This window comes from Phalangium opilio, unplaced genomic scaffold, assembly GCF_054372755.1.
Source record: "Phalangium opilio isolate 3A_F unplaced genomic scaffold, DU_Popi_V2 ptg000087l_1, whole genome shotgun sequence".
In the NCBI taxonomy this organism is placed as follows: Eukaryota; Metazoa; Arthropoda; class Arachnida; order Opiliones; family Phalangiidae; genus Phalangium; species Phalangium opilio.
The window spans coordinates 4,706,600-4,778,688 of NW_028324192.1; the positions used below are offsets into that span (position 1 = coordinate 4,706,600).

The 72,089-nt window shown below is 33.5% G+C and overlaps 2 protein-coding genes and 4 non-coding genes across 9 annotated transcripts; 5 read left to right on the plus strand and 1 right to left on the minus strand.

Moving 5' to 3' along the window:
* Positions 1-1,525: 1,525 nt before the first annotated feature.
* TRNAD-GUC (transfer RNA aspartic acid (anticodon GUC)) lies at positions 1,526-1,598 on the plus strand. The gene has a single exon. It is a non-coding gene; the product is annotated as a tRNA-Asp (tRNA).
* Positions 1,599-11,383: 9,785 nt separating this feature from the next.
* On the plus strand, positions 11,384-11,456 carry TRNAD-GUC (transfer RNA aspartic acid (anticodon GUC)). The gene has a single exon. It is a non-coding gene; the product is annotated as a tRNA-Asp (tRNA).
* Positions 11,457-14,609: 3,153 nt separating this feature from the next.
* Positions 14,610-14,682, plus strand: TRNAD-GUC (transfer RNA aspartic acid (anticodon GUC)). Its single transcript has one exon. It is a non-coding gene; the product is annotated as a tRNA-Asp (tRNA).
* A 221-nt stretch (positions 14,683-14,903) lies between these two features.
* Positions 14,904-14,976, plus strand: TRNAK-CUU (transfer RNA lysine (anticodon CUU)). The gene has a single exon. It is a non-coding gene; the product is annotated as a tRNA-Lys (tRNA).
* A 39,662-nt stretch (positions 14,977-54,638) lies between these two features.
* On the minus strand, positions 54,639-56,383 carry LOC149650457 (uncharacterized). Of its 4 annotated transcripts, none has more exons than XM_089849272.1 (3): positions 56,072-56,383; positions 55,802-56,005; positions 54,639-55,716 (listed from the first exon to the last, which is right to left on the minus strand). In XM_089849272.1, exons 1-3 carry the CDS (start codon positions 56,340-56,342, stop codon positions 55,691-55,693), a joined length of 501 nt encoding a protein of 166 aa, XP_089705398.1. In that variant the 5' UTR covers positions 56,343-56,383; the 3' UTR covers positions 54,639-55,690. The 4 variants fall into 4 exon arrangements, with proteins under 4 accessions (XP_089705398.1, XP_089705396.1, XP_089705395.1 ...); XM_089849270.1 differs by having other exon boundaries at positions 54,639-55,432; positions 55,519-56,005; XM_089849269.1 differs by having other exon boundaries at positions 54,639-55,435; positions 55,519-56,005.
* Positions 56,384-58,042: 1,659 nt separating this feature from the next.
* LOC149650458 (uncharacterized) lies at positions 58,043-61,550 on the plus strand. Its single transcript, XM_089849273.1, has 10 exons — positions 58,043-58,722; positions 59,203-59,462; positions 59,530-59,582; positions 59,658-60,175; positions 60,234-60,401; positions 60,474-60,551; positions 60,615-60,691; positions 60,772-60,834; positions 60,900-61,095; positions 61,270-61,550. Exons 1-10 carry the CDS (start codon positions 58,413-58,415, stop codon positions 61,467-61,469), a joined length of 1,923 nt encoding a protein of 640 aa, XP_089705399.1. The 5' UTR covers positions 58,043-58,412; the 3' UTR covers positions 61,470-61,550.
* The last annotated feature ends 10,539 nt before the right edge of the window (positions 61,551-72,089 follow it).

A 72,089-nucleotide genomic window follows, 5' to 3' on the forward strand; every position in this document is an offset into this window, starting at 1 on the left:
CTTGACTTTTTACGTCACATCTGAGACCTCACAACACCGCTCCCGGATGGGCTCGAACCACCAACCTATTGGTTAACAGCCGAACGCGCTAACCATTGAGCCACGGAAGCTCAGAAATTAAATGGTTGTCAGGTGTTGTGGAAAAACTTTGGCTTTCTACGTTACATTTGAGACCCCACAACACCTCTCCCGGGTGGGCTCGAACCACCAACCTTTCGATTAACAGCTGAACGCGCTAACCATTGCGCCACGGAATCCCAAAAATTAAATGCTCGTCAGGTATTGTGTAAAAACCTTGACTTTTTACGTCACATCTGAGACCTCACAACACCGCTCCCGGATGGGCTCGAACCACCAACCTATTGGTTAACAGCCGAACGCGCTAACCATTGCGCCACGGAAGCCCAAAAGTTAAATACTCGTCAGGTATTGTGTAAAAACCTTGACATCTTACGTCACATCTGAGACCTCACAACACCGCTCCCGGATGGGCTCGAACCACCAACCTATTGGTTAACAGCCGAACGCGCTAACCATTGCGCCACGGAAGCCCAAAAGTTTAATGCTCGTAAGGTATTGTGTAAAAACCTTGACTTTTTACGTCACATCTGAGACCTCACAACACCGCTCCCGGATGGGCTGGAACCTCCAACCTATTGGTTAACAGCCGAACGCGCTAACCATTGCGCCACGGAAGCCCAAAAGTTAAATGCTCGTCAGGTATTGTGTAAAAACCTTGATTTTTTACGTCAAATCTGAGACCTCACAACACCGCTCCCGGATGGGGACGAACCACCAACCTATTGGTTAACAGCCGAACGCGCTAACCATTGCGCCACGGAAGCCCAAAAATTAAATGGTCGTCAGGTATTGTGGAAAAACTTTGGCTTTCTACGTCACATCTGAGACCTCACAACACCGCTCCCGGATGAGCTCGAACCACCAACCTATTGGTTAACAGCCGAACGCGCTAACCATTGAGCCACGGAAGCTCAGAAATTATATGATTGTCACGTATTGTGGAAAAGTTTTGACTTTTTACGCTACATCTGAGACCCCACAACACCTCTCCCGGGTGGGCTCGTACCACCAAAATCTCGATTAACAGCTGAACGCGCTAACCATTGCGCCACGGAAGCCCAAAAATTCAATGTTCGACAGGTATTGTGGAAAAACTCTGACATTTTATGTTACATTTGAGACGTCACAACACCGCTCCCGGGAGAGCTCAAACCACCAGTCTTTTGAATAGCAGCTGAACGCGCTAACCATTGCGCCACGGAAGCCCAAAAATTAAATGGTCGTCAGGTATTGTGGAAAAACTTTGGCTTTCTACGTTACATTTGAGATCACACAACACCGCTCCCGGAACTTTTGGGCTTCCGTGGCGCAATGGTTAGCGCGTTCAGCTGTTAATCGAAGGGTTGGTGGTTCGAGCCCGCCCGCAAGAGGTGTTGTGGGGTCTCAGATGTAGCGTAAAAAGTCAAAACTTTTCCACAATACGTGACAACCATTTAATTTCTGAGCTTCCGTGGCTCAATGGTTAGCGCGTTCGGCTGTCAATCGAAAGGTTGGTGGTTCGAGCCCATCCGGGAGCGGTGTTGTGAGGTCTCGGATGTGAAGTAAAAAGTCGAAGTTTTACCTCAATACCTGACGAAAATTTAATTTTTGGGCTTCAGTGGCGCAAAGGTCAGCGCGTTCAGCTGTTAACCGAAAGGTTGGTGGTTCGAGCCCTCCCGGGAGCGGTGTTGTGACGTCTCAGATGTAACGTAAAATGTCAGAGTTTTTCCACAATACCTGACGAGCATTTAATTTTTGGGCTTCCGTGGCGCAATGGTTAGCGCGTTCAGCTGTTAATCGAAAGGTTGCTGGTTCGAGCACACCCGGAAGAGGTGTTGTGAGGTCTCAGATGTAGCGTGAAAAGTCAAAATTTTTCCATAATACGTGATAACCATTTATTTTCTGATCTTTCGTGGCTCAATGGTTAGCGCGTTAGGCTGTTAACCAATAGCTTGGTGGTTCGAGCCCATCCGGGAGCGGTGTTTTTGGATCTCAAATGTAACGTAAATAGCCAAAGTTTTTCTACAATACCTGACGACCATTTAATTTTTGGGCTTCCGTGGCGCAATGGTTAGTGCGTTCAGCTGTTAACCGAAAGGTTGGTGGTTCGAGCCCAAACGAGAGAGGATTTGTGGGGTCTCAGATGTAGCGTGAAAAGTCGTAACTTTTCAACAATACCTGACAACCATTTAATTTTTGGGCGTCCGTGGCGCAATGGCTAGCGCGTTCGGCTGTTAACCGAAAGGTTGGTGGTTCGAGCCCATCCGGGAGCGGTGTTGTGACGTCTCAGATGTTACGTAAAATGTCAGAGTTTTTCCACAATACCTGACGAACATTTAATTTTTGGGCTTCCGTGGCGCAGTAATTAGCGCGTCCAGCTCTTAATCGAAAGGTTGGTGGTTCGAGCCCACCCGGAAGAGGTGTTGTGGGGTCTCAGATGTAGCGTTAAAAGTCAAAACTTTTCCACAATACGTGACAACCATTTAATTTTTGGGCTTCCTTGGCGCAATGGTTAGCGCGTTCGGCTGTTAACCGAAAGGATGGTGGTTCGAGCCCACCTGGGAGAGGTGTTGTAGGGTCTCAGATGTAACGTAAAAAGTCATAACTTATCCACAAAACCTAACAACCATTTTATTTCTGAGCTTCTGTGGCTCAATGGTTAGCGCGTTCGCCTGTTAACCAATTGGTTGGTGGTTCGAGCCTATCCAGGAGAAGTGTTGTGACGTCTCAGATGTAACGTAAAATGTCAGAGTTTTTCCACAATACCTGACGACCATTTAATTTTTGGGCGTCCGTGGCGAATGTTTAGCGCATTCGGCTGTTAACCGAAAGGTTGGTGGTTCGAGCCCATCCGGGAGCGGTGTTGTGAGGCCTAAGATGTGAAGTAAAAAGTCAAAGTTTTACCTCAATACCTGACGAAAATTTAATTTTTGGGCTTCAGTGGCGCAATGGTTAGCGCGTTCGGCTATTAACCAATAGGTTGGTGGTTCGAGCCCATCCGGGAGAAGTGTTGTGACGTCTCAGATGTAACGTAAAATGTCAGAGTTTTTCCACAATACCTGACGAACATTTAATTTTTGGGATTCAGTGGCGCAATGGTCAGCGCGTTCAGCTGTTAACCGAAAGTTTGGTGGTACGAGCCCAAACTAGAGATGTTTTGTGGGGTCTCAGATGTAGCGTGAAAATTCGTAACTTTTCAACAATACCTGACAACCATTTAATTTCTGAGATTCCGTGGCTCAATGGTTAGCGCGTTCGGCTGTTAACCTATAGGTTGGTGTTTCTAGCCCATCCGGGAGCGGTGTTGTGATGTCTCAGATGTAACGTAAAATGTCAGAGTTTTTCCACAATACCTGACGAACATTTAATTTTTGGGCTTCCGTGGCGCAATGGTTAGCGCGTTCAGCTGTTAATCGAAAGGTTGGTGGTTCGAGCCCACCCGGAAGAGGTGATGTAGGGTCTCAGATGTAGCGTAAAAAGTCAAAACTTTTCCACAATACGTGACAACCATTTAATTTCTGAGCTTCCGTGGCTCAATGGTTAGCGCGTTCGGCTGTTAATCGAAAGGTTGGTGGTTCGAGCCCATCCGGGAGCGGTGTTGTGAGGTCTCGGATGTGAAGTAAAAAGTCAAAGTTTTACCTCAATACCTGACGAGCATTTATTTTTTGGGCTTCCGTGGCGCAATGGTTAGCGCGTTCAGCTGTTAATCGAAAGGTTGGTGGTTCGAGCCCACCCGGGAGAGGTGTTGTGAGGTCTCAGATGTGACGTAAAAAGTCAAGGTTTTTACATAATACCTGACGAGCATTTAACTTTTGGGCTTCCGTGGCGCAATGGTTAGCGCGTTCGGCTGTTAACCAATAGGTTGGTGGTTCGAACCCATCCGGGAGCGGTGTTGTGAGGTCTCAGATGTGACGTAAAAAGTCAAGGTTTTCCACAATACCTGACAACCATTTAATTTCTGAGCTTCCGTGGCTCAATGGTTAGCGCGTTCGGCTGTTAACCAATAGGTTGGTGGTTCGACCCCATCCCGGAGCGGTGTTGTGAGGTCTCAGATGTGACGTAAAAAGTCAAGGTTATAAAGATGAAGGTTAATTTGTCTCACTTAATTTAAATTCGAATTTTTAACTAGCACTCTCGGCAACGGCCATATCTTAGGCCGAGTTACGTCGATTTTGAAAATGTTATTAAAAATCGAGGTACATTTTTATTTATTGTTCAATCAAGATGAAATCACTTTTAATGAGTGTTTTTTGGAATTGAGCTGAATTCGGTCAAAAATTTCTCCAGAAAAAAATGAATTCAAAAAAGTACCGAAAAAATCGCAGGTTTTTCTTCTTCAAGACACAAAATCCGTGAATACGATTTCTTATTGAAAATTGAATTTTAACAGTTTTTTGAATGAATATCGTTACATTGCTTGAATTAAAGCAAAAAGTATAAAAATAATGGATTCAGTGGTTATATTTGAAAATAGTGTAGAAATACTCAAAATATGCTTCTTTGGCCGTGAAACGTCGATTTTGAAAATGTTATTAAAAATCGAGGTACATTTTTATTTATTGTCCTGACGAACATTTAATTTTTGGGCTTCCGTGGCTCAATGTTAGCGCGTTCGGCTGTTAATCGAAAGGTTGGTGGTTCGAGCCCATCCGGGAGCGGTGTTTTGGGATCTCAAATGTAACGTAAATAGCCAAAGTTTTTCCACAATACCTGACGACCATTTAATTTTTGGGCGTCCGTGGCGCAATGGTTAGCGCGTTCGGCTGTTAACCGAAAGGTGGTGGTTCGAGCCCAGCCGGGAGCGGTGTTGTGAGGTCTCAGATGTGAAGTAAAAAGACAAAGTTTTATCTCAATACCTGACGACCATTTAATATTTGGGCTTCCGTTGCGAAATGGTTAGCGCGTTCGGCTGTTAACCGAAAGGTTGGTGGTTCGAGCCCACCCGGGAGCGGTGTTGTGGGATCTCTAATGTAACGTAAAAAGCCAAAGTTTTTCCACAATACCTGACGACCATTTTTTTTTTGGGCGTCCGTGGCGCAATGGTTAGCGCGTTCGGCTGTTAACCGAAAGGTTGGTGGTTCGAGCCCATCCGGGAGCGGTGTTGTGACGTCTCAGATGTTACGTAAAATGTCAGAGTTTTTCCACAATACCTGACGATTATATAATTTTTGGGCTTCCGTGGCGCAATAATTAGCGCGTCCAGCTGTTAATCGAAAGGTTGGTGGTTCGAGCCCACCCGGGAGCGGTGTTGTGGGATCTCAAATGTAACGTAGAAAGCCAAAGTTTTTCCACAATACCTGACTACCATTTAATTTTTGGGCTTCCATGGCGCAATGGTTAGCGCGTTCGGCTGTTAACCGAAAGGATGGTGGTTCGAGCCCACCTGGGAGAGGTGTTGTAGGGTCTCAGATGTAACGTAAAAAGTCATAACTTATTGTTGTGTGTTTGTACGACTACACAGGAGTTGATACTTTAAAACTATGGTTTTATTTACAATGATTTATACATGATCGAGGTCCGAGATAGACTGAATTTTTAACACAGAGAGGGGGCCTTTTTATACACGAGAGATTAGATAAATAATAGACATTAAGCTAATATGGGGCTGTTCATAAACTGGCCTACTAATAATACAAAGCATAATGTCACATCCCCTTTTTTTATACAAATAAGAATGCGTTTTATAAATTTAACTTAGTCGATGGCTTTGAGATTCTTCAGGATCGTGTTACTGTCCCTTTGTCGTCTTTTGGCAATTTGCTTCTTGTCTTTCTCTTATTCGTACTTTCCGGTGACATCGTGGTATTGGACTCAGGTGGATCAGCTCGCAAGTTCTCTCTGTCGGTATCTTGAATGTTTTCAGCATTGCATGGATGATTGTCGTGGGCTAGCTCAGAGACAGGTTCCTCTCGATCAATGATGTTTGGTGGATCTATGACGTCCTCTGGGCCAATACTTGATTCCGGAGTGAAAGACTTGATTCCGTGATTTTGATGACTGTCCGGTAGGGGAACTAGATGGAACCGGTTTCTTCGAATCCTTCCTTTAGACGGCTCGATTATATATGATCGGGGCTCCTCTGCTTTCTCGACAACGGTTCCTTCTTTGCGTAAATCGGTTATCCATACCCTTTTCCCAAGATCTAATTTGTGTAGCTCTCTGACTCTATGGCGTTGGTCGTAATTTCGTTTCTGAGTTTTTTTCTGCGTCAGTGATGTTTCTTTGATACGTTCTGCTGATAAGATCGTCGGGACAAGCATGTTTGACGGTAATGGGAGCGTTGTTCGGAGATGGCGACTCATAAGCATTTGTGCTGGACTGAAACCATTGGACGTCGGTGTAGATCGGTACGCCAAGAGTGCCAAAGGGATGTTGTCAGATTTCTTTAAAATGGATTTCGCTGTCTTTACTGCTGCTTCTGCGAACCCATTACTTTGAGGATATCTTGGGCTGCTCGTGATAGATCGAAATCCATATTTCTTGGAGAATGCGATGAATTCCAAGGTTCTTGTCGCTGATAAATTAGTGACATTATCGCTGCGGACCACCTCTGGAATTCCGTGTCGTGCAAATATATCTTCGATGATCTCGATGACAGTTTTTGTAGTTTGATCTTTCATTCGAGCCAATTCCAGATATTTTGAGTAGTAGTCCATCATGACCAGGTACCATTTTCCCCCATGATGTAGCATATCTATGGCAACTGCTTGCCATGGTCGTTCGGGTAAGCTTGTTGGCTTTAAGGGCTCATGAAAGTTGACTGATTCTTTGAGACATCGTTCGCATCTTTTCACCTTATCTTCGATTTCCCGTGAAATTCCAGGCCACCAGACGGATTGTTTGGCTCTTTCTCGACATTTGACGATTCCCATGTGACCTTGATGAATTCGATCCATTATTTCTGGACGCATGGAACTTGGAATGAGCAGTCTGTTGCCTTTCATGATGATTCCGTCTTGGATGGTGATTTCATGCCTGTAGCTGAAGTAGTCATTACAACTACTGTGTACGCGTTTTTTCTCCGGCCATCCATGTTCGAGGTAACGTTGTAATGTTCTGCATGTAGCATCTTCCTGTTGTTTATGAAGAATTTCCGCAAGCTTTGGATCTGTAGTGGGTAGGTTCATCATTACTAACTGTACGTGAGCAGAAATTTCTTGTTGTAGCTCGTTGTCGTCAACGTCTATCAACGGAGCTCTAGACAATGTATCAGCGGCAACTAAGGATTTTCCAGGCACGTAGGAGACCTTGTACGAGTATCGCATCATGCGTAGACGTAGCCTTTGCAGTCTCGGAGATAAATCGTCCAGTTGTTTCGAATGCAATATGGAAACAAGGGGCATATGATCAGTTTCTAGCTTTATTGTTATACCCGTTATGAAATCCTCAAATCGCTGGCATGCCCACGTTAATGCATACGCCTCCTTCTCGATCTGCGCATAGCGTTGTTCTGTCGAGGATAACGTCTTCGAGGCATAGGCAATGACTTTGTAAGTTCCATTGGCTTGTTCTTGTCGAAGTATTGCTCCAATCCCATAGCTTGACGCATCGGCGGATACTACTGTTGGCTTCCTCGGATCGAAGATACCCAAAACAGGCTTGCTTGTGAGCGTCGTCTTGAGGTATTTGAAGGCCATTTCTTGACTTGGGCCCCAAATCCAGCTGTTCTTGGTGCTCAATAGACTACTTAGTGGTTTAAGCTGCTCGGCCATTCGGGGAATGAACTTTCCAAGATAATTTACCATTCCTAATAGACGACGTAGCTCTGCGACATCAGATGGTGATTTCATCTCGACTATGGCTCGAACCTTCTCCTCGTCTGGACTGATCCCGGCACTGTCTATTACGTGCCCCAAAAACTTGATCCTTTTGACTCCAAAGAGGCATTTCCTTTCATTGAGCGTGACTCCTTGGTCTTTCAATCTTTCGAGAACTTCCTTTAGGTTTTCATCATGTTCGGCCATGTCCTTGCCCCATACTAGAATGTCGTCCTGATGACAAACTGTGTTCTTGACGCCTTCAATATACGAAGACATTTGGCTTTGGTAGTGCTCGGATGCAGATGTTAAACCAAAGGGCAGGCAATTGCAGCAATATTTTCCAAATGGCGTCATGAAAGTCGTTAGTAATATGGAGTCCGGATGTAGCGGTATCTGCCAATAACCGGAATTACAATCAAGTTTTGAGAAGATCTCGGCTCCAGCCAGTCGTCCAAGCGTATGGTCTACAGCCGGTATCTGGTACCGTTCACGTTGTACGTAGTTATTCAGTTGCGTATAATCCACGCATATCCTTAATTCGCCAGAATCCTTTCTCATGACCACCATGGGAGCGCACCAGTCTGTGGGGTCCTCGACTCTCCGGATTACTCCCAAGTCCACCATTCGTTTCAATTCAGCTTCGACTTGTGACATCAAAGGAATCGCAACTCGACGTGGAGTCGTCACTGCATACGGTACTGCGTTCGGTTTCAGCTTCAGTTTGTAGCTTCGTTTGACTCGTCCTAAGCCGGTAAATAGTTGAGGATAATGGTCCTTTGGTCTTATACTCGTCTCCGTGAGTTGCAGCTCATCGATTCTTTGAACTATTTTCAGGTCTTCACTTGCTCTGAGGCTTAGAAGTGGAACTTGCAATTGATCGATGACATAGACCTTGTCATGGATGGTGGTGTCTCTACTTGACAGGTAGGCTTCAATGAAACCTTTGCAGTTAATCAAGGTCTTCCCTGGTCCAAACAGACGTCGGTCAGATTTATTCAGTGCTAAGTCTTGAAATTTCGCCTTGTACAGCGAGTCTGGTAATACGCAAACGTCCGCGCCGGTATCTATCTTGAATTGAACTTGCTTTGCATTAATCCTAATGTTTACCATCCAACGATCTTGTATCTCGTCGCTGCTGACTTTTCCCAAGAACGTATCCATTGGCGTTGAGTCATCATCATCCACAGAGATCATTTGCGATGTGACCTCACGATTGTAGTTGGTGGTTGACCTTTGACACACACGCTCGTAGCGGCCAATCTTCTTACACTTCCTGCAAACTGCTCTATATGCTGGGCATCGCTCTCGATTGTGTTTCTCGAACATTCCGCATTTCTTGCAGGTATCTGAAGTAACATTTGATCGCGTTGAATTGGTCTTGAAGGATGAGTTGCTCTTGGTCGCCTGTTCTCCTTCGTCTGAGAGGTGTTTCGAGAGCCAAGCTTTTCGACAACAGCCGGAGTTCCGTTTTTATAACTTCCTGCGTTTAATTCTTGTTGTTGTCGGCGAACTTCTTCGGCATGGCGGGCGGTTGAGATCGCTTTCTCCAGTGTAAGGTTTCCGTCTAATTGCATTTTTTCCGACAGGGCTTTGTCTCGCACCCCGACTACTATTCGGTCTCTCAGCAATTCGTCTTGGAGAGTTCCGTAGGCAAATTTCTCAATCTGGGCTCGACACGCGGTGATAAACTCTTCTACCGGTTCGCCATCTTGCTGAACTCGTGAGTTGAAGGTTGCTCGCTCGTAGATAACGTTCCTCCGGAGAATGAAATGTCCTTCGAATTTATTCATAACGACATTGAAGTCAGACTTCTCTGCATCGGTGGCAAACGTAAATGACAAGAATACGTCATCAGCTTTGTCGCCCATCATGTATATTAACGCGTTGACTTGTTCCTCTCCTGTCTTGGAACTAAGACCGGACGCGGATCTGAATCTCTCGAACCTCCTCCTCCATCGACGCCACTCATTGGAATTCGAAAAGTTGAATTGGCAAGGCGGTTGCACTTGAAAGGCTGCGGCGTTCTGCATTTTCCGTGTCGAGGTAGACCGCAAATCTAGTCGATTACTGATTAACGAATTAAAGCTAACCGTGATATCGCGCGACTAAATACCACATTAACGAACTTCTGACACCATGTTGTGTGTTTGTACGACTACACAGGAGTTGATACTTTAAAACTATGGTTTTATTTACAATGATTTATACATGATCGAGGTCCGAGATAGACTGAATTTTTAACACAGAGAGGGGGCCTTTTTATACACGAGAGATTAGATAAATAATAGACATTAAGCTAATATGGGGCTGTTCATAAACTGGCCTACTAATAATACAAAGCATAATGTCACACTTATCCACAAAACCTAACAACCATTTAATTTCTGAGCTTCTGTGGCTCAATGGTTAGCGCGTTCGGCTGTTAACCAATTGGTTGGTGGTTCGAGCCTATCCGGGAGAAGTGTTGTGACGTCTCAGATGTAACGTAAAATGTCAGAGTTTTTCCACAATACCTGACGAACATTTAATTTTTGGGCTTGCGTGGCGCAATGGTTAGCGCGTTCAGCTGTTAATCGAAAGGTTGGTGGTTCGAGCCCACCCGGGAGAGGTGTTGTTGGGTCTCATATGTAGCGTAAAAAGTCAAAACTTTTCCACAATACGTGACAACCATTTATTTTCTGAGCTTTCGTGGCTCAATGGTTAGCGCGTTCGGCTGTTAACCAATAGGTTGGTGGTTCGAGCCCACCCGGGAGCGGTGTTTTTGGATCTCAAATGTAACGTAAATAGCCAAAGTTTTTCCACAATACCTGACGACCATTTAATTTTTGGGCGTCCGTGGCGAATGGTTAGCGCATTCGGCTGTTAACCGAAAGGTTGGTGGTTCGAGCCCATCCGGGAGCGGTGTTGTGAGGCCTCAGATGTGAAGTAAAAAGTCAAAGTTTTACCTCAATACCTGACGAAAATTTAATTTTTGGGCTTCAGTGGCGCAATGGTTAGCGCGTTCGGCTATTAACCAATAGGTTGGTGGTTCGAGCCCATCCGGGAGAAGTGTTGTGACGTCTCAGATGTAACGTAAAATGTCAGAGGTTTTCCACAATACCTGACGAACATTTAATTTTTGGGCTTCAGTGGCGCAATGGTCAGCGCGTTCAGCTGTTAACCGAAAGGTTGGTGGTTCGAGCCCAAACGAGAGAGGTTTTGTGGGGTCTCAGATGTAGCGTGAAAAGTCGTAACTTTTCAACAATACCTGACAACCATTTAATTTCTGAGCTTCCGTGGCTCAATGGTTAGCGCGTTCGGCTGTTAACCAATAGGTTGGTGGTTCTAGCCCATCCGGGAGCGGTGTTGTGATGTCTCAGATGTAACGTAAATAGCCAAAGTTTTTCCACAATACCTGACGAACATTTATTTTTTGGGCTTCCGTGGCGCAATGGTTAGCGCGTTCAGCTGTTAATCGAAGGGTTGGTGGTTCGAGCCCGCCCGGAAGAGGTGTTGTGGGGTCTCAGATGTAGCGTAAAAAGTCAAAACTTTTCCACAATACGTGACAACCATTTAATTTCTGAGCTTCCGTGGCTCAATGGTTAGCGCGTTCGGCTGTCAATCGAAAGGTTGGTGGTTCGAGCCCATCCGGGAGCGGTGTTGTGAGGTCTCGGATGTGAAGTAAAAAGTCAAAGTTTTACCTCAATACCTGACGAGCATTTATTTTTTGGGCTTCCGTGGCGCAATGGTTAGCGCGTTCAGCTGTTAATCGAAAGGTTGGTGGTTCGAGCCCACCCGGGATAGGTGTTGTGAGGTCTCAGATGTAGCGTGAAAAGTCAAACTTTTTCCATAATACGTGATAACCATTTATTTTCTGATCTTTCGTGGCTCAATGGTTAGCGCGTTCGGCTGTTAACCATTAGCTTGGAGGTTCGAGCCCACCCGGGAGCGGTGTTTTTGGATCTCAAATGTAACGTAAATAGCCAAAGTTTTTCCACAATACCTGACGACCATTTAATTTTTGGGCTTCCGTGGCGCAATGGTTAGCGCGTTCAGCTGTTAACCGAAAGGTTGGTGGTTCGAGCCCAAAAGAGAGGTTTTGTGGGGTCTCAGATGTAGCGTGAAAAGTCGTAACTTTTCAACAAAACCTGACAACCATTTAATTTTTGGGCGTCCGTGGCGCAATGGCTAGCGCGTTCGGCTGTTAACCGAAAGGTTGGTGGTTCGAGCCCATCCGGGAGCGGTGTTGTGACGTCTCAGATGTTACGTAAAATGTCAGAGTTTTTCCACAATACCTGACGAACATTTAATTTTTGGCCTTCCGTGGCGCAATAATTAGCGCGTCGAGCACTTAATCGAAAGGTTGGTGGTTCGAGCCCACCGGAAGAGGTGTTGTGGGGTCTCAGATGTAGCGTTAGAAGTCAAAACTTTTCCACAATACGTGACAACCATTTAATTTCTGATCTTCCGTGGCTCAATGGTTAGCGCGTTCGGCTGTTAACCAATAGGTTGGTGGTTCGAGCTCACCCGGGAGCGGTGTTTTTGGATCTCAAATGTAACGTAAATAGCCAAAGTTTTTCCACAATACCTGACGACCATTTAATTTTTGGGCGTCCGTGGCGAATGGTTAGCGCGTTCGGCTGTAAACCGAAAGGTTGGTGGTTCGAGCCCATCCGGGAGCGGTGTTGTGAGGTCTCAGATGTGAAGTAAAAAGACAAGGTTTTACCTCAATACCTGACGAAAATTTAATTTTTGGGCTTCAGTGGCGCAATGGTCAGCGCGTTCAGCTGTTAACCGAAAGGTTGGTGGTTCGAGCCCTCCCGGGAGCGGTGTTGTGACGTCTCAGATGTAACGTTAAATGTCAGAGTTTTTCCACAATACCTGACGAAAATTAAATTTTTGGGCTTCAGTGGCGCAATGGTCAGCGCGTTCAGCTGTTAACCGAAAGGTTGGTGGTTCGAGCCCAAACGAGAGAGGTTTTGTGGGGTCTCAGATGTAGCTTGAAAAGTCGTAACTTTTCAACAATACCTGACAACCATTTAATTTCTGAGCTTCCGTGGCTCAATGGTTAGTGCGTTCGGCTGTTAACCAATAGGTTGGAGGTTCTAGCCCATCCGGGAGCGGTGTTGTGATGTCTCAGATGTAACGTAAAATGTCAGAGTTTTTCCACAATACCTGACGAACATTTAATTTTTGGGCTTCCGTGGCGCAATGGTTAGCGCGTTCAGCTGTTAATCGAAAGGTTGGTGGTTCGAGCCCACCCGGAAGAGGTGTTGTGGGGTCTCAGATGTAGCGTAAAAAGTCAAAACTTTTCCACAATACGTGACAACCATTTAATTTCTGAGCTTCCGTGGCTCAATGGTTAGCGCGTTCGGCTGTTAACCAATAGGTTGGTGGTTCGAGCCCACCCGGGAGCGGTGTTTTTGGATCTCAAATGTAACGTAAATAGCCAAAGTTTTTCCACAATACCTGACGACCATTTAATTTTTGGGCTTCCGTGGCGCAATGGTTAGCGCGTTCAGCTGTTAACCGAAAGGTTGGTGGTTCGAGCCCAAAAGAGAGGTTTTGTGGGGTCTCAGATGTAGCGTGAAAAGTCGTAACTTTTCAACAAAACCTGACAACCATTTAATTTTTGGGCGTCCGTGGCGCAATGGCTAGCGCGTTCGGCTGTTAACCGAAAGGTTGGTGGTTCGAGCCCATCCGGGAGCGGTGTTGTGACGTCTCAGATGTTACGTAAAATGTCAGAGTTTTTCCACAATACCTGACGAACATTTAATTTTTGGCCTTCCGTGGCGCAATAATTAGCGCGTCGAGCACTTAATCGAAAGGTTGGTGGTTCGAGCCCACCGGAAGAGGTGTTGTGGGGTCTCAGATGTAGCGTTAAAAGTCAAAACTTTTCCACAATACGTGACAACCATTTAATTTCTGATCTTCCGTGGCTCAATGGTTAGCGCGTTCGGCTGTTAACCAATAGGTTGGTGGTTCGAGCTCACCCGGGAGCGGTGTTTTTGGATCTCAAATGTAACGTAAATAGCCAAAGTTTTTCCACAATACCTGACGACCATTTAATTTTTGGGCGTCCGTGGCGAATGGTTAGCGCGTTCGGCTGTAAACCGAAAGGTTGGTGGTTCGAGCCCATCCGGGAGCGGTGTTGTGAGGTCTCAGATGTGAAGTAAAAAGACAAGGTTTTACCTCAATACCTGACGAAAATTTAATTTTTGGGCTTCAGTGGCGCAATGGTCAGCGCGTTCAGCTGTTAACCGAAAGGTTGGTGGTTCGAGCCCTCCCGGGAGCGGTGTTGTGACGTCTCAGATGTAACGTTAAATGTCAGAGTTTTTCCACAATACCTGACGAAAATTAAATTTTTGGGCTTCAGTGGCGCAATGGTCAGCGCGTTCAGCTGTTAACCGAAAGGTTGGTGGTTCGAGCCCAAACGAGAGAGGTTTTGTGGGGTCTCAGATGTAGCTTGAAAAGTCGTAACTTTTCAACAATACCTGACAACCATTTAATTTCTGAGCTTCCGTGGCTCAATGGTTAGCGCGTTCGGCTGTTAACCAATAGGTTGGAGGTTCTAGCCCATCCGGGAGCGGTGTTGTGATGTCTCAGATGTAACGTAAAATGTCAGAGTTTTTCCACAATACCTGACGAACATTTAATTTTTGGGCTTCCGTGGCGCAATGGTTAGCGCGTTCAGCTGTTAATCGAAAGGTTGGTGGTTCGAGCCCACGCGGAAGAGGTGTTGTGGGGTCTCAGATGTAGCGTAAAAAGTCAAAACTTTTCCACAATACGTGACAACCATTTAATTTCTGAGCTTCCGTGGCTCAATGGTTAGCGCGTTCGGCTGTCAATCGAAAGGTTGGTGGTTGGAGCCCATCCGGGAGCGGTGTTGTGAGGTCTAGGATGTGAAGTAAAAAGTCAAAGTTTTACCTCAATACCTGACGAAAATTTAATTTTTGGGCTTCAGCGGCGCAATGGTCAGCGCGTTCAGCTGTTAACCGAAACGTTGGTGGTTCGAGCCCTCCCGGGAGCGGTGTTGTGACGTCTCAGATGTAACGTAAAATGTCAGAGTTTTTCCACAATACCTGACGAGCATTTAATTTTTGGGCTTCCGTGGCGCAATGGTTAGCGCGTTCAGCTCTTAATCGAAAGGTTGGTGGTTTGAGCCCACCCGGAAGAGGTGTTGTGGGGTCTCAGATGTAGCGTTAAAAGTCAAAACTTTTCCACAATACGTGACAACCATTTAATTTCTGATCTTCCGTGGCTCAATGGTTAGCGCGTTCGGCTGTTAACCAATAGGTTGGTGGTTCGAGCCCACCCGGGAGCGGTGTTTTTGGATCTCAAATGTAACGTAAATAGCCAAAGTTTTTCCACAATTCCAGACGACCATTTAATTTTTGGGCGTCCGTGGCGAATGGTTAGCGCGTTCGGCTGTTAACCGAAAGGTTGGTGGTTCGAGCCCATCCGGGAGCGGTGTTGTGAGGTCTCAGATGAGAAGTAAAAAGTCAAGGTTTTACCTCAATACCTGACGAAAATTTAATTTTTGGGCTTCAGTGGCGCAATGGTCAGCGCGTTCAGCTGTTAACCGAAAAGTTGGTGGTTCGAGCCCTCCCGGGAGCGGTGTTGTGACGTCTCAGATGTAACGTAAAATGTCAGAGTTTTTCCACAACACCAGACGAACATTTAACTTTTGGGCTTCCGTGGCGCAATGGTTAGCGCGTTCGGCTGTTAACCAATAGGTTGGTGGTTCGAGCCCATCCGGGAGCGGTGTTGTGAGGTCTCAGATGTGACGTAAAAAGTCAAGGTTTTTACACAATCACTTTTATTGAGTGTTTTATAGGGAATTAAACTGAATTCGGTCAAAAATTTCTCCAGAAAAAAATGCATTCAAAAAAGTATCGAAAAAATCGCATGTTTTTCTTCTTCAAGATACAAAATCCGTGACAACGATTTCTTATTGAAAAATTTAATTTTAACAGTTTTTTGATTGAATATCGTTACATTTGCTTGAATTAAAGCAAAAAGTATAAAAATAATGGTTTCAGTGAACATATTTGAAAATAGTGAAGAAATACTCAAAGTATGCTTCTTTGGCCGTGAAACGTCGATTTTGACAATGTTATTAAAAATCGAGGTAAATTTTTAATTATTGTTAAATCGAGATGAAATCACTTTCAATGAGTGTTTTATAGGGAATTAAGCTGAATTCGGTCAAAAATTTCTCCAAAAAAAATGCATTTAAAAGTGTACCGAAAAAATCGCATGTTTTTTTTTCAAGATACAAAATCCGTGACAACGATTTCTTATTTAAAATTGAATTTTAACAGTTTGTTGAATGAATATCGTTATATTTTCTTGAATTAACGCAAAAATTACAAAAATAATGGTTTCAGTGGTTATATTTGAAAATAGTGAACAAATACTCAAAATGTTTTTCTTAGGCCGAGTTACGTCGATTTTGAAAATGTTATTAAAAATCGAGGTACATTTTTATATATTGTTCAATCGAGATGAAATCTCTTTTAATGAGTGTTTTATAGAGAATTAAGCTGAATGCGGTCAAAAATTTCTCCAGAAAAAAATGCATTCAAAAGTGTACCGAAAAAATCGCATGTTTTTTTTTCTTCAAGATACAAAATCCGTGACGATTTCTTATTTAAAATTGAATTTTAACAGTTTGTTGAATGAATATCGTTACATTTGCTTGAATTAAAGCAAAAAGTATAAAAATAATGGTTTCAGTGGTTATTTTTGAAAATAGTGAAGAAATACTCAAAATATGCTTCTTTGGCCGTGAAACGTCGATTTTGAAAATGTTATTAAAAATCGAGGTAAATTTTTAATTATTGTTCAATCAAGATGAAATCACTTTCAAAGAGTGTTTTATAGGGAATTAAGCTGAATTCGGTCAAACATTTCTCCAAAAACAAATGCATTCAAAAGTGTACCGAAAAAATCGCATGTTTTTCTTCTTCAAGACACAAAATCCGTGAATACGATTTCTTACTGAAAATTGAATTTTAACAGTTTTTTGAATGAATATCGTTACATTGCTTGAATTAAAGCAAAAAGTATAAAAATAATGGTTTCCATGAACATATTTGAAAATAGTGAAGAAATACTCAAAGTATGCTTCTTTGGCCGTGAAACGTCGATTTTGAAAATGTTATTAAAATTCGAGGTAAATTTTTAATTATTGTTAAATCAAGATGAAATCACTTTCAAAGAGTGTTTTATAGGGAATTAAGCTGAATTCGGTCAAACATTTCTCCAAAAAAAATGCATTCAAAAGTGTACCGAAAAAATCGCATGTTTTTTTTCTTCAAGATACAATATCCGTGACAACGATTTCTTATTGAAAATTGAATTTTAACTGTTTTTTGAATGAATATCGTTACATTGCTTGAATTAAAGCAAAAAGTATAAAAATAATGGTTTCAGTGGTTATATTTGAAAATAGTGAAGAAATACTCAAAATATGCTTCTTTGGCCGTGAAACGTCGATTTTGAAAATGTTATTAAAAATCGAGGTACATTTTTATTTATTGTTCAATCGAGATGAAATCGCTTTTAATGAGTGTTTTATAGGGAATTAAGCTGAATTCGGTCAAAAATTTCTCCTGAAAAAAATGCATTCAAAAAAGTACCGAAAAAATCGCATGTTTTTCTTCTTCAAGATACAAAATCCGTGACAACGATTTCTTATTGAAAAATTTAATTTTAACAGTTTTTTGATTGAATATCGTTACATTTGCTTGAATTAAAGCAAAAAGTATAAAAATAATGGTTTCAGTGAACATATTTGAAAATAGTGAAGAAATACTCAAAGTAAGCTTCTTTGGCCGTGAAACGTCGATTTTGAAAATGTTATTAAAAATCGAGGTAAATTTTTAATTATTGTTCAATCGAGATGAAATCACTTTCAATGAGTGTTTTATAGGGAATTAAGCTGAATTCGGTCAAACTATTCTCCAGAAAAAAATGCATTCAAAAGTGTACCGAAAAAATCGCATGTTTTTTTTCTTCAAGATACAAAATCCGTGACAACGATTTCTTATTTAAAATTGAATTTTAACAGTTTGTTGAATGAATATCGTTACATTTGCTTGAATTAACGCAAAAATTACAAAAATAATGGTTTCAGTGGTTATATTTGAAAACAGTGAACAAATACTCAAAATGTTTTTCTTACTCCGAGTTACGTCGATTTTGAAAATGTTATTAAAAATCGAGGTACATTTTTATTTATTGTTCAATCGAGATGAAATCACTTTTATTGAGTGTTTTATAGGGAATTAAGCTGAATTCGGTCAAAAATTTCTCCAGAAAAAAATGCATTCAAAAAAGTACCGAAAAAATCGCATGTTTTTCTTTTTCAAGATACAAAATCCGTGACAACGATTTCTTATTGAAAAATTTAATTTTAACAGTTTTTTGATTGAATATCGTTACATTTGCTTGAATTAAAGCACAAAGTATAAAAATAATGGTTTCAGTGAACATATTTGAAAATAGTGAAGAAATACTCAAAGTATGCTTCTTTGGCCGTGAAACGTCGATTTTGAAAATGTTATTAAAAATCGAGGTAAATTTTTAATTATTGTTCAATCGAGATGAAATCACTTTCAATGAGTGTTTTATAGGGAATTAAGCTGAATTCTGTCAAAAATTTCTCCAGAAAAAAATTCATTCAAAAAAGTACCGAAAAAATCGCATGTTTTTTTTCTTCAAGATACAAAATCCGTGACAACGATTTCTTATTTAAAATTGAATTTTAACAGTTTGTTGAATGAAAATCGTTTTATTTGCTTGAATTAACGCAAAAATTACAAAAATAATGGTTTCAGTGGTTATATTTGAAAACAGTGAACAAATACTCAAAATGTTTTTCTTAGGCCGAGTTACGTCGATTTTGAAAATGTTATTAAAAATCGAGGTACATTTTTATTTATTGTTCAATCGAGACGAAATCACTTTCAATGAGTGTTTTATAGGGAATTAAGCTGAATTCGGTCAAAAATTTCTCCAGAAAAAAATGCATTCAAAAAAGTACCGAAAAAATCGCATGTTTTTCTTCTTCAAGATACAAAATCCGTGACAACGATTTCTTATTGAAAAATTGAATTTTAACAGTTTTTTGAATGAATATCGTTACATTTGCTTGAATTAAAGCAAAAAGTATAAAAACAATGGTTTCAGTGGTTATTTTTGAAAATAGTGAAGAAATACTCAAAATATGCTTCTTTGGCCGTGAAACGTCGATTTTGAAAATGTTATTAAAAATCGAGGTACATTTTTATTTATTGTTCAATCGAGATGAAATCACTTTTATTGAGTGTTTTATAGGGAATTAAGCTGAATTCGGTCAAAAATTTCTCCAGAAAAAAATTCATTCAAAAAAGTACCGAAAAAATCGCAGGTTTTTCTTCTTCAAGACACAAAATCCGTGAATACGATTTCTTATTGAAAATTGAATTTTAACAGTTTTTTGAATGAATATCGTTACATTGCTTGAATTAAAGCAAAAAGTATAAAAATAATGGTTTCAATGAATATATTTGAAAATAGTGAAGAAATACTCAAAGAATGCTTCTTTGGCCGTGAAACGTCGATTTTGAAAATGTTATTAAAAATCGAGGTAAATTTTTAAATATTGTTCAATCGAGATGAAATCACTTTCAATGAGTGTTCTATAGAGAATTAAGCTGAATTCGGTCAAAGATTTCTCAAGAAAAAAAGGCATTCAAAAAAGTACCGAAAAAATCGCATGTTTTTCTTCTTCAAGATACAAAATCCGTGACAACGATTTCTTATTGAAAAATTGAACTTTAACAGTTTTTTGAATGAATATCGTTACATTTGCTTGAATTAAAGCAAAAAGTATAAAAATAATGGTTTCAGTGGTTATTTTTGAAAATAGTGAAGAAATACTCAAAATATGCTTCTTTGGCCGTGAAACGTCGATTTTGAAAATGTTATTAAAAATCGAGGTAAATTTTTAATTATGGTTCAATCGAGATGAAATCACTTTCAATGAGTGTTTTATAGGGAATTAAGATGAATTCGGTCAAACATTTCTCCAGAATTAAATGCATTCAAAAGTGTACCGAAAAAATCGCATGTTTTTTTTCTTCAAGATACAAAATCCGTGACAATGATTTCTTATTTAAAATTGAATTTTAACAGTTTGTTGAATGAATATCGTTTTATTTGCTTGAATTAACGCAAAAATTACAAAAATAATGGTTTCAGTGGTTATATTTGAAAACAGTGAACAAATACTCAAAATGTTTTTCTTAGGCCGAGTTACGTCGATTTTGAAAATGTTATTAAAAATCGAGGTACATTTTTATTTATTGTTCAATCGAGACGAAATCACTTTCAATGAGTGTTTTATAGGGAATTAAGCTGAATTCGGTCAAAAATTTCTCCAGAAAAAAATGCATTCAAAAAAGTACCGAAAAAATCGCATGTTTTTCTTCTTCAAGATACAAAATCCGTGACAACGATTTCTTATTGAAAAATTGAATTTTAACAGTTTTTTGAATGAATATCGTTACATTTGCTTGAATTAAAGCAAAAAGTATAAAAACAATGGTTTCAGTGGTTATTTTTGAAAATAGTGAAGAAATACTCAAAATATGCTTCTTTGGCCGTGAAACGTCGATTTTGAAAATGTTATTAAAAATCGAGGTAAATTTTTAATTATTGTTCAATCGAGATGAAATCACTTTCAATGAGTGTTTTATAGAGAATTAAGCTGAATTCGGTCAAAGATTTCTCAAGAAAAAAAGGCATTCAAAAAAGTACCGAAAAAAATCGCATGTTTTTCTTCTTCAAGATACAAAATCCGTGACAACGATTTCTTATTGAAAAATTGAACTTTAACAGTTTTTTGAATGAATATCGTTACATTTGCTTGAATTAAAGCAAAAAGTATAAAAATAATGGTTTCAGTGGTTATTTTTGAAAATAGTGAAGAAATACTCAAAATATGCTTCTTTGGCCGTGAAACGTCGATTTTGAAAATGTTATTAAAAATCGAGGTAAATTTTTAATTATGGTTCAATCGAGATGAAATCACTTTCAATGAGTGTTTTATAGGGAATTAAGATGAATTCGGTCAAACATTTCTCCAGAATTAAATGCATTCAAAAGTGTACCGAAAAAATCGCATGTTTTTTTTCTTCAAGATACAAAATCCGTGACAACGATTTCTTATTTAAAATTGAATTTTAACAGTTTGTTGAATGAATATCGTTTTATTTGCTTGAATTAACGCAAAAATTTCAAAAATAATGGTTTCAGTGGTTATATTTGAAAACAGTGAACAAATACTCAAAATGTTTTTCTTAGGTCGAGTTACGTCGATTTTGAAAATGTTATTAAAAATCGAGGTACATTTTTATTTATTGTTCAATCGAGACGAAATCACTTTCAATGAGTGTTTTATAGGGAATTAAGCTGAATTCGGTCAAAAATTTCTCCAGAAAAAAATGCATTCAAAAAAGTACCGAAAAAATCGCATGTTTTTCTTCTTCAAGATACAAAATCCGTGACATCGATTTCTTATTGAAAAATTGAATTTTAACAGTTTTTTGAATGAATATCGTTACATTTGCTTGAATTAAAGCAAAAAGTATAAAAATAATGGTTTCAGTGGTTATTTTTGAAAATAGTGAAGAAATACTCAAAATATGCTTCTTTGGCCGTGAAACGTCGATTTTGAAAATGTTATTAAAAATCGAGGTACATTTTTATTTATTGTTCAATCGAGATGAAATCACTTTTAATGAGTGTTTTATAGGGAATTAAGCTGAATTCGGTCAAAAATTTCTCCAGAAAAAAATTCATTCAAAAAAGTACCGAAAAAATCGCATGTTTTTCTTCTTCAAGATACAAAATCCGTGACAACGATTTCTTATTGAAAAATTTAATTTTAACAGTTTTTTGATTGAATATCGTTACATTTGCTTGAATTAAAGCAAAAAGTATAAAAATAATGGTTTCAGTGAACATATTTGAAAATAGTGAAGAAATACTCAAAGTAAGCTTCTTTGGCCGTGAAACGTCGATTTTGAAAATGTTATTAAAAATCGAGGTACATTTTTATTTATTGTTCAATCGAGATGAAATCACTTTTAATGAGTGTTTTATAGGGAATTAAGCTGAATTCGGTCAAACATCTCTCCAGAAAAAAATGCATTCAAAAGTGTACCGAAAAAATCGCATGTTTTTTTTCTTCAAGATACAAAATCCGTGACAACGATTTCTTATTTAAAATTGAATTTTAACATTTTGTTGAATGAATATCGTTACATTTGCTTGAATTAACGCAAAAATTACAAAAATAATGGTTTCAGTGGTTATATTTGAAAACAGTGAACAAATACTCAAAATGTTTTTCTTAGGCCGAGTTACGTCGATTGTGAAAATGTTATTAAAAATCGAGGTACATTTTTATATATTGTTCAATCGAGATGAAATCACTTTTATTGAGTGTTTTATAGGGAATTAAGCTGAATTCGGTCAAAAATTTCTCCAGAAAAAAATGCATTCAAAAAAGTACCGAAAAAAATCGCATGTTTTTCTTTTTCAAGATACAAAATCCGTGACAACGATTTCTTATTGAAAAATTTAATTTTAACAGTTTTTTGATTGAATATCGTTACATTTGCTTGAATTAAAGCAAAAAGTATAAAAATAATGGTTTCAGTGAACATATTTGAAAATAGTGAAGAAATACTCAAAGTAAGCTTCTTTGGCCGTGAAACGTCGATTTTGAAAATGTTATTAAAAATCGAGGTAAATTTTTAATTATTGTTCAATCGAGATGAAATCACTTTCAATGAGTGTTTTATAGGGAATTAAGCTGAATTCGGTCAAACATTTCTCCAGAAAAAAATGCATTCAAAAGTGTACCGAAAAAATCGCATGTTTTTTTTCTTCAAGATACAAAATCCGTGACAACGATTTCTTATTTAAAATTGAATTTTAACAGTTTGTTGAATGAATATCGTTACATTTGCTTGAATTAACGCAAAAATTACAAAAATAATGGTTTCAGTGGTTATATTTGAAAACAGTGAACAAATACTCAAAATGTTTTTCTTAGGCCGAGTTACGTCGATTGTGAAAATGTTATTAAAAATCGAGGTACATTTTTATATATTGTTCAATCGAGATGAAATCACTTTTATTGAGTGTTTTATAGGGAATTAAGCTGAATTCGGTCAAAAATTTCTCCAGAAAAAAATGCATTCAAAAAAGTACCGAAAAAAATCGCATGTTTTTCTTTTTCAAGATACAAAATCCGTGACAACGATTTCTTATTGAAAAATTTAATTTTAACAGTTTTTTGATTGAATATCGTTACATTTGCTTGAATTAAAGCAAAAAGTATAAAAATAATGGTTTCAGTGAACATATTTGAAAATAGTGAAGAAATACTCAAAGTAAGCTTCTTTGGCCGTGAAACGTCGATTTTGAAAATGTTATTAAAAATCGAGGTACATTTTTAATTATTGTTCAATCGAGATGAAATCACTTTTAATGAGTGTTTTATAGGGAATTAAGCTGAATTCGGTCAAAAATTTCTCCAGAAAAAAATTCATTCAAAAAAGTACCGAAAAAATCGCAGGTTTTTCTTCTTCAAGACACAAAATCCGTGAATACGATTTCTTATTGAAAATTGAATTTTAACAGTTTTTTGAATGAATATCGTTACATTGCTTGAATTAAAGCAAAAAGTATAAAAATAATGGTTTCAATGAATATATTTGAAAATAGTGAAGAAATACTCAAAGTATGCTTCTTTGGCCGTGAAACGTCGATTTTGAAAATGTTATTAAAAATCGAGGTAAATTTTTAATTATTGTTCAATCGAGATGAAATCACTTTCAATGAGTGTTTTATAGAGAATTAAGCTGAATTCGGTCAAAGATTTCTCAAGAAAAAAAGGCATTCAAAAAAGTACCGAAAAAAATCGCATGTTTTTCTTCTTCAAGATACAAAATCCGTGACAACGATTTCTTATTGAAAAATTGAACTTTAACAGTTTTTTGAATGAATATCGTTACATTTGCTTGAATTAAAGCAAAAAGTATAAAAATAATGGTTTCAGTGGTTATTTTTGAAAATAGTGAAGAAATACTCAAAATATGCTTCTTTGGCCGTGAAACGTCGATTTTGAAAATGTTATTAAAAATCGAGGTAAATTTTTAATTATGGTTCAATCGAGATGAAATCACTTTCAATGAGTGTTTTATAGGGAATTAAGATGAATTCGGTCAAACATTTCTCCAGAATTAAATGCATTCAAAAGTGTACCGAAAAAATCGCATGTTTTTTTTCTTCAAGATACAAAATCCGTGACAACGATTTCTTATTTAAAATTGAATTTTAACAGTTTGTTGAATGAAAATCGTTTTATTTGCTTGAATTAACGCAAAAATTACAAAAATAATGGTTTCAGTGGTTATATTTGAAAACAGTGAACAAATACTCAAAATGTTTTTCTTAGGCCGAGTTACGTCGATTTTGAAAATGTTATTAAAAATCGAGGTACATTTTTATTTATTGTTCAATCGAGACGAAATCACTTTCAATGAGTGTTTTATAGGGAATTAAGCTGAATTCGGTCAAAAATTTCTCCAGAAAAAAATGCATTCAAAAAAGTACCGAAAAAATCGCATGTTTTTCTTCTTCAAGATACAAAATCCGTGACAACGATTTCTTATTGAAAAATTTAATTTTAACAGTTTTTTGATTGAATATCGTTACATTTGCTTGAATTAAAGCAAAAAGTATAAAAATAATGGTTTCAGTGAACATATTTGAAAATAGTGAAGAAATACTCAAAGTAAGCTTCTTTGGCCGTGAAACGTCGATTTTGAAAATGTTATTAAAAATCGAGGTACATTTTTAATTATTGTTCAATCGAGATGAAATCACTTTTAATGAGTGTTTTATAGGGAATTAAGCTGAATTCGGTCAAAAATTTCTCCAGAAAAAAATTCATTCAAAAAAGTACCGAAAAAATCGCAGGTTTTTCTTCTTCAAGACACAAAATCCGTGAATACGATTTCTTATTGAAAATTGAATTTTAACATTTTTTTGAATGAATATCGTTACATTGCTTGAATTAAAGCAAAAAGTATAAAAATAATGGTTTCAATGAATATATTTGAAAATAGTGAAGAAATACTCAAAGTATGCTTCTTTGGCCGTGAAACGTCGATTTTGAAAATGTTATTAAAAATCGAGGTAAATTTTTAATTATTGTTCAATCGAGATGAAATCACTTTCAATGAGTGTTTTATAGAGAATTAAGCTGAATTCGGTCAAAGATTTCTCAAGAAAAAAAGGCATTCAAAAAAGTACCGAAAAAAATCGCATGTTTTTCTTCTTCAATATACAAAATCCGTGACAACGATTTCTTATTGAAAAATTGAACTTTAACAGTTTTTTGAATGAATATCGTTACATTTGCTTGAATTAAAGCAAAAAGTATAAAAATAATGGTTTCAGTGGTTATTTTTGAAAATATTGAAGAAATACTCAAAATATGCTTCTTTGGCCGTGAAACGTCGATTTTGAAAATGTTATTAAAAATCGAGGTAAATTTTTAATTATGGTTCAATCGAGATGAAATCACTTTCAATGAGTGTTTTATAGGGAATTAAGATGAATTCGGTCAAACATTTCTCCAGAATTAAATGCATTCAAAAGTGTACCGAAAAAATCGCATGTTTTTTTTCTTCAAGATACAAAATCCGTGACAACGATTTCTTATTTAAAATTGAATTTTAACAGTTTGTTGAATGAATATCGTTTTATTTGCTTGAATTAACGCAAAAATTACAAAAATAATGGTTTCAGTGGTTATATTTGAAAACAGTGAACAAATACTCAAAATGTTTTTCTTAGGCCGAGTTACGTCGATTTTGAAAATGTTATTAAAAATCGAGATACATTTTTATTTATTGTTCAATCGAGACGAAATCACTTTCAATGAGTGTTTTATAGGGAATTAAGCTGAATTCGGTCAAAAATTTCTCCAGAAAAAAATGCATTCAAAAAAGTACCGAAAAAATCGCATGTTTTTCTTCTTCAAGATACAAAATCCGTGACAACGATTTCTTATTGAAAAATTGAATTTTAACAGTTTTTTGAATGAATATCGTTACATTTGCTTGAATTAAAGCAAAAAGTATAAAAATAATGGTTTCAGTGGTTATTTTTGAAAATAGTGAAGAAATACTCAAAATATGCTTCTTTGGCCGTGAAACGTCGATTTTGAAAATGTTATTAAAAATCGAGGTACATTTTTATTTATTGTTCAATCGAGATGAAATCACTTTTAATGAGTGTTTTATAGGGAATTAAGCTGAATTCGGTCAAAAATTTCTCCAGAAAAAAATTCATTCAAAAAAGTACCGAAAAAATCGCAGGTTTTTCTTCTTCAAGATACAAAATCCGTGACAACGATTTCTTATTGAAAAATTTAATTTTAACAGTTTTTTGATTGAATATCGTTACATTTGCTTGAATTAAAGCAAAAAGTATAAAAATAATGGTTTCAGTGAACATATTTGAAAATAGTGAAGAAATACTCAAAGTAAGCTTCTTTGGCCGTGAAACGTCGATTTTGAAAATGTTATTAAAAATCGAGGTACATTTTTATTTATTGTTCAATCGAGATGAAATCACTTTTAATGAGTGTTTTATAGGGAATTAAGCTGAATTCGGTCAAACATCTCTCCAGAAAAAAATGCATTCAAAAGTGTACCGAAAAAATCGCATGTTTTTTTTCTTCAAGATACAAAATCCGTGACAACGATTTCTTATTTAAAATTGAATTTTAACAGTTTGTTGAATGAATATCGTTACATTTGCTTGAATTAACGCAAAAATTACAAAAATAATGGTTTCAGTGGTTATATTTGAAAACAGTGAACAAATACTCAAAATGTTTTTCTTAGGCCGAGTTACGTCGATTGTGAAAATGTTATTAAAAATCGAGGTACATTTTTATATATTGTTCAATCGAGATGAAATCACTTTTATTGAGTGTTTTATAGGGAATTAAGCTGAATTCGGTCAAAAATTTCTCCAGAAAAAAATGCATTCAAAAAAGTACCGAAAAAAATCGCATGTTTTTCTTTTTCAAGATACAAAATCCGTGACAACGATTTCTTATTGAAAAATTTAATTTTAACAGTTTTTTGATTGAATATCGTTACATTTGCTTGAATTAAAGCAAAAAGTATAAAAATAATGGTTTCAGTGAACATATTTGAAAATAGTGAAGAAATACTCAAAGTAAGCTTCTTTGGCCGTGAAACGTCGATTTTGAAAATGTTATTAAAAATCGAGGTAAATTTTTAATTATTGTTCAATCGAGATGAAATCACTTTCAATGAGTGTTTTATAGGGAATTAAGCTGAATTCGGTCAAACATTTCTCCAGAAAAAAATGCATTCAAAAGTGTACCGAAAAAATCGCATGTTTTTTTTCTTCAAGATACAAAATCCGTGACAACGATTTCTTATTTAAAATTGAATTTTAACAGTTTGTTGAATGAATATCGTTACATTTGCTTGAATTAACGCAAAAATTACAAAAATAATGGTTTCAGTGGTTATATTTGAAAACAGTGAACAAATACTCAAAATGTTTTTCTTAGGCCGAGTTACGTCGATTGTGAAAATGTTATTAAAAATCGAGGTACATTTTTATATATTGTTCAATCGAGATGAAATCACTTTTATTGAGTGTTTTATAGGGAATTAAGCTGAATTCGGTCAAAAATTTCTCCAGAAAAAAATGCATTCAAAAAAGTACCGAAAAAAATCGCATGTTTTTCTTTTTCAAGATACAAAATCCGTGACAACGATTTCTTATTGAAAAATTTAATTTTAACAGTTTTTTGATTGAATATCGTTACATTTGCTTGAATTAAAGCAAAAAGTATAAAAATAATGGTTTCAGTGAACATATTTGAAAATAGTGAAGAAATACTCAAAGTAAGCTTCTTTGGCCGTGAAACGTCGATTTTGAAAATGTTATTAAAAATCGAGGTACATTTTTAATTATTGTTCAATCGAGATGAAATCACTTTTAATGAGTGTTTTATAGGGAATTAAGCTGAATTCGGTCAAAAATTTCTCCAGAAAAAAATTCATTCAAAAAAGTACCGAAAAAATCGCAGGTTTTTCTTCTTCAAGACACAAAATCCGTGAATACGATTTCTTATTGAAAATTGAATTTTAACAGTTTTTTGAATGAATATCGTTACATTGCTTGAATTAAAGCAAAAAGTATAAAAATAATGGTTTCAATGAATATATTTGAAAATAGTGAAGAAATACTCAAAGTATGCTTCTTTGGCCGTGAAACGTCGATTTTGAAAATGTTATTAAAAATCGAGGTAAATTTTTAATTATTGTTCAATCGAGATGAAATCACTTTCAATGAGTGTTTTATAGAGAATTAAGCTGAATTCGGTCAAAGATTTCTCAAGAAAAAAAGGCATTCAAAAAAGTACCGAAAAAAATCGCATGTTTTTCTTCTTCAAGATACAAAATCCGTGACAACGATTTCTTATTGAAAAATTGAACTTTAACAGTTTTTTGAATGAATATCGTTACATTTGCTTGAATTAAAGCAAAAAGTATAAAAATAATGGTTTCAGTGGTTATTTTTGAAAATAGTGAAGAAATACTCAAAATATGCTTCTTTGGCCGTGAAACGTCGATTTTGAAAATGTTATTAAAAATCGAGGTAAATTTTTAATTATGGTTCAATCGAGATGAAATCACTTTCAATGAGTGTTTTATAGGGAATTAAGATGAATTCGGTCAAACATTTCTCCAGAATTAAATGCATTCAAAAGTGTACCGAAAAAATCGCATGTTTTTTTTCTTCAAGATACAAAATCCGTGACAACGATTTCTTATTTAAAATTGAATTTTAACAGTTTGTTGAATGAAAATCGTTTTATTTGCTTGAATTAACGCAAAAATTACAAAAATAATGGTTTCAGTGGTTATATTTGAAAACAGTGAACAAATACTCAAAATGTTTTTCTTAGGCCGAGTTACGTCGATTTTGAAAATGTTATTAAAAATCGAGGTACATTTTTATTTATTGTTCAATCGAGACGAAATCACTTTCAATGAGTGTTTTATAGGGAATTAAGCTGAATTCGGTCAAAAATTTCTCCAGAAAAAAATGCATTCAAAAAAGTACCGAAAAAATCGCATGTTTTTCTTCTTCAAGATACAAAATCCGTGACAACGATTTCTTATTGAAAAATTTAATTTTAACAGTTTTTTGATTGAATATCGTTACATTTGCTTGAATTAAAGCAAAAAGTATAAAAATAATGGTTTCAGTGAACATATTTGAAAATAGTGAAGAAATACTCAAAGTAAGCTTCTTTGGCCGTGAAACGTCGATTTTGAAAATGTTATTAAAAATCGAGGTACATTTTTAATTATTGTTCAATCGAGATGAAATCACTTTTAATGAGTGTTTTATAGGGAATTAAGCTGAATTCGGTCAAAAATTTCTCCAGAAAAAAATTCATTCAAAAAAGTACCGAAAAAATCGCAGGTTTTTCTTCTTCAAGACACAAAATCCGTGAATACGATTTCTTATTGAAAATTGAATTTTAACATTTTTTTGAATGAATATCGTTACATTGCTTGAATTAAAGCAAAAAGTATAAAAATAATGGTTTCAATGAATATATTTGAAAATAGTGAAGAAATACTCAAAGTATGCTTCTTTGGCCGTGAAACGTCGATTTTGAAAATGTTATTAAAAATCGAGGTAAATTTTTAATTATTGTTCAATCGAGATGAAATCACTTTCAATGAGTGTTTTATAGAGAATTAAGCTGAATTCGGTCAAAGATTTCTCAAGAAAAAAAGGCATTCAAAAAAGTACCGAAAAAAATCGCATGTTTTTCTTCTTCAATATACAAAATCCGTGACAACGATTTCTTATTGAAAAATTGAACTTTAACAGTTTTTTGAATGAATATCGTTACATTTGCTTGAATTAAAGCAAAAAGTATAAAAATAATGGTTTCAGTGGTTATTTTTGAAAATATTGAAGAAATACTCAAAATATGCTTCTTTGGCCGTGAAACGTCGATTTTGAAAATGTTATTAAAAATCGAGGTAAATTTTTAATTATGGTTCAATCGAGATGAAATCACTTTCAATGAGTGTTTTATAGGGAATTAAGATGAATTCGGTCAAACATTTCTCCAGAATTAAATGCATTCAAAAGTGTACCGAAAAAATCGCATGTTTTTTTTCTTCAAGATACAAAATCCGTGACAACGATTTCTTATTTAAAATTGAATTTTAACAGTTTGTTGAATGAATATCGTTTTATTTGCTTGAATTAACGCAAAAATTACAAAAATAATGGTTTCAGTGGTTATATTTGAAAACAGTGAACAAATACTCAAAATGTTTTTCTTAGGCCGAGTTACGTCGATTTTGAAAATGTTATTAAAAATCGAGATACATTTTTATTTATTGTTCAATCGAGACGAAATCACTTTCAATGAGTGTTTTATAGGGAATTAAGCTGAATTCGGTCAAAAATTTCTCCAGAAAAAAATGCATTCAAAAAAGTACCGAAAAAATCGCATGTTTTTCTTCTTCAAGATACAAAATCCGTGACAACGATTTCTTATTGAAAAATTGAATTTTAACAGTTTTTTGAATGAATATCGTTACATTTGCTTGAATTAAAGCAAAAAGTATAAAAATAATGGTTTCAGTGGTTATTTTTGAAAATAGTGAAGAAATACTCAAAATATGCTTCTTTGGCCGTGAAACGTCGATTTTGAAAATGTTATTAAAAATCGAGGTACATTTTTATTTATTGTTCAATCGAGATGAAATCACTTTTAATGAGTGTTTTATAGGGAATTAAGCTGAATTCGGTCAAAAATTTCTCCAGAAAAAAATTCATTCAAAAAAGTACCGAAAAAATCGCAGGTTTTTCTTCTTCAAGACACAAAATCCGTGAATACGATTTCTTATTGAAAATTGAATTTTAACAGTTTTTTGAATGAATATCGTTACATTGCTTGAATTAAAGCAAAAAGTATAAAAATAATGGTTTCAATGAATATATTTGAAAATAGTGAAGAAATACTCAAAGTATGCTTCTTTGGCCGTGAAACGTCGATTTTGAAAATGTTATTAAAAATCGAGGTAAATTTTTAATTATTGTTCAATCGAGATGAAATCACTTTCAATGAGTGTTTTATAGAGAATTAAGCTGAATTCGGTCAAAGATTTCTCAAGAAAAAAAGGCATTCAAAAAAGTACCGAAAAAAATCGCATGTTTTTCTTCTTCAAGATACAAAATCCGTGACAACGATTTCTTATTGAAAAATTGAACTTTAACAGTTTTTTGAATGAATATCGTTACATTTGCTTGAATTAAAGCAAAAAGTATAAAAATAATGGTTTCAGTGGTTATTTTTGAAAATAGTGAAGAAATACTCAAAATATGCTTCTTTGGCCGTGAAACGTCGATTTTGAAAATGTTATTAAAAATCGAGGTAAATTTTTAATTATGTTTCAATCGAGATGAAATCACTTTCAATGAGTGTTTTATAGGGAATTAAGATGAATTCGGTCAAACATTTCTCCAGAATTAAATGCATTCAAAAGTGTACCGAAAAAATCGCATGTTTTTTTTCTTCAAGATACAAAATCCGTGACAACGATTTCTTATTTAAAATTGAATTTTAACAGTTTGTTGAATGAATATCGTTTCATTTGCTTGAATTAACGCAAAAATTACAAAAATAATGGTTTCAGTGGTTATATTTGAAAACAGTGAACAAATACTCAAAATGTTTTTCTTAGGCCGAGTTACGTCGATTTTGAAAATGTTATTAAAAATCGAGGTACATTTTTATTTATTGTTCAATCGAGACGAAATCACTTTCAATGAGTGTTTTATAGGGAATTAAGCTGAATTCGGTCAAAAATTTCTCCAGAAAAAAATGCATTCAAAAAAGTACCGAAAAAATCGCATGTTTTTCTTCTTCAAGATACAAAATCCGTGACAACGATTTCTTATTGAAAAATTGAATTTTAACAGTTTTTTGAATGAATATCGTTACATTTGCTTGAATTAAAGCAAAAAGTATAAAAATAATGGTTTCAGTGGTTATTTTTGAAAATAGTGAAGAAATACTCAAAATATGCTTCTTTGGCCGTGAAACGTCGATTTTGAAAATGTTATTAAAAATCGAGGTACATTTTTATTTATTGTTCAATCGAGATGAAATCACTTTTAATGAGTGTTTTATAGGGAATTAAGCTGAATTCGGTCAAAAATTTCTCCAGAAAAAAATTCATTCAAAAAAGTACCGGAAAAATCGCAGGTTTTTCTTCTTCAAGACACAAAATCCGTGAATACGATTTCTTATTGAAAATTGAATTTTAACAGTTTTTTGAATGAATATCGTTACATTGCTTGAATTAAAGCAAAAAGTATAAAAATAATGGTTTCAATGAATATATTTGAAAATAGTGAAGAAATACTCAAAGTATGCTTCTTTGGCCGTGAAACGTCGATTTTGAAAATGTTATTAAAAATCGAGGTAAATTTTTAATTATTGTTCAATCGAGATGAAATCACTTTCAATGAGTGTTTTATAGAGAATTAAGCTGAATTCGGTCAAAGATTTCTCAAGAAAAAAAGGCATTCAAAAAAGTACCGAAAAAAATCGCATGTTTTTCTTCTTCAAGATACAAAATCCGTGACAACGATTTCTTATTGAAAAATTGAACTTTAACAGTTTTTTGAATGAATATCGTTACATTTGCTTGAATTAAAGCAAAAAGTATAAAAATAATGGTTTCAGTGGTTATTTTTGAAAATAGTGAAGAAATACTCAAAATATGCTTCTTTGGCCGTGAAACGTCGATTTTGAAAATGTTATTAAAAATCGAGGTACATTTTTATTTATTGTTCAATCGAGATGAAATCACTTTTAATGAGTGTTTTATAGGGAATTAAGCTGAATTCGGTCAAAAATTTCTCCAGAATTAAATGCATTCAAAAGTTTACCGAAAAAATCGCATGTTTTTTTTCTTCAAGATACAAAATCCGAGACAACGATTTCTTATTGAAAAATTGAATTTTAACAGTTTTTTGAATGAATATCGTTACATTTGCTTGAATTAAAGCAAAAAGTATAAGAATAATGGTTTCAGTGGTTATTTTTGAAAATAGTGAAGAAATACTCAAAATATGCTTCTTTGGCCGTGAAACGTCGATTTTGAAAATGTTATTAAAAATCGAGGTACATTTTTATTTATTGTTCAATCGAGATGAAATCACTTTTAATGAGTGTTTTATAGGGAATTAAGCTGAATTCGGTCAAAAATTTCTCCAGAAAAAAATTCATTCAAAAAAGTACCGAAAAAATCGCAGGTTTTTCTTCTTCAAGACACAAAATCCGTGAATACGATTTCTTATTGAAAATTGAATTTTAACAGTTTTTTGAATGAATATCGTTACATTGCTTGAATTAAAGCAAAAAGTATAAAAATAATGGTTTCAATGAATATATTTGAAAATAGTGAAGAAATACTCAAAGTATGCTTCTTTGGCCGTGAAACGTCGATTTTGAAAATGTTATTAAAAATCGAGGTAAATTTTTAATTATTGTTCAATCGAGATGAAATCACTTTCAATGAGTGTTTTATAGAGAATTAAGCTGAATTCGGTCAAAGATTTCTCAAGAAAAAAAGGCATTCAAAAAAGTACCGAAAAAAATCGCATGTTTTTCTTCTTCAAGATACAAAATCCGTGACAACGATTTCTTATTGAAAAATTGAACTTTAACAGTTTTTTGAATGAATATCGTTACATTTGCTTGAATTAAAGCAAAAAGTATAAAAATAATGGTTTCAGTGGTTATTTTTGAAAATAGTGAAGAAATACTCAAAATATGCTTCTTTGGCCGTGAAACGTCGATTTTGAAAATGTTATTAAAAATCGAGGTAAATTTTTAATTATGGTTCAATCGAGATGAAATCACTTTCAATGAGTGTTTTATAGGGAATTAAGATGAATTCGGTCAAACATTTCTCCAGAATTAAATGCATTCAAAAGTGTACCGAAAAAATCGCATGTTTTTTTTCTTCAAGATACAAAATCCGTGACAACGATTTCTTATTTAAAATTGAATTTTAACAGTTTGTTGAATGAATATCGTTTTATTTGCTTGAATTAACGCAAAAATTACAAAAATAATGGTTTCAGTGGTTATATTTGAAAACAGTGAACAAATACTCAAAATGTTTTTCTTAGGCCGAGTTACGTCGATTTTGAAAATGTTATTAAAAATCGAGGTACATTTTTATTTATTGTTCAATCGAGACGAAATCACTTTCAATGAGTGTTTTATAGGGAATTAAGCTGAATTCGGTCAAAAATTTCTCCAGAAAAAAATGCATTCAAAAAAGTACCGAAAAAATCGCATGTTTTTCTTCTTCAAGATACAAAATCCGTGACAACGATTTCTTATTGAAAAATTGAATTTTAACAGTTTTTTGAATGAATATCGTTACATTTGCTTGAATTAAAGCAAAAAGTATAAAAATAATGGTTTCAGTGGTTATTTTTGAAAATAGTGAAGAAATACTCAAAATATGCTTCTTTGGCCGTGAAACGTCGATTTTGAAAATGTTATTAAAAATCGAGGTACATTTTTATTTATTGTTCAATCGAGATGAAATCACTTTTAATGAGTGTTTTATAGGGAATTAAGCTGAATTCGGTCAAAAATTTCTCCAGAAAAAAATTCATTCAAAAAAGTACCGAAAAAATCGCAGGTTTTTCTTCTTCAAGACACAAAATCCGTGAATACGATTTCTTATTGAAAATTGAATTTTAACAGTTTTTTGAATGAATATCGTTACATTGCTTGAATTAAAGCAAAAAGTATAAAAATAATGGTTTCAATGAATATATTTGAAAATAGTGAAGAAATACTCAAAGTATGCTTCTTTGGCCGTGAAACGTCGATTTTGAAAATGTTATTAAAAATCGAGGTAAATTTTTAATTATTGTTCAATCGAGATGAAATCACTTTCAATGAGTGTTTTATAGAGAATTAAGCTGAATTCGGTCAAAGATTTCTCAAGAAAAAAAGGCATTCAAAAAAGTACCGAAAAAAATCGCATGTTTTTCTTCTTCAAGATACAAAATCCGTGACAACGATTTCTTATTGAAAAATTGAACTTTAACAGTTTTTTGAATGAATATCGTTACATTTGCTTGAATTAAAGCAAAAAGTATAAAAATAATGGTTTCAGTGGTTATTTTTGAAAATAGTGAAGAAATACTCAAAATATGCTTCTTTGGCCGTGAAACGTCGATTTTGAAAATGTTATTAAAAATCGAGGTAAATTTTTAATTATGGTTCAATCGAGATGAAATCACTTTCAATGAGTGTTTTATAGCGAATTAAGATGAATTCGGTCAAACATTTCCCCAGAATTAAATGCATTCAAAAGTGTACCGAAAAAATCGCATGTTTTTTTTCTTCAAGATACAAAATCCGTGACAACGATTTCTTATTTAAAATTGAATTTTAACAGTTTGTTGAATGAATATCGTTTCATTTGCTTGAATTAACGCAAAAATTACAAAAATAATGGTTTCAGTGGTTATATTTGAAAACAGTGAACAAATACTCAAAATGTTTTTCTTAGGCCGAGTTACGTCGATTTTGAAAATGTTATTAAAAATCGAGGTACATTTTTATTTATTGTTCAATCGAGACGAAATCACTTTCAATGAGTGTTTTATAGGGAATTAAGCTGAATTCGGTCAAAAATTTCTCCAGAAAAAAATGCATTCAAAAAAGTACCGAAAAAATCGCATGTTTTTCGTCTTCAAGATACAAAATCCGTGACAACGATTTCTTATTGAAAAATTGAATTTTAACAGTTTTTTGAATGAATATCGTTACATTTGCTTGAATTAAAGCAAAAAGTATAAAAATAATGGTTTCAGTGGTTATTTTTGAAAATAGTGAAGAAATACTCAAAATATGCTTCTTTGGCCGTGAAACGTCGATTTTGAAAATGTTATTAAAAATCGAGGTACATTTTTATTTATTGTTCAATCGAGATGAAATCACTTTTAATGAGTGTTTTATAGGGAATTAAGCTGAATTCGGTCAAAAATTTCTCCAGAAAAAAATTCATTCAAAAAAGTACCGAAAAAATCGCAGGTTTTTCTTCTTCAAGACACAAAATCCGTGAAAACGATTTCTTATTGAAAATTGAATTTTAACAGTTTTTTGAATGAATATCGTTACATTGCTTGAATTAAAGCAAAAAGTATAAAAATAATGGTTTCAATGAATATATTTGAAAATTGTGAAGAAATACTCAAAGTATGCTTCTTTGGCCGTGAAACGTCGATTTTGAAAATGTTATTAAAAATCGAGGTAAATTTTTAATTATGGTTCAATCGAGATGAAATCACTTTCAATGAGTGTTTTATAGGGAATTAAGATGAATTCGGTCAAACATTTCTCCAGAATTAAATGCATTCAAAAGTGTACCGAAAAAATCGCATGTTTTTTTTCTTCAAGATACAAAATCCGTGACAACGATTTCTTATTTAAAATTGAATTTTAACAGTTTGTTGAATGAATATCGTTTTATTTGCTTGAATTAACGCAAAAATTACAAAAATAATGGTTTCAGTGGTTATATTTGAAAACAGTGAACAAATACTCAAAATGTTTTTCTTAGGTCGAGTTACGTCGATTTTGAAAATGTTATTAAAAATCGAGGTACATTTTTATTTATTGTTCAATCGAGACGAAATCACTTTCAATGAGTGTTTTATAGGGAATTAAGCTGAATTCGGTCAAAAATTTCTCCAGAAAAAAATGCATTCAAAAAAGTACCGAAAAAATCGCATGTTTTTCTTCTTCAAGATACAAAATCCGTGACAACGATTTCTTATTGAAAAATTGAATTTTAACAGTTTTTTGAATGAATATCGTTACATTTGCTTGAATTAAAGCAAAAAGTATAAAAATAATGGTTTCAGTGGTTATTTTTGAAAATAGTGAAGAAATACTCAAAATATGCTTCTTTGGCCGTGAAACGTCGATTTTGAAAATGTTATTAAAAATCGAGGTACATTTTTATTTATTGTTCAATCGAGATGAAATCACTTTTAATGAGTGTTTTATAGGGAATTAAGCTGAATTCGGTCAAAAATTTCTCCAGAAAAAAATTCATTCAAAAAAGTACCGAAAAAATCGCATGTTTTTCTTCTTCAAGATACAAAATCCGTGACAACGATTTCTTATTGAAAAATTTAATTTTAACAGTTTTTTGATTGAATATCGTTACATTTGCTTGAATTAAAGCAAAAAGTATAAAAATAATGGTTTCAGTGAACATATTTGAAAATAGTGAAGAAATACTCAAAGTAAGCTTCTTTGGCCGTGAAACGTCGATTTTGAAAATGTTATTAAAAATCGAGGTAATTTTTTAATTATTGTTCAATCGAGATGAAATCACTTTCAATGAGTGTTTTATAGGGAATTAAGCTGAATTCGGTCAAACATTTCTCCAGAAAAAAATGCATTCAAAAGTGTACCGAAAAAATCGCATGTTTTTTTTCCTCAAGATACAAAATCCGTGACAACGATTTCTTATTTAAAATTGAATTTTAACAGTTTGTTGAATGAATATCGTTACATTTGCTTGAATTAACGCAAAAATTACAAAAATAATGGTTTCAGTGGCTATATTTGAAAACAGTGAACAAATACTCAAAATGTTTTTCTTAGGCCGAGTTACGTCGATTGTGAAAATGTTATTAAAAATCGAGGTACATTTTTATTTATTGTTCAATCGAGATGAAATCACTTTTATTGAGTGTTTTATAGGGAATTAAGCTGAATTCGGTCAAAAATTTCTCCAGAAAAAAATGCATTCAAAAAAGTACCGAAAAATATCGCATGTTTTTCTTTTTCAAGATACAAAATCCGTGACAACGATTTCTTATTGAAAAATTTAATTTTAACAGTTTTTTGATTGAATATCGTTACATTTGCTTGAATTAAAGCAAAAAGTATAAAAATAATGGTTTCAGTGAACATATTTGAAAATAGTGAAGAAATACTCAAAGTATGCTTCTTTGGCCGTGAAACGTCGATTTTGAAAATGTTATTAAAATTCGAGGTAAATTTTTAATTATTGTTCAATCGAGATGAAATCACTTTCAATGAGTGTTTTATAGGGAATTAAGCTGAATTCGGTCAAAAATTTCTCCAGAAAAAAATTCATTCAAAAAAGTACCGAAAAAATCGCAGGTTTTTCTTCTTCAAGACACAAAATCCGTGAATACGATTTCTTATTGAAAAATTTAATTTTAACAGTTTTTTGATTGAATATCGTTACATTTGCTTGAATTAAAGCAAAAAGTATAAAAATAATGGTTTCAGTGAACATATTTGAAAATAGTGAAGAAATACTCAAAGTAAGCTTCTTTGGCCGTGAAACGTCGATTTTGAAAATGTTATTAAAAATCGAGGTAATTTTTTAATTATTGTTCAATCGAGATGAAATCACTTTCAATGAGTGTTTTATAGGGAATTAAGCTGAATTCGGTCAAACATTTCTCCAGAAAAAAATGCATTCAAAAGTGTACCGAAAAAATCGCATGTTTTTTTTCTTCAAGATACAAAATCCGTGACAACGATTTCTTATTTAAAATTGAATTTTAACAGTTTGTTGAATGAATATCGTTACATTTGCTTGAATTAACGCAAAAATTACAAAAATAATGGTTTCAGTGGCTATATTTGAAAACAGTGAACAAATACTCAAAATGTTTTTCTTAGGCCGAGTTACGTCGATTGTGAAAATGTTATTAAAAATCGAGGTACATTTTTATTTATTGTTCAATCGAGATGAAATCACTTTTATTGAGTGTTTTATAGGGAATTAAGCTGAATTCGGTCAAAAATTTCTCCAGAAAAAAATGCATTCAAAAAAGTACCGAAAAAAATCGCATGTTTTTCTTTTTCAAGATACAAAATCCGTGACAACGATTTCTTATTGAAAAATTTAATTTTAACAGTTTTTTGATTGAATATCGTTACATTTGCTTGAATTAAAGCAAAAAGTATAAAAATAATGGTTTCAGTGAACATATTTGAAAATAGTGAAGAAATACTCAAAGTATGCTTCTTTGGCCGTGAAACGTCGATTTTGAAAATGTTATTAAAAATCGAGGTAAATTTTTAATTATTGTTCAATCGAGATGAAATCACTTTCAATGAGTGTTTTATAGGGAATAAAGCTGAATTCGGTCAAAAATTTCTCCAGAAAAAAATTCATTCAAAAAAGTACCGAAAAAATCGCAGGTTTTTCTTCTTCAAGACACAAAATCCGTGAATACGATTTCTTATTGAAAATTGAATTTTAACAGTTTTTTGAATGAATATCGTTACATTGCTTGAATTAAAGCAAAAAGTATAAAAATAATGGTTTCAGTGAATATATTTGAAAATAGTGAAGAAATACTCAAAGTAAGCTTCTTTGGCCGTGAAACGTCGATTTTGAAAATGTTATTAAAAATCGACGTAAATTTTTAATTATTGTTCAATCGAGATGAAATCACTTTCAATGAGTGTTTTATAGGGAATTAAGCTGAATTCGGTCAAACATTTCTCCAGAAAAAAATGCATTCAAAAGTGTACCGAAAAAATCGCATGTTTTTTTTCTTCAAGATACAAAATCCGTGACAACGATTTCTTATTTAAAATTGAATTTTAACAGTTTGTTGAATGAATATCGTTACATTTGCTTGAATTAACGCAAAAATTACAAAAATAATGGTTTCAGTGGTTATATTTGAAAATAGTGAAAAAATACTCAAAATGTTTTTCTTAGGCCGAGTTACGTCGATTTTGAAAATGTTATTAAAAATCAAGGTAAATTTTTAATTATTGTTCAATCGAGATGAAATCACTTTCAATGAGTGTTTTATAGGGAATTAAGCTGAATTCGGTCAAAAATTTCTCCAGAAAAAAATTCATTGAAAAAAGTACCGAAAAAATCGCAGGTTTTTCTTCTTCAAGACACAAAATCCGTGAATACGATTTCTTATTGAAAATTGAATTTTAACAGTTTGTTGAATGAATATCGTTACATTTGCTTGAATTAACGCAAAAATTACAAAAATAATGGTTTCAGTGGCTATATTTGAAAACAGTGAACAAATACTCAAAATGTTTTTCTTAGGCCGAGTTACGTCGATTGTGAAAATGTTATTAAAAATCGAGGTACATTTTTATTTATTGTTCAATCGAGATGAAATCACTTTTATTGAGTGTTTTATAGGGAATTAAGCTGAATTCGGTCAAAAATTTCTCCAGAAAAAAATGCATTCAAAAAAGTACCGAAAAAAATCGCATGTTTTTCTTTTTCAAGATACAAAATCCGTGACAACGATTTCTTATTGAAAAATTTAATTTTAACAGTTTTTTGATTGAATATCGTTACATTTGCTTGAATTAAAGCAAAAAGTATAAAAATAATGGTTTCAGTGAACATATTTGAAAATAGTGAAGAAATACTCAAAGTATGCTTCTTTGGCCGTGAAACGTCGATTTTGAAAATGTTATTAAAAATCGAGGTAAATTTTTAATTATTGTTCAATCGAGATGAAATCACTTTCAATGAGTGTTTTATAGGGAATTAAGCTGAATTCGGTCAAAAATTTCTCCAGAAAAAAATTCATTCAAAAAAGTACCGAAAAAATCGCAGGTTTTTCTTCTTCAAGACACAAAATCCGTGAATACGATTTCTTATTGAAAATTGAATTTTAACAGTTTTTTGAATGAATATCGTTACATTGCTTGAATTAAAGCAAAAAGTATAAAAATAATGGTTTCAGTGAATATATTTGAAAATAGTGAAGAAATACTCAAAGTAAGCTTCTTTGGCCGTGAAACGTCGATTTTGAAAATGTTATTAAAAATCGACGTAAATTTTTAATTATTGTTCAATCGAGATGAAATCACTTTCAATGAGTGTTTTATAGGGAATTAAGCTGAATTCGGTCAAACATTTCTCCAGAAAAAAATGCATTCAAAAGTGTACCGAAAAAATCGCATGTTTTTTTTCTTCAAGATACAAAATCCGTGACAACGATTTCTTATTTAAAATTGAATTTTAACAGTTTGTTGAATGAATATCGTTACATTTGCTTGAATTAACGCAAAAATTACAAAAATAATGGTTTCAGTGGTTATATTTGAAAATAGTGAACAAATACTCAAAATGTTTTTCTTAGGCCGAGTTACGTCGATTTTGAAAATGTTATTAAAAATCGAGGTAAATTTTTAATTATTGTTCAATCGAGATGAAATCACTTTCAATGAGTGTTTTATAGGGAATTAAGCTGAATTCGGTCAAAAATTTCTCCAGAAAAAAATTCATTCAAAAAAGTACCGAAAAAATCGCAGGTTTTTCTTCTTCAAGACACAAAATCCGTGAATACGATTTCTTATTGAAAATTGAATTTTAACAGTTTGTTGAATGAATATCGTTACATTTGCTTGAATTAACGCAAAAATTACAAAAATAATGGTTTCAGTGGCTATATTTGAAAACAGTGAACAAATACTCAAAATGTTTTTCTTAGGCCGAGTTACGTCGATTTTGAAAATGTTATTAAAAATCAAGGTAAATTTTTAATTATTGTTCAATCGAGATGAAATCACTTTCAATGAGTGTTTTATAGGGAATTAAGCTGAATTCGGTCAAAAATTTCTCCAGAAAAAAATTCATTGAAAAAAGTACCGAAAAAATCGCAGGTTTTTCTTCTTCAAGACACAAAATCCGTGAATACGATTTCTTATTGAAAATTGAATTTTAACAGTTTGTTGAATGAATATCGTTACATTTGCTTGAATTAACGCAAAAATTACAAAAATAATGGTTTCAGTGGCTATATTTGAAAACAGTGAACAAATACTCAAAATGTTTTTCTTAGGCCGAGTTACGTCGATTGTGAAAATGTTATTAAAAATCGAGGTACATTTTTATTTATTGATCAATCGAGATGAAATCACTTTTATTGAGTGTTTTATAGGGAATTAAGCTGAATTCGGTCAAAAATTTCTCCAGAAAAAAATGCATTCAAAAAAGTACCGAAAAAAATCGCATGTTTTTCTTTTTCAAGATACAAAATCCGTGACAACGATTTCTTATTGAAAAATTTAATTTTAACAGTTTTTTGATTGAATATCGTTACATTTGCTTGAATTAAAGCAAAAAGTATAAAAATAATGGTTTCAGAGAACATATTTGAAAATAGTGAAGAAATACTCAAAGTATGCTTCTTTGGCCGTGAAACGTCGATTTTGAAAATGTTATTAAAAATCGAGGTAAATTTTTAATTATTGTTCAATCGAGATGAAATCACTTTCAATGAGTGTTTTATAGGGAATTAAGCTGAATTCGGTCAAAAATTTCTCCAGAAAAAAATTCATTCAAAAAAGTACCGAAAAAATCGCAGGTTTTTCTTCTTCAAGACACAAAATCCGTGAATACGATTTCTTATTGAAAATTGAATTTTAACAGTTTTTTGAATGAATATCGTTACATTGCTTGAATTAAAGCAAAAAGTATAAAAATAATGGTTTCAGTGAATATATTTGAAAATAGTGAAGAAATACTCAAAGTAAGCTTCTTTGGCCGTGAAACGTCGATTTTGAAAATGTTATTAAAAATCGACGTAAATTTTTAATTATTGTTCAATCGAGATGAAATCACTTTCAATGAGTGTTTTATAGGGAATTAAGCTGAATTCGGTCAAACATTTCTCCAGAAAAAAATGCATTCAAAAGTGTACCGAAAAAATCGCATGTTTTTTTTCTTCAAGATACAAAATCCGTGACAACGATTTCTTATTTAAAATTGAATTTTAACAGTTTGTTGAATGAATATCGTTACATTTGCTTGAATTAACGCAAAAATTACAAAAATAATGGTTTCAGTGGTTATATTTGAAAATAGTGAAAAAATACTCAAAATGTTTTTCTTAGGCCGAGTTACGTCGATTTTGAAAATGTTATTAAAAATCAAGGTAAATTTTTAATTATTGTTCAATCGAGATGAAATCACTTTCAATGAGTGTTTTATAGGGAATTAAGCTGAATTCGGTCAAAAATTTCTCCAGAAAAAAATTCATTGAAAAAAGTACCGAAAAAATCGCAGGTTTTTCTTCTTCAAGACACAAAATCCGTGAATACGATTTCTTATTGAAAATTGAATTTTAACAGTTTGTTGAATGAATATCGTTACATTTGCTTGAATTAACGCAAAAATTACAAAAATAATGGTTTCAGTGGCTATATTTGAAAACAGTGAACAAATACTCAAAATGTTTTTCTTAGGCCGAGGTACGTCGATTGTGAAAATGTTATTAAAAATCGAGGTACATTTTTATTTATTGTTCAATCGAGATGAAATCACTTTTATTGAGTGTTTTATAGGGAATTAAGCTGAATTCGGTCAAAAATTTCTCCAGAAAAAAATGCATTCAAAAAAGTACCGAAAAAAATCGCATGTTTTTCTTTTTCAAGATACAAAATCCGTGACAACGATTTCTTATTGAAAAATTTAATTTTAACAGTTTTTTGATTGAATATCGTTACATTTGCTTGAATTAAAGCAAAAAGTATAAAAATAATGGTTTCAGTGAACATATTTGAAAATAGTGAAGAAATACTCAAAGTATGCTTCTTTGGCCGTGAAACGTCGATTTTGAAAATGTTATTAAAAATCGAGGTAAATTTTTAATTATTGTTCAATCGAGATGAAATCACTTTCAATGAGTGTTTTATAGGGAATTAAGCTGAATTCGGTCAAAAATTTCTCCAGAAAAAAATTCATTCAAAAAAGTACCGAAAAAATCGCAGGTTTTTCTTCTTCAAGACACAAAATCCGTGAATACGATTTCTTATTGAAAATTGAATTTTAACAGTTTTTTGAATGAATATCGTTACATTGCTTGAATTAAAGCAAAAAGTATAAAAATAATGGTTTCAGTGAATATATTTGAAAATAGTGAAGAAATACTCAAAGTAAGCTTCTTTGGCCGTGAAACGTCGATTTTGAAAATGTTATTAAAAATCGACGTAAATTTTTAATTATTGTTCAATCGAGATGAAATCACTTTCAATGAGTGTTTTATAGGGAATTAAGCTGAATTCGGTCAAACATTTCTCCAGAAAAAAATGCATTCAAAAGTGTACCGAAAAAATCGCATGTTTTTTTTCTTCAAGATACAAAATCCGTGACAACGATTTCTTATTTAAAATTGAATTTTAACAGTTTGTTGAATGAATATCGTTACATTTGCTTGAATTAACGCAAAAATTACAAAAATAATGGTTTCAGTGGTTATATTTGAAAATAGTGAACAAATACTCAAAATGTTTTTCTTAGGCCGAGTTACGTCGATTTTGAAAATGTTATTAAAAATCGAGGTAAATTTTTAATTATTGTTCAATCGAGATGAAATCACTTTCAATGAGTGTTTTATAGGGAATTAAGCTGAATTCGGTCAAAAATTTCTCCAGAAAAAAATTCATTCAAAAAAGTACCGAAAAAATCGCAGGTTTTTCTTCTTCAAGACACAAAATCCGTGAATACGATTTCTTATTGAAAATTGAATTTTAACAGTTTTTTGAATGAATATCGTTACATTGCTTGAATTAAAGCAAAAAGTATAAAAATAATGGTTTCAATGAATATATTTGAAAATAGTGAAGAAATACTCAAAGTATGCTTCTTTGGCCGTGAAACGTCGATTTTGAAAATGTTATTAAAAATCGAGGTAAATTTTTAATTATTGTTCAATCGAGATGAAATCACTTTCAATGAGTGTTTTATAGAGAATTAAGCTGAATTCGGTCAAAGAATTCTCAAGAAAAAAAAACATTCAAAAAAGTACCGAAAAAAATCGCATGTTTTTCTTCTTCAAGATACAAAATCCGTGACAACGATTTCTTATTGAAAAATTGAACTTTAACAGTTTTTTGAATGAATATCGTTACATTTACTTGAATTAAAGCAAAAAGTATAAAAATAATGGTTTCAGTGGTTATTTTTGAAAATAGTGAAGAAATACTCAAAATATGCTTCTTTGGCCGTGAAACGTCGATTTTGAAAATGTTATTAAAAATCGAGGTAAATTTTTAATTATGGTTCAATCGAGATGAAATCACTTTCAATGAGTGTTTTATAGGGAATTAAGATGAATTCGGTCAAACATTTCTCCAGAATTAAATGCATTCAAAAGTGTACCGAAAAAATCGCATGTTTTTTTTCTTCAAGATACAAAATCCGTGACAACGATTTCTTATTTAAAATTGAATTTTAACAGTTTGTTGAATGAATATCGTTTCATTTGCTTAAATTAACGCAAAAATTACAAAAATAATGGTTTCAGTGGTTATATTTGAAAACAGTGAACAAATACTCAAAATGTTTTTCTTAGGCCGAGTTACGTCGATTTTGAAAATGTTATTAAAAATCGAGGTACATTTTTATTTATTGTTCAATCGAGACGAAATCACTTTCAATGAGTGTTTTATAGGGAATTAAGCTGAATTCGGTCAAAAATTTCTCCAGAAAAAAATGCATTCAAAAAAGTACCGAAAAAATCGCAGGTTTTTCTTCTTCAAGACACAAAATCCGTGAATACGATTTCTTATTGAAAATTAAATTTTAACAGTTTTTTGAATGAATATCGTTACATTGCTTGAATTAAAGCAAAAAGTATAAAAATAATGGTTTCAATGAATATATTTGAAAATAGTGAAGAAATACTCAAAGTATGCTTCTTTGGCCGTGAAACGTCGATTTTGAAAATGTTATTAAAAATCGAGGTAAATTTTTAATTATTGTTCAATCGAGATGAAATCACTTTCAATGAGTGTTTTATAGAGAATTAAGCTGAATTCGGTCAAAGATTTCTCAAGAAAAAAAGGCATTCAAAAAAGTACCGAAAAAAATCGCATGTTTTTCTTCTTCAAGATACAAAATCCGTGACAACGATTTCTTATTGAAAAATTGAACTTTAACAGTTTTTTGAATGAATATCGTTACATTTGCTTGAATTAAAGCAAAAAGTATAAAAATAATGGTTTCAGTGGTTATTTTTGAAAATAGTGAAGAAATACTCAAAATATGCTTCTTTGGCCGTGAAACGTCGATTTTGAAAATGTTATTAAAAATCGAGGTACATTTTTATTTATTGTTCAATCGAGATGAAATCACTTTTAATGAGTGTTTTATAGGGAATTAAGCTGAATTCGGTCAAAAATTTCTCCAGAAAAAAATTCATTCAAAAAAGTACCGAAAAAATCGCATGTTTTTCTTCTTCAAGATACAAAATCCGTGACAACGATTTCTTATTGAAAAATTTAATTTTAACAGTTTTTTGATTGAATATCGTTACATTTGCTTGAATTAAAGCAAAAAGTATAAAAATAATGGTTTCAGTGAACATATTTGAAAATAGTGAAGAAATACTCAAAGTAAGCTTCTTTGGCCGTGAAACGTCGATTTTGAAAATGTTATTAAAAATCGAGGTAAATTTTTAATTATTGTTCAATCGAGATGAAATCACTTTCAATGAGTGTTTTATAGGGAATTAAGCTGAATTCGGTCAAACATTTCTCCAGAAAAAAATGCATTCAAAAGTGTACCGAAAAAATCGCATGTTTTTTTTCTTCAAGATACAAAATCCGTGACAACGATTTCTTATTTAAAATTGAATTTTAACAGTTTGTTGAATGAATATCGTTACATTTGCTTGAATTAACGCAAAAATTACAAAAATAATGGTTTCAGTGGTTATATTTGAAAATAGTGAACAAATACTCAAAATGTTTTTCTTAGGCCGAGTTACGTCGATTTTGAAAATGTTATTAAAAATCGAGGTAAATTTTTAATTATTGTTCAATCGAGATGAAATCACTTTCAATGAGTGTTTTATAGGGAATTAAGCTGAATTCGGTCAAAAATTTCTCCAGAAAAAAATTCATTCAAAAAAGTACCGAAAAAATCGCAGGTTTTTCTTCTTCAAGACACAAAATCCGTGAATACGATTTCTTATTGAAAATTGAATTTTAACAGTTTTTTGAATGAATATCGTTACATTGCTTGAATTAAAGCAAAAAGTATAAAAATAATGGTTTCAATGAATATATTTGAAAATAGTGAAGAAATACTCAAAGTATGCTTCTTTGGCCGTGAAACGTCGATTTTGAAAATGTTATTAAAAATCGAGGTAAATTTTTAATTATTGTTCAATCGAGATGAAATCACTTTCAATGAGTGTTTTATAGGGAATTAAGCTGAATTCGGTCAAAGATTTCTCAAGAAAAAAATGCATTCAAAAAAGTACCGAAAAAAATCGCATGTTTTTCTTCTTCAAGATACAAAATCCGTGACAACGATTTCTTATTGAAAAATTGAACTTTAACAGTTTTTTGAATGAATATCGTTACATTTGCTTGAATTAAAGCAAAAAGTATAAAAATAATGGTTTCAGTGGTTATTTTTGAAAATAGTGAAGAAATACTCAAAATATGCTTCTTTGGCCGTGAAACGTCGATTTTGAAAATGTTATTAAAAATCGAGGTAAATTTTTAATTATGGTTCAATCGAGATGAAATCACTTTCAATGAGTGTTTTATAGGGAATTCAGATGAATTCGGTCAAACATTTCTCCAGAATTAAATGCATTCAAAAGTGTACCGAAAAAATCGCATGTTTTTTTTCTTCAAGATACAAAATCCGTGACAACGGATTTCTTATTTAAAATTGAATTTTAACAGTTTGTTGAATGAATATCGTTTTATTTGCTTGAATTAACGCAAAAATTACAAAAATAATGGTTTCAGTGGTTATATTTGAAAACAGTGAACAAATACTAAAAATGTTTTTCTTAGGCCGAGTTACGTCGATTTTGAAAATGTTATTAAAAATCGAGGTACATTTTTATTTATTGTTCAATCGAGACGAAATCACTTTCAATGAGTGTTTTATAGGAAATTAAGCTGAATTCGGTCAAAAATTTCTCCAGAAAAAAATGCATTCAAAAAAGTACCGAAAAAATCGCAGGTTTTTCTTCTTCAGGACACAAAATCCGTGACGACGATTTCTTATTGAAAAATTGAATTTTAACAGTTTTTTGAATGAATATCGTTACATTTGCTTGAATTAAAGCAAAAAGTATAAAAATAATGGTTTCAGTGGTTATTTTTGAAAATAGTGAAGAAATACTCAAAATATGCTTCTTTGGCCGTGAAACGTCGATTTTGAAAATGTTATTAAAAATCGAGGTAAATTTTTAATTATGGTTCAATCGAGATGAAATCACTTTCAATGAGTGTTTTATAGGGAATTCAGATGAATTCGGTCAAACATTTCTCCAGAATTAAATGCATTCAAAAGTGTACCGAAAAAATCGCATGTTTTTTTTCTTCAAGATACAAAATCCGTGACAACGGATTTCTTATTTAAAATTGAATTTTAACAGTTTGTTGAATGAATATCGTTTTATTTGCTTGAATTAACGCAAAAATTACAAAAATAATGGTTTCAGTGGTTATATTTGAAAACAGTGAACAAATACTAAAAATGTTTTTCTTAGGCCGAGTTACGTCGATTTTGAAAATGTTATTAAAAATCGAGGTACATTTTTATTTATTGTTCAATCGAGACGAAATCACTTTCAATGAGTGTTTTATAGGAAATTAAGCTGAATTCGGTCAAAAATTTCTCCAGAAAAAAATGCATTCAAAAAAGTACCGAAAAAATCGCAGGTTTTTCTTCTTCAGGACACAAAATCCGTGACGACGATTTCTTATTGAAAAATTGAATTTTAACAGTTTTTTGAATGAATATCGTTACATTTGCTTGAATTAAAGCAAAAAGTATAAAAATAATGGTTTCAGTGGTTATTTTTGAAAATAGTGAAGAAATACTCAAAATATGCTTCTTTGGCCGTGAAACGTCGATTTTGAAAATGTTATTAAAAATCGAGGTACATTTTTATTTATTGTTCAATCGAGATGAAATCACTTTTAATGAGTGTTTTATAGGGAATTAAGCTGAATTCGGTCAAAAATTTCTCCAGAAAAAAATTCATTCAAAAAAGTACCGAAAAAATCGCAGGTTTTTCTTCTTCAAGACACAAAATCCGTGAAAACGATTTCTTACTGAAAATTGAATTTTAACAGTTTGTTGAATGAATATCGTTTTATTTGCTTGAATTAACGCAAAAATTACAAAAATAATGGTTTCAGTGGTTATATTTGAAAACAGTGAACAAATACTAAAAATGTTTTTCTTAGGCCGAGTTACGTCGATTTTGAAAATGTTATTAAAAATCGAGGTACATTTTTATTTATTGTTCAATCGAGACGAAATCACTTTCAATGAGTGTTTTATAGGGAATTAAGCTGAATTCGGTCAAAAATTTCTCCAGAAAAAAATGCATTCAAAAAAGTACCGAAAAAATCGCAGGTTTTTCTTCTTCAGTACACAAAATCCGTGACAACGATTTCTTATTGAAAAATTGAATTTTAACAGTTTTTTGAATGAATATCGTTACATTTGCTTGAATTAAAGCAAAAAGTATAAAAATAATGGTTTCAGTGGTTATTTTTGAAAATAGTGAAGAAATACTCAAAATATGCTTCTTTGGCCGTGAAACGTCGATTTTGAAAATGTTATTAAAAATCGAGGTACATTTTTATTTATTGTTCAATCGAGATGAAATCACTTTTAATGAGTGTTTTATAGGGAATTAAGCTGAATTCGGTCAAAAATTTCTCCAGAAAAAAATTCATTCAAAAAAGTACCGAAAAAATCGCAGGTTTTTCTTCTTCAAGACACAAAATCCGTGAAAACGATTTCTTACTGAAAATTGAATTTTAACAGTTTGTTGAATGAATATCGTTTTATTTGCTTGAATTAACGCAAAAATTACAAAAATAATGGTTTCAGTGGTTATATTTGAAAACAGTGAACAAATACTAAAAATGTTTTTCTTAGGCCGAGTTACGTCGATTTTGAAAATGTTATTAAAAATCGAGGTACATTTTTATTTATTGTTCAATCGAGACGAAATCACTTTCAATGAGTGTTTTATAGGGAATTAAGCTGAATTCGGTCAAAAATTTCTCCAGAAAAAAATGCATTCAAAAAAGTACCGAAAAAATCGCAGGTTTTTCTTCTTCAGGACACAAAATCCGTGACAACGATTTCTTATTGAAAAATTGAATTTTAACAGTTTTTTGAATGAATATCGTTACATTTGCTTGAATTAAAGCAAAAAGTATAAAAATAATGGTTTCAGTGGTTATTTTTGAAAATAGTGAAGAAATACTCAAAATATGCTTCTTTGGCCGTGAAACGTCGATTTTGAAAATGTTATTAAAAATCGAGGTACATTTTTATTTATTGTTCAATCGAGATGAAATCACTTTTAATGAGTGTTTTATAGGGAATTAAGCTGAATTCGGTCAAAAATTTCTCCAGAAAAAAATGCATTCAAAAAAGTACCGAAAAAATCGCAGGTTTTTCTTCTTCAGGACACAAAATCCGTGACAACGATTTCTTATTGAAAAATTGAATTTTAACAGTTTTTTGATTGAATATCGTTACATTTGCTTGAATTAAAGCAAAAAGTATAAAAATAATGGTTTCAGTGAACATATTTGAAAATAGTGAAGAAATACTCAAAGTAAGCTTCTTTGGCCGTGAAACGTCGATTTTGAAAATGTTATTAAAAATCGAGGTAAATTTTTAATTTTTGTTCAATCGAGATGAAATCACTTTCAATGAGTGTTTTATAGGGAATTAACCCGTACAAAAATTTTAAGCTGTAATTCATCTGCATACGCGCTTTTTTATCGCTACCACGCTGTAATAGGTATAAATTAAGGCTACATTTTCTGCAGCTCGAAAAACGCGAAAATTTCACAGAAATTCCAGAACTGCAAATTGTCTGCCGTTTCTACATTTTCTGTTAATTAACTGTTAATTGTCTGTACTGGCAGAAATATGCAGCGCGATTCTGCAAACGCGATGCAAAAGTAGAAATAACAGCTGCTAGTTTAAAACTGTAATTTTACCACAGTTATAGACATGTTACAGATCTGCAAAAGCGATGAAAAAGTAGAAATACCAGCTGCTAGTTTAAAACTGCAACTTGACCACATTTATAGACATGTTTCAGGCCTACAAATGTGATGGAAAAGTAGAAATCCAGCTGCCAATTTAAAACTGTAATTTGACCATATTTATAGACATGTAACAGGTCTGCAAAAGTGATGGAAAAGTAGAAATCCAGCTGCCAATTTAAAACTGTAATTTGACCATATTTATAGACATGTTACAGGTTTGCAAAACTTATGGAAAAGTAAAAATACCAGATGCGAATTTAAAACTGTAATTTGACCATTTTTATAGACATGTTACAGGTCTACAAAAGTGATGGAAAAGTTGAAACCTAGCTTAAAATTTAAAACTGTAACTATTCCACATTTATAGACATATTGCAGGTATTCAATTCTAGTAAAATGTCCTACTTTTGAATACCTGCAATATGGCTCTAAATGTGGTCAAATTACAGTTTTAAATTGGCAGCTGGATCTCTACTTTTCCATCACTTTTGCAGACTTGTAACATGGTCAAATTACAGTTTTAAATTTTCATCTGGATTTCTACTTTTCCATCATATTTACAGACCTGTAACATGTCTATAAATGTGGTCAAATTGCAGCTTTAAATTGGCTGCTGGATCTCTGCTTTTCCATCATATTTACAGAACTGTAACATGTCTATAAATGTGGTCAAATTGCAGCTTTAAATTGGCTGCTGGATCTCTGCTTTTCCATCATATTTACAGACCTGTAACATGTCTATAAATGTGGTCAAATTGCAGCTTTAAATTGGCTGCTGGATCTCTGCTTTTTCATCATATTTACAGACCTGTAACATGTTTAAAAATGTGGTCAAATTGCAGCTTTAAATTGGCTGCTGGATCTGTACTTTTCCATCATATTTACAGACCTGTAACATGTCTATAAATGTGGTCAAATTGCAGCTTTAAATTGGCTGCTGGATTTCTACTTTTCCATCATATTTACAGACCTGTAACATGTCTATAAATGTGGTCAAATTGCAGCTTTAAATTGGCTGCTGGATCTCTGCTTTTTCATCATATTTACAGACCTGTAACATGTCTAAAAATGTGGTCAAATTGCAGCTTTAAATTGGCTGCTGGATCTGTACTTTTCCATCATATTTACAGACCTGTAACATGTCTATAAATGTGGTCAAATTGCAGCTTTAAATTGGCTGCTGGATCTCTACTTTTCCATCATATTTACAGACCTGTAAACTGTCTAAAAATGTGGTCAAATTGCAGCTTTAAATTGGCTGCTGGATCTCTGCTTTTTCATCATATTTACAGACCTGTAACATGTCTATAAATGTGGTCAAATTGCAGCTTTAAATTGGCTGCTGGATCTCTACTTTTCCATCATATTTACAGACCTGTAACATGTCTATAAATGTGGTCAAATTGCAGCTTTAAATTGGCTGCTGGATCTCTTTTTCCATCATATTTATAGACCTGTAACATGTCTATAAATATGGTCAAATTGCAGCTTTAAATTGGCTGCTGGATCTCTGCTTTTTCATCATATTTACAGACCTGTAACATGTCTATAAATGTGGTCAAATTGCAGCTTTAAATTGGCTGCTGGATCTCTACTTTTCCATCACTTTTGCAGACTTGTAACATGTCTATAAATGTAGTCAAATTACAGTTTTCAATTGGCAACTGGATTTCTACTTTTCCATCACTTTTGTAGACCTGTAACATGTCTATAAATGTGGTCAAGTTGCAGTTTTAAATTGGCAGCTGTATTTCTACTTTTCCATCACTTTTGAAGACCTGTAACATGTCTGTAAATGTGGTCAAATTGCAGCTTTAAATTGGCTGCTGGATCTCTGCTTTTCCATCACTTTTGCAGACTTGTAACATGGTCAAATTACAGTTTTAAATTTTCATCTGGATTTCTACTTTTCCATCATATTTACAGACCTGTAACATGTCTATAAATGTGGTCAAATTGCAGCTTTAAATTGGCTGCTGGATCTCTGCTTTTCCATCACTTTTGCAGACTTGTAACATGGTCAAATTACAGTTTTAAATTTTCATCTGGATTTCTACTTTTCCATCATATTTACAGACCTGTAACATGTCTATAAATGTGGTCAAATTGCAGCTTTAAATTGGCTGCTGGATCTCTGCTTTTCCATCACTTTTGTAGACCTGTAACATGTCTATAAATGTGGTCAAGTTGCAGTTTTAAATTGGCAGCTGCATTTCTACTTTTCCATCACCTTTGAAGACGTGTAACAGGTCTGCAAAAGTGATGGAAAAATAGAAATCCAGCTGCCAATTTAAAACTGTAACTTGACCACATTTATAGACGTGTTACAGGTCTAAAAAAGTGATGGAGAAGTAGAAATCCAGCTGCTAGATTAGAACTGTAACTCGACCACATTTGTATACATGTGACTGGTCTGCAAAAGTGATGGAAAAGTGGAAATCCAGCTGCAGATTAAGACTGTAACTCGACCACATTTATAGACATATTGCAGGCGGTCCGCGACAATTTGGTCTCGCCGTATGGGTCTTGACGATTTGGTCTTGGGACAAATGGGTCCCGGGACAATTTGGTCTAGTGACAAATTGGTTTCGGGACAATTGGTTCTCGGGAAACTTTGGTCCCGGGACAATTGATTCTCGAGACAAATTGGTCTCTGGACACGAAAGTCTCGTTTTAAGAAATTATCACCCCTTCAGCATTTACTAAAAGGGGCTGGCCGGCGCTGTTGGGGTGGCTGCGAGGGTGGCGCCATTAATTATGGCCAAAAGAGCTGGGTGTTTTCCCCCTTAACTAAGGGTGGTCTCCCCCAACAGCTCCGGTGAGCCCCTTTAACCCAGCCAAATTTAGCCCAACCAGACCTAACCAAACCAATCCAAACCTAAGCTAACCAAACCAAACTTAACCGAACCCAACCCAACCTTACCTAACCAAAGCAAACCAAACCTAACCCAACCTTACCTAACCAAAGGTAAGAAAATTATTTATATGATGAGTATGAAAAGCCCGCGCCTCTTAGCACGAACAATTTATTAACAATATTAGAAATATATTGGAAAAGGTTGCAACGAATTATTGGGACCATTGTTTTGGAAAAGGTGGCATCTAATTAGGTAACCAAATAATCACGATACCAAATAATCCCGAGACCAAAAAATCACGAGACCAAATAGTCTCGAGACCAAAAAATCACGACACCAAATGGTCCCGCGACCAAATCGGTGAGACCAATTAGTCCCGCGACCAAATCAGCGAGACCAAAAAGTCGAGACCAATTCAGCGAGAAAATATTTTCCTATTCCGATTGCAGGTATTCAAAAGGAGAAATACTGGCGTCTGCCAGCCATTTTAAACTATTAAGCTTTATAGAAAAAAATGTTTTTTCACGTCTGCAAATTCGTTGCAAAAGTAGAAAAATGAAATAAGAGCGTTTGATATCCTCTAGTTCGACTGCTGCGGAAATTTTCTCGAGATTAAACAGGAGTAAAATAGATCAATTTTATAAATTAAAATTTCAAAACTTCAAGTCATATTTTTAGTAAAATTTTATTGCTTGTCATAATTAATCACTCGCTTTCCACAAAATTGACTATGTCACATAGAAAGGTTTTATTTTTATGAGGAAAACCAATTAAAAAACAAGGTGAAATTAAACATTTTATAGAGACTATCTTGTATGTAACAGAATCTTTAAGTTCTTTAATATGGAAACTAAAACCATTAAGCGATTCAAGTTGAAAAGGCTGATTACTAACCAGGTCTAAAACTTCAATAAAGGCTAAAAATTCAACATCGCAATTATGACAAATATTTTCATGAATTTCGCAAAATTTTCTATGTTTAACAAAATGGATTATTTTTCCATATATAGTTTGATCAAATAGCATAATATTTGCTGTCGAAGAATCATGTTTTGACTCGCGTTTTTTTGATATACTGTTATACATAAAACGATTGACTTTTAGTTTGTGAAATATTTCCAAAATACCGTAGTCATCAAAAAGATCAACAAATGTAGCTCTTAAAGCAAGGGGAATTGTAGTTATATTTTTGTATGAACCTACTGAGAAAACGCCTGGGCTAATGCATTCAACTACTTTAAATGGTTTCATGTGGTTTAGCAACGATTTGCAAAACTTTTCTACTTCGGAACCATTTCTTAGTTTTTTAAGAATACTTGGCTGGTGTAATACATTTGATAATGCGTAAGAAATTTGAAGTTCTGGATGTTGGGTTCCATGAACTAGTTTTATTAATTTACCATTGATAGCCTCAAAGGGAAAATTTGATGAGACCCACGTAGGTCCCAAATGATATACATCATCTGCTAAATGAAGTATTTGATGTACCACAGCTGTCATAAATTCAATGCCATATAGATTTTGAAACGAAAATACATATTGCACTAACAATTTATCAGCCAAGTCCAAATCAGAGGACGATATTGATTGAGAACTTAATATAAATAATGCAGCTACCAATAATATGTGGTGATCCAAAAATATTTTTGGTAAAATGTCAGAAAGCAATGGTACTGAATAATATAGCATAAAATTTTTAAGCTCAGATGCTTTCCAGTAAGTCAAATCTCGAAGGCTTCGCGGTAATCTTTGAATAAAATGTGGAGGTTTAATTGTAAGCAATCTTCGACTAACTTCATCTCTAAATCGGCCTAGAGAAAATTCAGAATTACTGTATTGTCCATCAAACCACAGCAATAGCAACTTTTTCATAATCCCAAGATAAACCGTGTGCATAATATCAATTGCAGTTGAATTTATAATATCCGGAACAATTCGTGACATAACAGACGGCCCTTTTATACCCCATACGACTTTCTGTTGCCCGCTGGCTATTTCAGCATCCAATAAAGTATCCTTGTGGTTTCTTCGAGGACCTTCATTTTAAAATATATATTTCAATTGCATGTTTTTGGACAGAATACTCCATTAAATTATTTTACCTTTGAAATTATTTGTATCAAATGGATAAATATGTTTATGGCCTCTATTCGCTGTGCGGTAGGTCTGTCCTTTTTGCTTACACTTTGCGCAGCCATAAGATCCATTAAATTGGTGCATGTTTAGAACAAGACACTTTGCTGGTAGGTCGCATGTACCACACAAAACCATGCCTTTGACCAAAATCGGATCTACTTCATTTGGGACAGTAAAATTAATTCCTGTTAATATATCCTGGAATGATTTGTGAAATGGTTGCAAAAAAAAATTCATATCTGGTTTTCCTTTGCCAAACCAGATACCACAAATTAGCACATTTTCTGACAAAAATCTTTTAATGGGTGGTAATTCATTAATTGATAAATATAGCGGCCAAATTGAAAAGTTGGAAGAGTTGAAGAGTGAAACCCCGTCAGTGTTCCACATGAAACTTATATTTGATTTAACAGATAAAAACCTTTCGTTTTTCATCAATTGTTTATAAAGCGCCCCATCATAAATATCTTCAATGTTTCCTTGTGATTTTTTTGTACGATTAAATCTGTATTGTAAGTCCTGGTAAAAACCATCCCGCGCAAATAAGGTTCGTAATTGAGCTATTAATGATATTTCTAAGAATAACGCTGCATCAACTTGAAATGAGCGCTTTTGTAAACATTTTGTACAAATATTATCAGACGTCAGTTCAGTGTAACAAACAATGCAGTAGCGATGAATTGTAACGGGAAATTTAAAATTTGAGAAAAACTTCTTAAACAAATATATAGTTTTCTTTAAGCTGTTAGGTTGTAAGCAATGAAGATTAATCAAGATTAGCAAATCCGTTAATGCAGCACCCGTCAATGAATGTTGCATTGAAAATAGTAATATTGCAATCATGCTTTCCATTAGGGTAAGCCCACTACCAGCATACAATGATTGTTCCCCATTCAAATTTTCATCCACACTTTCATTTTCGGTCGAAGAATCAGTCTCTAAATACAATTTCACCAAACTGTTTAATATTTGACTAAAGTCTGGTTTAAAAGAGCCATTCTTACCATCATCATCATCATTATAACTTGAATCATCATTCTTCTGATCATTATTATTAGCGTTTTTTACCATGCCACCAGCGTTATTTAACACCAAGTGTTCATTGAGTACGTCAAAGTGCTGTACCACCACATCTGCGTTAATTGTCTCCAAAATGTCTGAATCATTCTCACCTATACTTTCATTCGAACTTTCAGATGTTGACGTGCTATTTTCGGCTGATGGGCTACTGCTTATATCACCTGATGCACTACTGCTAGTATCTATTGATTCCCCAGTTTTTGGGTTCTTGGCGCGGATGGTATCATTATGTTTGAAGATTAGTTTTCGCTTAATTCTTTGCTTTGTCGAACAAGGCATAGGTTTAAGAGGAGAATTACTTTGGAAAATTCGACCACGGTTAGATCTAACATTGATTGATTCATTAATTTTATTTATTTCCGAAATAAAAATAGGGTCTGGTCCCTTCTCTCTTGTAGCCATTTTCTAAGCAGACGCCTTTTCTAGCCTTAATCATAGCCCACTTGATCACGCACGCTGGCTGCACGCGCTGGCGTGCAGCCAGCGTGCGTGATCAAGTGGGATATGCCTTAATGAGTCTAACCATAGCCCACTCGATCACGCGCGTCACGACGCAAGCTGCTGGCGAGTGGCGAGCAGCGCATCGTCCCTAAGCGTGGCGAGTGGGCTATGATCTAACACTTGCACTTGTATTTTTTGTATGTTTGTATGTTTGTATGTTTGTATGTTTATATATTCATTGCTGCGCTCCCCTATCTCCAGAGGGAGCCGCCCTGATATAAATAGGGTGTATATTTTATACGGCAATAAAGAAACCTAGAAACCTGCACCCTGCACAGATTGGCGACAGCCCGTCAGCTAGTGGCTTCTTTAGCAGGGCTGGAAATAAGGATATTTTTATGGGTTGTCAATAGTGAGGCCTCTATCTTTATTTGTAAACGCGGGTATGAATGTGTATTACTGTTTCCAATGATATTTAATAGTCCAATTGACTAGTTCGAATTTTTTGGTAGTCCGGGATTTAATTTAGTAGTCATTTAATTACTTGACTAGTGTCTTATTTCCAGTTCTGTACTTCACGCAGAACCTTCTACATCAACATTGTGGTTATTTTCCTTCTGGGTCCTGGGATGAGTCGGCATTGAGTAGGGTAGCTACTAAGTTGATACGGGCGTTGCCAGTGAATAATATCTGGAAGGTTCGTCAGTTTTTATGAATGTTAATTCTTATTTGTTTTTTCGGTCCTTCAAAAACTGCGTGCGTGGTTAATTTTAACTCTTTTCAAAAATGGAAAGTGTACCCGTTAATGTTAAGAATTTGTTAGACATAAGTAACAAAGAAAAGATGAACCAAAACAACACTTCTGTGGTGAGTGCCGGAAGCCAAGGCCCAAGTAAAAAATGTAAATCTTCAAGAACTACCATGAAGAAAGCCCATCCTAATGAATTGGAAGCCATTATATACTGGATCGAAGAGAAGAAAACCACAATTATGCCACTTACAGCGGTTAAATATAAGTCAAAAAGATACGAAGGAGCAAGGACTAAAATTATTTATAACAATGAACTCTACGATGGAGTAGTAGTGAAGATTTCAGGTTTGCAAACTTTGATTATATTATTAAACTTCGTCATAAATATGACCAGGTTAATTTACTTCCGATATTACTTGTAATTAAGAATTACGTCTACATTAAATTTGGTTTAAATGTGGTTGCTATTAATTAGCAACTACAATACATTAGTCAGACTATAGAGTAGTGTCGGTAGAGAGGGGAGTCGAAAGCGTATCCCTCCCTCTAGGCGCGCTTTTGTAAGAGTGGATACTGTACGCGCCTGGTAGGGGGATGACACTGTGCTAAGAGATAGAAGGGTATGCCGTTTGCATACGTAGAACTGACATTACTCTATAGGGGCGTACATTTATATGTTTGGCCCCTTTTTCACAGCTTAATGATATTTGAGGTACAAATGACCCAGGTCTTGCTGCATTGCGTTTCTAAAATCTATAGATAGACCATATCCTATTGTATACCAGTAACAGTACCGAAGGTATTTATTTAATAAACATTACATAGATGATCATGAAGAACTAGTGAATGAAGAATTGGCTGTTGGTGTGAAAATTTGTAACGAACTATCTAATGAAAATAAATCTAAGAAACGGAAAGTTGTTGATTTAAGCAACGCAACGCCAGGCAAAAGAAAGAAAGAAAATGAGGCAATAACATCAAAGGCAAAAGCAGATATAAGCAAATCAATTTTCAGTATGCCATCTCTGACGGATCAGTGGACGCCCCAATATTTTGTTGGCTCAAGCGAAATTGGAAGTTCACATGCGAGTTCAATTTTTTTTCTTTTTTTTTCTGGTTTAAGACATTTCCTAATTTTTAAACGAATTGTAGTTGTCGGGTTCTGCTACTTCTAATGAACATGAGACCATTGCTTCAGACATACGGTATGTGTTGAATTAAGAAATAATTTGTGGAAACCCTAATGAAGTTAATAGCTTTAATCGCCAAATGCCTCTCAGCCAAGTTCCAACGGATAGCGCCTGCCAAGATCCAAGCAATAACCCTTGCCAAGATCCAATTAATAACACCTGCCAAAATCCAATTAATAACACATGCCAAGATCCAATTAATAACACCTGCCAAGATACAATTAATAACACCTGCCAAGATACAATTAATAACACCAGCCTAGATCCAATTAATAACACCAGCCTAGATCCAATTAATAACACCAGCCTAGATCCAATTAATAACACCAGCCTAGATCCAATTAATAACACCAGCCTAGATCCAATTAATAACACCAGCCTAGATCCAATTAATAACACCAGCCTAGATCCAATTAACAACACCTGCCAAGATCCAATTAACAACACCTGCCAAGATCCAATTAACAACACCTGCCAAGATCCAATTCACAACACCTGCCAAGATCCAATTAACAACACCTGCCAAGATCCAATTAACAACACCTGCCAAGATCCAATTAATAGCACTTGCCAAGATCAAATTAATAACACCTGCCAAGATCCATGTGGTATGTGAATTATATCATTTTTGAGCATGGTAATTCTTAAAGCGACGAAAATAAACAGGGAGTCCATTGCTTGACTCTGTGAATCTTACTGGAGAGCATGAAAGTCCACGAATTATATTTCCCAAGCCTTATACAATTTTGGAAAACAATAAGCCTATCATTGATAAGTTAAAGGCTGAACTTCAGGAAAAGTCTCTTAAAATTAGGGAACTAAATTTTGAAATTGGTCTGTTGAATATATTGCTTCTAAAATATTCAATTGAAGATTTGATAATGATATTCATCATATAAAATTTAGAAAAAAGAGATGAGAAAATTAGAATTCTAGAAGAACAAATTGGAAAAGATTGTTCGAAGTGTGAAAACCTCGAAAATGGTAATAGTACATTTGATTGTTGTTCAATTTCGAAAAAATACCAAACAATATTTTTTAACAAAGCAAAAAAACATTTGGAGGCCTTAATACAATCTATTCCTTCATCTTCACGTAATTGTAATGAAGAACCAAAACAATCGGTAAAACAATAGAAATTGCAAATTTTATGTGGTACATGGGAAACGCATTTAGCTGTTTAAGATAAATTTACTAATTACAGGTACTACAGCCTATATCATCTGTTACACATGCTGGAACCAACTCGCCACCAACTGACAAAATGGTTCGATTAGTTTGTTAGAAAATAACAATTTCATCTGTTTGCTAATATATTATAAAAACTTGTAGGTCCCATTGTTTGCTGGCAGTGATGTATTTATAACCAAATCTCAAAAGCACAGCTTAAACTTTCTAAATTCGCCCAAAAAAATTGGAATAGCACTGCTTAATATGCTTCATCCTGAGGAAGAATTGAAGAGTATGAGCGTTGCTGGTTTACATGGAAAAAAACAAATACCACCCCACGAATATCTTGGAATTAAAGGTAAAGTCATTATACTTGATACACACTCAAAATATCTTAATGTAATTCAATGTTGCTATAGAGGATGGTTTAATGTTTAAACACAATGCCAGACTTAATAATATCAATAATTGAACAGTCGCTGCTGGAGTAATTTATATTTCAGGTTACTGATTTTCATATTACTTTTTGTAGCTTATGTGGCGAAACGCTTTAAAGACGAACCACAAAAACTTATTTCCAAAGAAAGGTTTGATAAATGTCTCAACAACCGTTGTGCTTCTGTTGTTCGCAGTTTCGCCAAACGTAAACAAAAACCCAATGTTGACTCTAGAAACGAAACTCAACCCATGGGAAATGAAAACAGTTCTTTAGATGATGATGATAGTTTGTGATGGCATAAACAGATTTGAGATCATAATAGATATCGCAATTTTTCTGATTGAATAAAGATTTACCAATTTCTGCGTGACAAATCGATTTTTACCTAGTCAAGTTAGAAGAAAAATCAGTATCAGAAACTATATCACCATTGGTTACCACTAAATATTATTATGATATTTGAAGAAATTTAGTTGACAAACGATATGTTTTTTTTCTATTTTTTAAAACTTGCTCTAAACATATTCGCTGTTGGAGTGACATTTTTTCCAAACACAACGATTATGGCTTACACAACAGGGGATCATGTGTAATTATAGGGATATTAATTATGGTAAATTACCTAATTTATCAGTAATTTGAGCCTATTGTTCGGTAGTTGTAATAAGGCTACAAGCCAGCTGAGTTACGGCTGTTAGATAGCTGTACTATGCAGACCTTTCACTGTATGGTAGCTGCATTAATTCTAAAATTTATCTGCAATGTATTTATGAGCCTACAAAGTATCTGAAAAGCACCTACAATGATGCTACAAAGTATCTTAAACGCGCCTGTAATTATCCAACAAAGTATCTGAAATGCGGCAGCAATGATCCTAAAAATTCTCTGAAAAGCACCTGCAATGATCCTACAAAGCATCTGAAACGCGCCTGCAATTATCCTAAAATTATCTGAAAAGCACCTGCAATGATCCTACAAAAGCATCTGAAACGCGCCTATAATGATCCTGAAAAGTATCTGAAATGCGACTTCATTTTGCCTACAAAGTATATGAAAAGCGCCTGCAATTATCCTAAAAAGTACCTGAAACACGCCTGCAATTTTCCTACAAAGTATATGAAACGCGCCTGCAATTATCCTGAAAAGTATCTGAAATGCGCCTGCAATTATCCTGAAAAGTATCTGACAAGCACCTGCAATTATCCTACAAAGTATCTGAAACGCACATGTAATTATCCTACAAAGTATATGAAACGCGCCTGCAATTATCCTACAAAGTATATTAAAAGAGCCTGCAATTATCCTAAAAAGTATCTGAAATGCGCCTGCAATTATCCTGAAAAGTATCTGACAAGCACCTGCAATTATCCTACAAAGTATCTGAAACGCGCCTGTAATTATCCTACAAAGTATATGAAAAGCGCCTGCAATTATCCTACAAAGTATATTAAAAGAGCCTGCAATTATCCTAAAAAGTATCTGAAACGCGCCTGCAATTATCCTGAAAAGTATCTGACAAGCACCTGCAATTATCCTACAAAGTATCTGAAACGCGCCTGTAATTTTCCTACAAAGTATATGAAACGCGCCTGCAATTGTCCTGAAAAGTATCTGAAACGCGCCTGCAATTATCCTGAAAAGTATCTGACAAGCACCTGCAATTATCCTGAAAAGTAACTGACAAGCACCTGCAATTATCCTGAAAAGTATCTGACAAGCACCTGCAATTATCCTACAAAGTATCTGAAACGCGCCTGTAATTTTCCTACAAAGTATATGAAACACGCCTGCAATTTTCCTACAAAGTATCTGAAACGCGCCTGCAATTATCCTGAAAAGTATCTGACAAGCACCTGCAATTATCCTACAAAGTATCTGAAACGCGCCTGTAATTATCCTACAAAGTATATGAAAAGCGCCTGCAATTATCCTACAAAGTATATTAAAAGAGCCTGCAATTATCCTAAAAAGTATCTGAAACGCGCCTGCAATTATCCTGAAAAGTATCTGACAAGCACCTGCAATTATCCTACAAAGTATCTGAAACGCGCCTGTAATTTTCCTACAAAGTATATGAAACGCGCCTGCAATTGTCCTGAAAAGTATCTGAAACGCGCCTGCAATTATCCTGAAAAGTATCTGACAAGCACCTGCAATTATCCTGAAAAGTAACTGACAAGCACCTGCAATTATCCTGAAAAGTATCTGACAAGCACCTGCAATTATCCTACAAAGTATCTGAAACGCGCCTGTAATTTTCCTACAAAGTATATGAAACACGCCTGCAATTTTCCTACAAAGTATCTGAAACGCGCCTGCAATTATCCTGAAAAGTATCTGACAAGCACCTGCAATTATCCTACAAAGTATCTGAAACGCGCCTGTAATTTTCCTACAAAGTATATGAAACGCGCCTGCAATTGTCCTGAAAAGTATCTGAAACGCGCCTGCAATTATCCTGAAAAGTATCTGACAAGCACCTGCAATTATCCTACAAAGTATCTGAAACGCGCCTATAATGATCCTGAAAAGTATCTGAAATGCGACTTCAATTTGCCTACAAAGTATATGAAAAGCGCCTGCAATTATCCTAAAAAGTACCTGAAACACGCCTGCAATTTTCCTACAAAGTATATGAAACGCGCCTGCAATTATCCTGAAAAGTATCTGAAATGCGCCTGCAATTATCCTGAAAAGTATCTGATATGCGCCTGCAATTATCCTGAAAAGTATCTGACAAGCACCTGCAATTATCCTGAAAAGTATCTGACAAGCACCTGCAATTATCCTACAAAGTATCTGAAACGCGCCTGTAATTTTCCTACAAAGTATATGAAACACGCCTGCAATTTTCCTACAAAGTATCTGAAACGCGCCTGCAATTATCCTGAAAAGTATCTGACAAGCACTTGCAATTATCCTACAAAGTATCTGAAACGCGCCTGTAATTTTCCTACAAAGTATATGAAACACGCCTGCAATTTTCCTATAAAGTATCTGAAACGCGCCTGCAATTATCCTGAAAAGTATCTGACAAGCACCTGCAATTATCCTACAAAGTATCTGAAACGCGCCTGTAATTTTCCTACAAAGTATATGAAACACGCCTGCAATTTTCCTACAAAGTATCTGAAACGCGCCTGCAATTATCCTGAAAAGTATCTGACAAGCACTTGCAATTATCCTACAAAGTATCTGAAACGCGCCTGTAATTTTCCTACAAAGTATATGAAACACGCCTGCAATTTTCCTACAAAGTATCTGAAACGCGCCTGCAATTATCCTGAAAAGTATCTGACAAGCACCTGCAATTATCCTACAAAGTATCTGAAACGCGCCTGTAATTTTCCTACAAAGTATATGAAACGCGCCTGTAATTATCCTACAAAGTATATGAAAAGCGCCTGCAATTATCCTACAAAGTATATGAAAAGAGGCTGTAATTATCCTAAAAAGTATCTGAAACGCGCCTACAATTATCCTAAAAATTATCTGACAAGCACCTGCAATTATCCTACAAAGTATCTGAAACGCGCCTGTAATTTTCCTACAAAGTATATGAAACACGCCTGCAATTTTCCTACAAAGTATCTGAAACGCACCTGTAATTATCCTACAAAGTATATGAAACGCGCCTGCAATTATCCTACAAAGTATATTAAAAGAGCCTGCAATTATCCTACAAAGTATATGAAACGCGCCTGCAATTGTCCTGAAAAGTATCTGAAACGCGCCTGCAATTATCCTGAAAAGTATCTGACAAGCACCTGCAATTATCCTACAAAGTATATTAAAAGAGCCTGCAATTATCCTAAAAAGTATCTGAAACGCGCCTGCAATTATCCTACAAAGTATCTGAAACGCGCCTGCAATGATCCAAAAAAAAGTATCTAAAACGCGCCTGCAATTTTCCTACAAAGTACATGAAACGCGCCTGCAATTGTCCTGAAAAGTATCTGAAACGCGCCTGCAATTTTCCTACAAAGTATCTGAAACGCGTCTGTGACGATCCTGAAAAGTATCTGAAACGCGCCGGCTATTTTCCTACAAAGTATATGAAAAGCGTCTGCATTTATCCTGCAAAGTATCTGACATGCGCCTGCAACTATCCTAAAAATTATCTGACATGCGCCTGCAACTATCCTAAAAATTATCTGAAACACGGCTGCAATGATCCTGCAAAGTATTTGAAACGCGGCTGCAATTATCCTACAAGGTATCTGAAACGCGGCTGCAATGACCCTGCAAAGTATCTGAAATGCGCCTGCAATTATCCTGAAAAGTATCTGACAAGCACCTGCAATTATCCTACAAAGTATCTGAAACGCGCCTGTAATTATCCTACAAAGTATATGAAAAGCGCCTGCAATTATCCTACAAAGTATATGAAAAGAGCCTGTAATTATCCTAAAAAGTATCTGAAAAGCGCCTACAATTATCCTAAAAATTATCTGAAAAGCACCTGCCATTATCCTAAAAAGTATCTGAAAAGCACCTGTAATTATCGTATCTGAAACGCGCCTGTAATGGTCCTTAAAAGTATCTGAAACGCGCCTGCAATTATCCTGAAAAGTATCTGACAAGCACCTGCAATTATCCTACAAAGTATCTGAAACGCGCCTGTAATTTTCCTACAAAGTATATGAAACACGCCTGCAATTTTCCTACAAAGTATCTGAAACGCACCTGTAATTATCCTACAAAGTATATGAAACGCGCCTGCAATTATCCTACAAAGTATATTAAAAGAGCCTGCAATTATCCTACAAAGTATATGAAACGCGCCTGCAATTGTCCTGAAAAGTATCTGAAACGCGCCTGCAATTATCCTGAAAAGTATCTGACAAGCACCTGCAATTATCCTACAAAGTATATTAAAAGAGCCTGCAATTATCCTAAAAAGTATCTGAAACGCGCCTGCAATTATCCTACAAAGTATCTGAAACGCGCCTGCAATGATCCAAAAAAAAGTATCTAAAACGCGCCTGCAATTTTCCTACAAAGTACATGAAACGCGCCTGCAATTGTCCTGAAAAGTATCTGAAACGCGCCTGCAATTTTCCTACAAAGTATCTGAAACGCGTCTGTGACGATCCTGAAAAGTATCTGAAACGCGCCGGCTATTTTCCTACAAAGTATATGAAAAGCGTCTGCATTTATCCTGCAAAGTATCTGACATGCGCCTGCAACTATCCTAAAAATTATCTGACACGCGCCTGCAACTATCCTAAAAATTATCTGAAACGCGCCGGCAATGATCCTGAAAAGTATATGAAACGCGCCTGTAATGGTCCTGAAAATTATATGAAACGCTCCTGCAATTTTCCTACAAAGTATCTGAAACGCGCCTGTAATGATCCTGAAAAGTATCTGAAACGCGTCTGTGATGATCCTGAAAAGTATCTGAAACGCGCCTGTGATGATCCTGAAAAGTATCTGAAACGCGTCTGCAATTATCGTAAAAAGTATCCGAAACACGCCTGCAATTATCCTACAAACTTAGCAATTTCTGACTGTAACATGCATACAATATATTTGGAAGGTACAGTACTTGTAATGAGCCTACAAACATCCTGATTTCTTACGGGAGTTACTATTTCCCCTCTGTTTTCTAGCTGTAAGGTAACTATTTTATGACTCTAGAGTAGCTAAATTTTGTATACTGTTGTACTGAGTTTCCCAACGGAAGATATTTTTTCTGCAAAACGTCTAAAATATTCTGCATTGCTCTCTGGAATCACCTTAATTTTGTCTGAAATTGAACATTTTTCAGGTTTATTCCAGTATTTTTCCAGAATATTCCAGTTTATTTGCAATATATTGCAGATTCTAAAAAATCTAATTAACAGCAAAAATGCAGCCGTAAATTTTTGTACGGGAAGCTGAATTCGGTCAAACATTTCTCCAGAAAAAAATGCATTCAAAAGTGTACCGAAAAAATCGCATGTTTTTTTTCTTCAAGATACAAAATCCGTGACAACGATTTCTTATTTAAAATTGAATTTTAACAGTTTGTTGAATGAATATCGTTACATTTGCTTGAATTAACGCAAAAATTACAAAAATAATGGTTTCAGTGGTTATATTTGAAAACAGTGAACAAATACTCAAAATGTTTTTCTTAGGCCGAGTTACGTCGATTTTGAAAATGTTATTAAAAATCGAGGTACATTTTTATTTATTGTTCAATCGAGATGAAATCACTTTTATTGAGTGTTTTATAGGGAATTAAGCTGAATTCGGTCAAAAATTTCTCCAGAAAAAAATGCATTCAAAAAAGTACCGAAAAAATCGCATGTTTTTCTTTTTCAAGATACAAAATCCGTGACAACGATTTCTTATTGAAAAATTTAATTTTAACAGTTTTTTGATTGAATATCGTTACATTTGCTTGAATTAAAGCAAAAAGTATAAAAATAATGGTTTCAGTGAACATATTTGAAAATAGTGAAGAAATACTCAAAGTAAGCTTCTTTGGCCGTGAAACGTCGATTTTGAGAATGTTATTAAAAATCGAGGTAAATTTTTAATTATTGTTCAATCGAGATGAAATCACTTTCAATGAGTGTTTTATAGGGAATTAAGCTGAATTCGGTCAAACATTTCTCCAGAAAAAAATGCATTCAAAAGTGTACCGAAAAAATCGCATGTTTTTTTTCTTCAAGATACAAAATCCGTGACAACGATTTCTTATTTAAAATTGAATTTTAACAGTTTGTTGAATGAATATCGTTACATTTGCTTGAATTAACGCAAAAATTACAAAAATAATGGTTTCAGTGGTTATATTTGAAAACAGTGAACAAATACTCAAAATGTTTTTCTTAGGCCGAGTTACGTCGATTGTGAAAATGTTATTAAAAATCGAGGTACATTTTTATTTATTGTTCAATCGAGATGAAATCACTTTTATTGAGTGTTTTATATTGAATTAAGCTGAATTCGGTCAAAAATTTCTCCAGAATAAAATGCATTCAAAAAATACCGAAAAAATCGCAGGTTTTTCTTCTTCAAGACACAAAATCCGTGAATACGATTTCTTATTGAAAATTGAATTTTAACAGTTTTTTGAATGAATATCGTTACATTGCTTGAATTAAAGCAAAAAGTATAAAAATAATGGTTTCAATGAATATATTTGAAAATAGTGAAGAAATACTCAAAGTATGCTTCTTTGGCCGTGAAACGTCGATTTTGAAAATGTTATTAAAAATCGAGGTAAATTTTTAATTATGGTTCAATCGAGATGAAATCACTTTCAATGAGTGTTTTATAGGGAATTAAGATGAATTCGGTCAAAAATTTCTCCAAAAAAAAATGCATTCAAAAGTGTACCGAAAAAATCGCATGTTTTTTTTCTTCAAGATACAAAATCCGTGACAACGATTTCTTATTTAAAATTGAATTTTAATAGTTTGTTGAATGAATATCGTTACATTTGCTTGAATTAACGCAAAAATTACAAAAATAATGGTTTCAGTGGTTATATTTGAAAACAGTGAACAAATACTAAAAATGTTTTTCTTAGGCCGAGTTACGTCGATTTTGAAAATGTTATTAAAAATCGAGGTACATTTTTATTTATTGTTCAATCGAGATGAAATCACTTTTATTGAGTGTTTTATAGGGAATAAAGCTGAATTCGGTCAAAAATTTCTCCAGAAAAAATGCATTCAAAAAAGTACCGAAAAAATCGCAGGTTTTTCTTCTTCAAGACACAAAATCCGTGAATACGATTTCTTACTGAAAATTGAATTTTAACAGTTTTTTGAATGAATATCGTTACATTGCTTGAATTAAAGCAAAAAGTATAAAAATAATGGTTTCAGTGAATATATTTGAAAATAGTGAAGAAATACTCAAAGTAAGCTTCTTTGGCCGTGAAACGTCGATTTTGAAAATGTTATTAAAAATCGAGGTAAATTTTTAATTATTGTTCAATCGAGATGAAATCACTTTCAATGAGTGTTTTATAGGGAATTAAGCTGAATTCGGTCAAACATTTCTCCAGAAAAAAATGCATTCAAAAGTGTACCGAAAAAATCGCATGTTTTTTTTCTTCAAGATACAAAATCCGTGACAACGATTTCTTATTTAAAATTGAATTTTAACAGTTTGTTGAATGAATATCGTTACATTTGCTTGAATTAACGCAAAAATTACAAAAATAATGGTTTCAGTGGTTATATTTGAAAATAGTGAACAAATACTCAAAATGTTTTTCTTAGGCCGAGTTACGTCGATTTTGAAAATGTTATTAAAAATCGAGGTACATTTTTATTTATTGTTCAATCGAGATGAAATCACTTTTAATGAGTGTTTTATAGGGAATTAAGCTGAATTCGGTCAAAAATTTCTCCAGAAAATAATTCATTCAAAAAAGTACCGAAAAAATCGCATGTTTTTCTTCTTCAAGATACAAAATCCGTGACAACGATTTCTTATTGAAAAATTTAATTTTAACAGTTTTTTGATTGAATATCGTTACATTTGCTTGAATTAAAGCAAAAAGTATAAAAATAATGGTTTCAGTGGTTATTTTTGAAAATAGTGAAGAAATACTCAAAGTATGCTTCTTTGGCCGTGAAACGTCGATTTTGAAAATGTTATTAAAAATCGAGGTAAATTTTTAATTATTGTTCAATCGAGATGAAATCACTTTCAATGAGTGTTTTATAGGAAATTAAGCTGAATTCGGTCAAAGATTTCTCAAGAAAAAAATGCATTCAAAAAAGTACCGAAAAAAATCGCATGTTTTTCTTCTTCAAGATACAAAATCCGTGACAACGATTTCTTATTGAAAAATTGAACTTTAACAGTTTTTTGAATGAATATCGTTACATTTGCTTGAATTAAAGCAAAAAGTATAAAAATAATGGTTTCAGTGGTTATTTTTGAAAATAGTGAAGAAATACTCAAAATATGCTTCTTTGGCCGTGAAACGTCGATTTTGAAAATGTTATTAAAAATCGAGGTAAATTTTTAATTATGGTTCAATCGAGATGAAATCACTTTCAATGAGTGTTTTATAGGGAATTAAGATGAATTCGGTCAAACATTTCTCCAGAATTAAATGCATTCAAAAGTGTACCGAAAAAATCGCATGTTTTTTTTCTTCAAGATACAAAATCCGTGACAACGATTTCTTATTTAAAATTGAATTTTAACAGTTTGATGAATGAATATCGTTTTATTTGCTTGAATTAACGCAAAAATTACAAAAATAATGGTTTCAGTGGTTATATTTGAAAACAGTGAACAAATACTAAAAATGTTTTACTTAGGCCGAGTTACGTCGATTTTGAAAATGTTATTAAAAATCGAGGTACATTTTTATTTATTGTTCAATCGAGACGAAATCACTTTCAATGAGTGTTTTATAGGGAATTAAGCTGAATACGGTCAAAAATTTCTCCAGAAAAAAATGCATTCAAAAAAGTACCGAAAAAATCGCATGTTTTTCTTCTTCAAGATACAAAATCCGTGACAACGATTTCTTATTGAAAAATTGAATTTTAACAGTTTTTTGAATGAATATCGTTACATTTGCTTGAATTAAAGCAAAAAGTATAAAAATAATGGTTTCAGTGGTTATTTTTGAAAATAGTGAAGAAATACTCAAAATATGCTTCTTTGGCCGTGAAACGTCGATTTTGAAAATGTTATTAAAAATCGAGGTACATTTTTATTTATTGTTCAATCGAGATGAAATCACTTTTAATGAGTGTTTTATAGGGAATTAAGCTGAATTCGGTCAAAAATTTCTCCAGAAAAAAATTCATTCAAAAAAGTACCGAAAAAATCGCATGTTTTTCTTCTTCAAGATACAAAATCCGTGACAACGATTTCTTATTGAAAAATTTAATTTTAACAGTTTTTTGATTGAATATCGTTACATTTGCTTGAATTAAAGCAAAAAGTATAAAAATAATGGTTTCAGTGAACATATTTGAAAATAGTGAAGAAATACTCAAAGTAAGCTTCTTTGGCCGTGAAACGTCGATTTTGAAAATGTTATTAAAAATCGAGGTAAATTTTTAATTTTTGTTCAATCGAGATGAAATCACTTTCAATGAGTGTTTTATAGGGAATTAAGCTGAATTCGGTCAAACATTTCTCCAGAAAAAAATGCATTCAAAAGTGTACCGAAAAAATCGCATGTTTTTTTTCTTCAAGATACAAAATCCGTGACAACGATTTCTTATTTAAAATTGAATTTTAACAGTTTGTTGAATGAATATCGTTACATTTGCTTGAATTAACGCAAAAATTACAAAAATAATGGTTTCAGTGGTTATATTTGAAAACAGTGAACAAATACTCAAAATGTTTTTCTTAGGCCGAGTTACGTCGATTTTGAAAATGTTATTAAAAATCGAGGTACATTTTTATTTATTGTTCAATCGAGATGAAATCACTTTTATTGAGTGTTTTATAGGGAATTAAGCTGAATTCGGTCAAAAATTTCTCCAGAAAAAAATGCATTCAAAAAAGTACCGAAAAAATCGCATGTTTTTCTTTTTCAAGATACAAAATCCGTGACAACGATTTCTTATTGAAAAATTTAATTTTAACAGTTTTTTGATTGAATATCGTTACATTTGCTTGAATTAAAGCAAAAAGTATAAAAATAATGGTTTCAGTGAACATATTTGAAAATAGTGAAGAAATACTCAAAGTAAGCTTCTTTGGCCGTGAAACGTCGATTTTGAGAATGTTATTAAAAATCGAGGTAAATTTTTAATTATTGTTCAATCGAGATGAAATCACTTTCAATGAGTGTTTTATAGGGAATTAAGCTGAATTCGGTCAAACATTTCTCCAGAAAAAAATGCATTCAAAAGTGTACCGAAAAAATCGCATGTTTTTTTTCTTCAAGATACAAAATCCGTGACAACGATTTCTTATTTAAA

What these genes read in the sequence shown, in the direction of transcription:
- LOC149650457 (XM_089849268.1), bottom strand. Translation starts at nt 56,342, where the DNA reads ATGAATTTTTTTTTGCAACCATTTCACAAATCATTCCAGGATATATTA. An exon ending in TGATACAAATAATTTCAAAG is followed by an intron (nt 56,006 to 56,071) that starts GTAAAATAATTT and finishes TTTAAAATGAAG; the next exon opens with GTCCTCGAAGAAACCACAAG.
- LOC149650458 (XM_089849273.1), top strand. Translation starts at nt 58,413, where the DNA reads ATGGAAAGTGTACCCGTTAATGTTAAGAATTTGTTAGACATAAGTAAC. An exon ending in AGTAGTAGTGAAGATTTCAG is followed by an intron (nt 58,723 to 59,202) that starts GTTTGCAAACTT and finishes AACATTACATAG; the next exon opens with ATGATCATGAAGAACTAGTG. An exon ending in GGAACTAAATTTTGAAATTG is followed by an intron (nt 60,402 to 60,473) that starts GTCTGTTGAATA and finishes TATAAAATTTAG; the next exon opens with AAAAAAGAGATGAGAAAATT.